Here is a 72,089-nt window from a genome sequence, read left to right as displayed (position 1 = left end):
GCCCAACTTGTGATAGCATAATGAAAGTAACTTAGGCTTAATTGAATAAATAAAACTAATTAAAAACTTAATCTATATCTATACATATAATAAAGTAAATCATATGGGGTACACATGGCGCTCTATGAGGTGATCTCAATAGTTTTTTCCCGCCTAAATAAATAGATATAGAAAATATTTATTAATAAGATTTAAATAAAAAATATATTATTTTAATCCATAAATTTTATCTCTTTATCTTTCACCCTAAACAAATTGATATAAATAATATTTGTTAATAAGATTCAAATAAAGAATATATTCTAAACAAATAGATATAGATAATATTTGTTAATAAGATTCAAATAAAGAATATATTATTTTAATCTATGAATTTTGTATTTTACTATTTTTGTTCTATTTATATTTATCCTATCTTTATTTTATAACAGGGATTAATAAAATTGAATTATAATAAAATAAGCATAGGTAACTCATGACATCTACTAATTTTTAGATTTTTAATGTAAAAATATAAATGCAAATACATGTAATAATTTTATCTTTTTATCTTTTACTGTTTTGTTTTCCATCTATATTTATACATTTTATTATTTGGTATATAAAATTAAATTTATTCAACACGTGCAATACACAGGGTTTTTTTAAATATAATTTTTTATTATTTAGTATATGAAATTACATTTATTCAAACTGTGCAAGACACAGGTTTTTAAAGATGTAGCTTTTTTTTTTATATATAAAATTTTATTTATTCAACCCGTACAATTTTTAAAGATATAACTTTTTTTATTATTTAATATATAAAATTACACTTATTCAACCTGTGTAATAGACGAGACTTTTTAAAGATATACAAACTTACACTTATTATTTGACATACAAAATTACATTTATCCAGTCCCTGCTTCAACATGTACAATACACGAGTGATTTTTTAGTGATATAACTTTTTTACTATTTGGTATACAAAATTACATTTATTCAACCTGCATAATACATAGGGTTTTTAAAGATATAACTTTTTTTATTATTTGGTAAATAAAATTATATTTATTCAACCCGTACAATACACGAGATTATATAATAAAAGAAATAAAATTGGGACATTTTCCATTGGGTTGAGATGCATGTATTGATACCAAGACTTTTCTTTTCAATAAGTAACGCACACAAAATAGTAAAACTGAGTAAAAAAAGAATCAAAATAGTTGCATGTTTCTTTAGGAAATATTGGATTTCAATAATAACAACTATTCGTCGTTGGCCACCAACAGTCTCAACTTAAAAAATAACCATTGGCAGTCCCAACTATTAACATATTGGCCTCCAATGGACCCTAACTAACATAACCCTAACGTTGTTAGTCTCCAGTCGCCGGAAAAGCGTTTTTGGCCGGAAAACTCATTTTTTTGTCTTAAACCTCTTTGTAACCTTATTACTTATTTTGGGAACCTTTTTTCTACTAAAAACCCCAATTATTGAGGTCGCCACTCAACATTTTCATCCAAAACCTTTTTGTAACCTTAGATCGGACCTTTAGGGACCTTTTTTCGGCGATCAGAGACTAACAACGTTAGGTTTTCGTTAGTCAGAGTCCATTGGATGTTAATAGTTGTGACAACCAGTAGTTATTTTTGACATTGGAACTGTTAGCGGCCAACGGCGAATAGTTGAGATTATTAAAATCCAATATTTCTTTCTTTAGTTCAACTTTCCCAAGTTTTGTTGGTGTGAATCTAGATGACTTTGTTTTTTATTTTATAATTTTAGGAGGTTTATCCCCATGAAATTCAATGTTATTAAAGGTTTGTCCTATGAAATTCAATGTTAGTAATAACAACTGATGAATTTATCATATATATTGAATCAAAACTATCAAGAGTAGATTAAAATTAATAAGTATTTACAAATAATAAATTATATCGTTTTCTTTAATCAACCCGTGTAACACACGGGGCCATAACCTAGTTAATGAATATAGAGGAGTTGTTGGGCTAATTTTTTTTTTTTCGAATAGGACCTATTTTTTTTATCTTACACAGGGTTTTTTTTATTTTCGGAGACGCTCCACATTTTTTGTTCTTCATCACAAACTTCCAAAAGTTTCATCACAAACTTCCAAAAGTTTTTGCTTAAGGTAATTCTCAAATGGACCAAGTGATTAACCATAAGCTCATTCCGATACCCGATTGTATCATTAAATTTCGTCTCTATAGATTCCTCTCATGAAAAACCAATTAATAGTCCATGATTTGTGATATGATAATGATACATACTGTTTTAATAATTCACAATAAACAACACTAGTTTTACTCTTTGCTTTTTTATTGTTTGTTGAATTAAATGGTGCATATTTTTCGTTAAGAAGAATTTTTTATGCAAAGTACAGTTATTGTGTATAATATGTCCATTTGATGATTACTCCTTTTATAGTGTTCTTCTGTAATATAGAAGAACTTTAAAGAAGAACTTTAAAATCAACAATAGAGTAAATAGAAGAACTTTATAGTCAACAAAATTTTTTTTGCTTCTAATGCTATCGAGTAAAGTAAATAGTAGAGTGTTTGTGTGAATTTAGAGTTTATATTGCAATGGATTGTGAATACGAATTGGGTTATAATTTTAGCAGTGGTTATGCAATTGAGTAGAATCAGGGGCGGAATCAGAGGGGGTCAAGAGGGTCCGCCGACCATCCGACCGTAAATATTTATTGGATTAGTATATATAAAATATATGAGATTTTTAACAGGGAAAACATGATTTGGATCCTCTAATTGTAGTCGGTAGAGAAGATTGCCTTATTATAACCCCGATAAGTACGTTCTGAATCCGCCACTAAGTGGAATATAAGTTTTCCTTCAAAAAAAAAAAAAAAAAAAGTAGAATATAAGTTTAATTTCAACACAGTTATTGAAGTCATGATCGGTTGGTTAATATGTATCCTCAAGAATAAGTTTTTTTTTTTAACGGCCCTCAAGAATAAGTTGATCAGTCGTACTTGTTGCACCAGCAGTCAAACTGCTCGGACCAGCCCCGTTTTAACTAACACCTCCATGAATTCGAAAACTGAAACCATCAAATCATCCCAGCAAACAACTTTATCTTCCACTAAAATTCCAGCAAACATTTATCTCTTACAGAAGGAATGAACTTCAAAATCTTTTCAGTTTTTATTCACTTTACAAATGGGCCCTCAAGTTCTTGGTTCAATTCTGCATCAATGCTCCAAAACAAGATCTTTCCAACATGGGTTTTCCCTCCATGCCGTTGCAATCAAAATGGGTTTTATATCCAACCTTATTATATCAAATCATGTTCTCAACATGTACGCAAAATGTGGGAAAATCGACTTTGCACGCCAGTTGTTCGATGAAATGTCTGAAAGAAACGTTGTAAGTTGGTCTGCTATGATTTCGGGTTATGATCAAGCTGGGAGAGCATTAAACGCGGTTCAACTGTTTTCTCGAATGAAAGTCGAGCAGGCGAATGAGTTTGTGTTCGCTAGTGCTGTTAGCGCGTGTGCTAGCCTGCTGGCGGTTGATGTAGGCAAACGGATTCATTCGCAGTCTGTGGTTCTAGGGTATGCGGATGTCTCGTTTGTGTCTAACTCGCTTGTTTCAATGTACATGAAGTGTGGGCGGTGTGGTGATGCGTTGTCGGTGTTTATGAGCAGTTCTGAACGAAATACTGTTGCGTATAACGCGATAATTACAGGGTTGGTTGAAAACGAGCAAGTTCAGAAAGCGTATGAGATGTTTCAATTTATGTGTCAGCAGGGTCTTGTTCCAAATCGATTTAGTTTAGTGGCACTTTTAGGAAATTGTAGTAATCCGAATGATTTTCGGGTCGGGATGGAACTACATTGTCTAGCCGTCAAACTCAATCTTGATTCGATAGCATTTGTTGGAAATGTGCTAATTACAATGTACTCGAAGTTTAACTTGATCGAAGACGCTGAGAAGATTTTCTGGTCGATCGAGGAAAAAGATATGATTTCGTGGAACACATTCATTGCTGTGTGTTGTCATGCTCTTGATCATGCCAAAGGTTTAAGTGTCTTCAGTGAGATGATAAAAACACATAGTTTAACTCCTGATGACTTCACATACACGAGTGCACTATCTGCGTGTTCGGGCCTTGCTTCATCGATTTCCGGGAGACAAATTCATGGGAATTTGATCAGAACTAGGTTAAGCTATGATACGGGCGTTGCTAATGCACTTGTGAACATGTACGCAAAATGCGGTTCGATAAAACACGCGGTTACTACTTTTAACCAAATGGGGTTTCGTAATCTTGTTTCGTGGAACACCCTCATGGCTGGATTTGCAAATCATGGATACGGGAAACACGCGATTGAATTATTTGATCGTATGAAGAAACTAAAAACGAAACCTGATTCCGTCACGTTTATCGCGCTTTTAGCAGCTTTGAATCACACGGGATTAGTAGAAGAGGGTAAGTCTTACTTCAATGCAATGCAAGAAACTTATGGCATTGCTCCGAATGTTGACCATGTATCTTGCATAGTTGACTTACTAGGCCGAGCCCGAAGGGTAAAAGAGGCTGAAGAGTATATGGAAAGATATTCTTTCGAACATGATCTGGTTGTTCTTGGGTGTTTACTGTCTGCTTGTCGGGTGCATGGTGATCTTATTGTAGGCAAGCGCACAGCTGAACGGTTGTTGAAGATTCAGAAAGTTTCTACTTCACCTTACGTGTTGTTATCGAATCTTTATGCTTCGGAGAGCATGTGGGATGGTGTGGCAGAGGCGAGAAAACAGTTGAAAGATAGTTTAATGAAGAAGGAACCGGGCCATAGTTTGATTGAAGTTAAAGGGAACGTCGAGAAATTTACTGTTGGCAGAATTTCTCATCCTCGAATCGAAGAGATCGTGGGCGTGCTTCAAATTTTGAGTTTTGCAGAAGACGGGTTTTCGTGGTGTGACTAATGTTTTTGTGATACGAAGGCAGCTTTAACCTATGTTTAGATTATGTGACACATTCACTTATGGACAGGTTTTGTTCATATCAAATGGGTCAAATTATGCATTTTAGCTTAAACTGATCAAATGGGTCTCTAACAAGAGTCGACCAATGTCTGTACCAAACGACCAAAATCCGACTTGATATATCAAATACTCGAGAACAATTCTACCAATGCCAAGTTTTTATTCTAACAATTCAATATATTATTTATCATAATTTTTCAACATTTTATAATAGGTTAACATATTAGATTCCAGTGAGGTATACAGGAGTTAATTCGGCTTCGGATATCAGGTAACCCACGGAAAATGCTATAACGAATCCTTGTACCCGGCGCTAGGCTTGGCGATGGATTGGATATTGATCCATATCCAATCCAATCCGATCCATTTAAATCACTTATTGGATCATAAAAAATATCCACTAATCCATTAATTAATCCAATGGATCGATCCATTTATCCAATTAATTATATGGATCGATCCATGATCCATTTATGACATATCGTCTGCACGTGCTCTCAAAAGTCCAAACACTAAATTTTGAAATCAATCCAGCCTCTTCTCTCCAAAAGTCAGTTTCAAAGACCCGCAACCGGAAAAGAACTGCTCGTTTTTGAAATCAATTCGCCACCAGTGATTTCTGCTCGTTTCATACAGGTGAACGACGAATTCTGCTCTCTTCATTCAGGCCAGTGGCAGAGGCGATATTTTCTGCTGGTTGGTACGTTCAATCTTCGGTAACTTAAATCCTATGCCGTAGCAAAAAGAACATTGGATGGCAACTGATGACAGCCAACTTACTGCAAAAAGAACATTGGATGGCAAGTGATGACAGCCAACTTACTACTAACTGATTTCGCGTCCCGAGTTAGTTAACAACTCATGTACAACAAAACAAAGAATGTGATTTGCATACAGATAGCATGTAACATATAACATACAGTGTAGCAGCAGAGCCACTGAATCAATAAAGACTAAAATTATAGTGTAAGTAAACTTGTTTTCATATAACATACAGCCTGAAAAAAAAAAAAATACTATTCAGGGTCTTATAAACTCAAACCAGACTCATTATTGTTTTCAGCTCATATTCTAGGCGGTCAATAGTGGTAGGATATCAATTATTGGGCCTTCCAAAACAGCGGTGTCAAATAGCGATCCAGAATAATGGAACCGCTATTATCGGCTCTATTGACCGCTACAGCTACTGACCACTATTTGACCAAAATTGACGTTTATTTTAGATTCCTTGGTTGATGTGGCCTCGGAGGAAGATTTCATGGCTTACAATTAGATCATGTTTCAAATATTGACACTTTTGAGTTTTGACTTTTGATATTACTATTAATATTATATATGTTTTACGTTTTATACATGTGTATATATATATGTATTCTGCATGATATAAAATTACTGATATCCCACCGCGTATCTCAAATACCGCCCTTGAATGCTATTTGATTTTGGACCGCTATAACTGCATAGCTCATATTTATACTTAAAAATGAATTACCTGTTAAAAATTTCAGCTCATTTACTACAGAAGTAACAATTTACTCATTACAAATTACAACCACAGTTCACACATTAGTCATTTTGCCAGCCAAATCAATCAAACTATTACTGAACCTAATTGTGGTGTGCAAAAACATCGATATTATTAATAGCAAACGAACTTAAAAGAAAATTTAAGTTGATGTATATTTCATTAGACTATGCCGATGAGTTGATACTTGGCCGCTGCTAATATTACCTTCAAATGGAAAACAAATTTTTTTTTTTTTGATTTTTTAGATTTTTTTATTTTATAGATTTTTTTTATTTATTTAAAATTTTTTAGATTTTTTTTAATTGTTACAATTTTTTATTTTTTTTGTGATTTTTATTTTATTTTTAGAGGTTTTTTATTATATTTTCTTATATGGATCGATCCGGATAATGATCCATCCATTTAAAATTATTTGGATATGGATCGGATCACGATCCATTATGTTGGATCATGATCCATTTAATTTGGATCATTAATGGATCGGATCATGATCCAATCCATATCCATCCATTGACAGGCCTAGTACCCGCTACCCAACCAATATGTTTTAGATTTCGGTTCGGGTTCACTGAAAACAAGGATGGATGCCTCTTTTTTGGCAATTTCGTGATTTTTAATTAATCTTGCAAAATTACAAAATTTTCCAAATCATACTTGTAAAACATTCATTGTACATTAGGCATTCAAAACCTTATGTTTTGTAGAAATATGTAATTTTATAAGTTGAGTTTTGAAGAAATATATAATTATATGAGTTTAGAGGAATGTATGAAATTCCACCCCCTTTGTTTAATCTTCTGAAAGGTTTATTGTCAGGTATAAAACTTGTTCGGTATGGTTTCGCAATCAGCAGATCACCTTCTAGTGGCGTGCATAGTTGCGAAGACGGTATAGTGGCAGATATGTGTATGGCTAAAAATTTCCAATCCTTGGTCAAGTCGAGACGGTTGAACAAATTTCGGAATACGGGCTGGGCTTAGATATGTCAAAACAAAAAGAAGTGATCTATGCTATTCTGCTTATGACAATCTGGATGATATGGCTGAGTAGAAACGACAAAGTGTTTAAGGGAGTTACTACTGAGTCAGTGGCAACACAAGCTCTATAGTAAATCACTTGATATTATTGAACACCTTGTCGTTTCTTGCTATCCATATTGACGAAAGAGTAACCAAGGTAATACACAACCACAATTTTATTTATAAAAAAAAACCCATTGCTTCCTTGATTATGTAGTTTTAATTGAAGTTTTTCCACCATTGTGTATCCTTTGGTCATTGTCATTTTATTTTATGGAGAGGACAACAAAAACGTATATGTTCATTGCATTCTTGAATGGGTATATCTTAGTCCGTGGGGTATGGTGGGGCTTGGGTTGTGTAACAACCCGCACTTTTGTGCGTTGTTACTACTCGAGACACTCGTTACGCCTAGCACCAGAGATTCGGATCATAATGTAACTATATCAGATCTATCGCTAAGTCGAGGTATAATCGAATAATTACGCTTATTCTATCGCCATTACAAACCTATTTTTATAAATTATAACACTCACGATGCTGTTGAGTGAGGACTTAATCTACCCTCCTCGATAACCGTGAGGTGTCAGAACGTAAACAAGTAACGCTAACAAAAACTATCGGGTGAGTACCATGTCTCCAGCCATCATGACGATGACCGCAACACGAGCAAGTAGTGCCCCGATAGTCATTGTGGCACATCACATCGAAGAACGCACTCGAAGGCACGCGTAAATCGATCATCGCACCGAATATTGGATATATAGATACGTATATACGGCCCTTTTGTGATTAATTATAATAAATAATTAAATAATTATATAAATATATGAAAATACGGCCCAAACAATCGAATCGCGCCAAAAACGAGGACCCAGGGCTTCCGTACGGACGGGCCAGCCAAACGGCTGGGCCAGTCAATCGGACGGGCCAGCCGATCGGCTGGGCCGCCCGATCGAACGGGCCAGCCGATCGGACAAACAGCCAATCGGCTGGGCCCATCTGATCGAACGGACCGGCCGATCGGCTTGGCCGTCCGATCGGACAGGCCAGCCGATCGGCTGGGCCGGCCGACCGAACAGGCCAGCCGATCCGGCCCACTTTTCCTCCTTTTTCCTCCTCCCTTGCCTATAAATACCCCTCTATCACCCTCAAACACTTGTTGTTGCTGCTGTTACTCGACCAAGACGTTCCAGCCCCTTAATCTTCCGATTTCTCACGATTCTTGTAAGTTTTCAACTCAAATCTTGTACTTCCTTGATCTAAATGCAATCTTTCATCTTTCTACCTTTCAAAATTCGACTTTTAACCGTGAAATCAACGGATTTGGGGTGTTCTAGGGTGATGTCACCGTGGAATTCTCCAAGGATGATGTCATCCCATGAAGAACAACTCAGATCCGAATGGTTTCCATGCGATTCTTCATGAATCTCGTCCAAATCTATGTTTTCTAATCAAAAAGCTATGGATTGAGATGTTCAGAGTGATGTCATCACAAGGTTCCTATGAACTTCAAGTGTTGGCCTCATTCCACTAAGAACAACTCAGAATCCAGGGATTTCCAAGAATAATCAAGGTTTTCATATCTGATCTATATACAAAAACGGTAGAAACAGAGCTTAGGCCGACCTTCTACTCATTCTTAGTGTCGTGTTGGTCGAGGATCTGATTCCTACCGAGGAGACGACCAATTTCGGGTTAAACACGGAAAAACCTTCAAGAACGGTCAGTTCTGATGAAACGGGGTGATTCCCGGCCGTTAGAACAGGTCGGAATTGATGGGATTTCAGTTGTTCAACACGTCACCACAACGTCTCGACCAAAAACACCGAAAACACTCGAAAATCATCAAAAAACAGTTGGACAGGCTGGCCGATCGAGCGGCCCAGTCGATCGAGCGGCCCAGCCGATCGGCTGGACCAGCCGATCGAACGGCCCACTCGATCGAGCGGCCCACTCGATCGAGCGGTCCATTCGAATGGGCCAGCTCAGTTCAATTTCTCGTCCAATTTCACGTAATTCGATACCGTTTAACGCGTAATCCAATACTCATGCAATTAATCTAAAATCAGGACATTCTCAGGCACCATCCCGTCAATCCAACCAAATACGCACTGTGAGTATACTTGACCCCTTTTATCGAATTTTGGGTGTAACATACGTTCCTTATAAATCGAACTTATCAAACGAATGATTCGAATTGTCAATCTATCACTTGCGAATAACTGTTTGCATAGATATACGTGATGCTAGTTGCATGTATGCTAGGACTTATACTCGTGACGTCCCACCCAGACTAGTATAGTACTATTGCGCCCGACGGGGTCTAGTTATGCCATCGAAGAGTCGAGCATCGAGGACTTAGCTGGTAGTATCAGTTTTGTGAGTATATATGTCGTGTGTTACGTTTATGCATATGGAAATTCGCAGCACTTTTAATCTATTATACTATTACATATCAAACCTGTATACTCGCCAATACTTTTGTATTGACAATATTTTAACGTATGTTGTAGGATTAGTCGAAGTCTACATCAAATCAAGCTAGGAAGTCTAGAAACACACCTAAATGCTAAGTTGACGGATTTGAATTGTTCGAGAGGACAAGAAATCTGTGATAACTTATGTGATTGTATTGTTTGTTAGTATGGGATGACAAATGTAATGGATATTATCGCAATATAGTTGTTATGGATTCTCTTGAGCAATCTGATTCGCCTAGTGCCGCGCCCCGATGATTCCGCCATCGGTTGGGGTGTGACAGGTTGGGTTTGGGTTGGGGCATTTGTTGACACGTGGAATGGGAGCCCCCCCCCCCACACCGCCTGGTTACGTGTCCGCGGGGTATGGCGGGGCGTGGGTTGGGCTTGGGTTGGGTGCACCGCGTGGCAGAATATTAAAAAAAATTACAAAAAATTTATAAAAAATCACACAACATTTATAAAAAAAAAACCTACAACTTTATTAAAATTTTAAAAATTACATAATCCTAAAAATTACATAATTTCTAAAAATTACAAAATAACAAACCTAGAGCGTTAAATAAATTTCAAAAAGGTCGATCTTGTCGAACGCCTTTCGCTCCTTGCCTCGAAACTCTATGTTCGCCACCGCCACCCGGTCCTCGTGGCTTAACCGGCCCAGTGGGTTAGCCGGTGGGGTTGGGTTCGTGGGATGGGGGGGGTACTAGTGGGTTAGTGGGTTCGACAGAAGTGGGTAGCCGGTGGATGTGACAACCCGTAACTTCTAGGTACAAACCGTTTGTTTCGCCTTTATAAATCGAATCCCATATGTATTTTATTTGATAAATTAATTATGGTTGTCGCCTTAGTTGACCCAACCCCCTTACGCAACCTGAAACCTTTATCGGTCAAAACATTGTGTGGATATTATGCACGACTTTGCTAACTCTTTGTCCGAACATGTTGTTGTTGGTTAAAAATATATATATATATATAGGTATATATATATGTACATAAATAGTTAAATAAATAATTTTACATATATATAAAACAATAGATTCACCAAAATGGCAATACGTGGCTTTTATTAAGTTCTAAATCTCACATTTTATACAAGAAAATATCATGACACTAGATTTAAAGTCCATACGAATTTCTAGATACAAATCATTAGTAGATCTGCAAAAAAATAAAACATCGTGCAAGTAAATTATGATATCAGAGTTATTTGTTTGGTGGAACCTTGCGAGACCATTAACCCCAGCCCACCTTAACCCTTATCTCGGCCCACACACACATGGAATCCCCACCGCCCATATTCAAGCCACAGGGTTGTACGTATATATATATTTACGTATGTTCACCTTCACGGAGAACACACAAACCCTACGGCAGAACGAGACCCCCTCTCACAGTCGCAATCGTTATCCTCTCATCCCACGACGAAACCGGCTACCATCACCTTCTTCTCCGGCGATTTCAGCCTCCGACGAACACCGGTAAGATCTCTCTCGTCCATAGTTCTAGTTAATAGACTCGCCGCGGTTTCGGTTCGATGATAGCATCGTTTTATGTCTGTTTTTCGTTATGTGCATATATGTGTAGATGATAGGCGATTATTCTTGCACATGTGGTTGTTGATGAAAGACCCATACGATACTACGATGATATATATATATATATATATATATATACTCGTGTATGTAGATGATGTTGCATATTAGATTAGTAGAGATATTAGACCATGATTGTGAAGTTCGTGCCATAGGACCGAGTATATAAGAGTTCCGACTCGACTCCGTTTAAAGCCATAAAACCCGTGACCGAATCTGTGTAACCTGTGATATGTGACGGTGTACGTGTATAAACAAGTTCCGTTTCGACCTCGGTTCCAAAGAAGAACTCGTATACTATCATGAGTGTCGATATATTTTTGTTGATAATCAGGAGTTTTACGAGACATTATCGATGATGATAATCGCGGAATTCGGAACCGATTAGTGTGATGTACTGGTCGAATCGTGTATGATAGTTAATATACTTATGTTAGAGAACTCGTTATGATGATGCTGAGTATTTGTTATGTGCATGTACTGTTTGAATAATAATGATATTGTGCCATATGTGTGAGTCCAACAATTATTAAACATGAGTGTCTTCGTGAGTTTCAAACCTGGGTTTTGTTTTATGATGATGATGTTGTCAAAGTATGAGAGTCTGATGATAATCAAATCAAGTAATGTCCCAATGAATTTGATATAAATGCAAAACATGGTCATAAAGTTCATAAAGATAAGATCTGGGTTTTTGCTTTGTGTAATTGAGGATGATGAAAGAGAAAGTTTGTCTTATCTGTGTTGATTTTATTTAATGATGTTTGACCGTGAATTAGGATCTCCAATAATTGCCATGCAATTGATCAGTATGTAATGACTCTAATATATTAAACGAGGTTGGTACTGTTTGCATAACTGATGCAATTGGGTATCTTCTAACAAGATGTTATTGGGCCGATACAGGTTAACTAGGCTGCTGAATTATTAGATGAAAATGTAATGTTGGGCCGGTTGTGATGTTGGGCCGTTTTATGTTTATTAAACACGCATATATATTTGTTTAGGTAATATTTATATAGTTATACAATTTGTTAAACTTGAATGCATGATGTTTAATAATAATGTTGACGAAGGTCACTACTTGTATGTCGTGTGCACTGATTGATGAATAAATGTGGAATGACACGTACCGAGCTTGTATGCATACTGACTGTTATATGTGCAATTATCATAGGACGTGGTTGATTGTTTGGTTAAACGAGTAATTAATCCTACCGAGCACTCTAAGGTGAGTTCATCTCTTGAGCATGCGTCCCGGTGGTTGGGACAGTCAGTGGGTATTCCTGGGAGGGATAAGTCTTTTGGGTAAAAAACGGGAATGTTGGATAATATACTCTTCCTATCACCTTTAAAGTCCCTCCGTGTTGTTTGGTTACCAGGAAGGTAACATGGTATTAGTTAGTAGCGCTACTTAGGTTTGGCAACCTCACCCCGTTCCTGGGAGGACGGGTGTTGAACTAATGACCTAGTCATGACCAATGCTTTGATAGGAGCATTGGAGAAAGGGCAAAATAATCAGAAGCCGTCTTGTATTGGGGTATTATCAACATTGTATTCAACATTACTTTCGGAATCAAATTCAATGGATTAAATAAACACTTGGTAACCAACGTTTTCGTAAAACTATGAACTCACCAGCGTTGTCTGATACACTTGTTGCATGCTCGCAGGTTATTAGGTATCTTGGATTTGGGGAACTTGCTGTCTGGAGTAGCTGGAGTGGTCATGGGTCGACAGGAAGGATTTATGTGACTGATTTCTTGATATTATACTTTGGTTTTGAAACAGTTTAACTTCGTTTACTATTTGCTTCCGCTGAACTTATTGATTTTCGTTTAAAACTTGTTGAAGATGTTTTTATTAATAATGGGGATTTTATTATTAACTTGTATGGGTTCAATGTAATTAGTGGCTCGTTATTGGTATGTCACACGCCTAACAGGGACACTCCCTATGTGGAAATTTGGGGGTGTGACAGTTTGGTATCAGAGCCATTGGTTATAGTGAACTTGGTTTTAAAACGTTTTTATAAAACCAGACTATAACCGAACAGTACCGAAATCGACCATGACACTCAGCTCCAGACTGCAAGGTTCGTTTCTCATTTACGATTGCATAGTATATCTAGTGTACACTTATGTATGACATTGCACGTGAATGCACACTTGGCACAACAGCATGAGCCCTTATATTACCAACCCCTATTATGTGAACTGTTAGTGTGACACTACCCTTCGACCATTGTGATTCTTGACCCTATGAAACCTTTCGCTTGCTATTTGAATGTGGGGAACCTTTTAGCGCAAGTTAAGAGGCACTGAGATAAGCATGCAAATCGCCTTATTATTATGGGTGCACACATAATAAAAACGCGAGGTGCATGCCAATCCCAGTGAGGCTTAACGAGCGTGAGAAGGGTTCTGCCCTATTGTGTGTAAACTTGGTAGTTTGTAGATTTCAATGTGATACTCGACTTTTACCTCATTTCGACCCTTAAGATTGTTCCCTTCTCTGATATAGAACCATGAGTGGACGTGGAGGAGGCCGAGGTGGTGGACGTGGTCACATTGCTATGACCCAGGCCGAATTAACCGACTTGATCAACACTCGTGTAGCTGAAGCCCTAGCGGCTTACCAGGCTGGTACGATATGTGCCAATTACTTTCTATCCTCGTGTCGTATACTCGAATCTTACCCGTGCGTCTTACTTCCTTCGTTTTAGGTCAACCCGCGAATCAAAACAATCCACCTGCTCCACCTGCTTGTACGTACAAGATGTTCATGGATTGTAAACCACAGACCTTCAGCGGGACTGAGGGGGCTGTGGGACTCCTGCGTTGGTTCGAGAAGGCTGAATCAGTATTTGCTATGTGCAACTGTCCCGTGGGGGACCGTGTGAAGTATGCTACAGGCACCTTGGAGGATGGTGCCTTAACTTGGTGGAATGCCCAGGTTCAAATGTTGGGTATTGAGATGGCGAATGCCACTACTTGGGATGATTTCAAAGAATTGATGCGAGAGGAGTATTGTCCTCGTGATGAGATTCAGAAACTGGAGAACGAGTTCTACAATCTGAAAATGGAGGGATCTGAGATTGAAGCATACACTAGGAGGTCTAATGATTTAGCAACTTTGTGCCCTAACATGTCTCGACCTCCACCCCGGCGAATTGAGTTGTATCTCAAGGGCTTAGCACCAGCTGTTAAGGGGTACGTTACTGCTGCAAACCTAGACAATCTGCCCCGTATCGTCCGTTTGGCACATAAGATTACCGACCAAGAGGTCGAAAGTGGCAACTTGCCGCCACGTGTTTCTGCTACTACCTCGACTGCTACAGCTACCACACCTGCTAGTGATCACAAGCGAAAATGGAACGATACTGACAAAGCAACCAGTGCCAGCCAATCTCAGAAAAGGGCAGACAACAGCACCCACCGTAGTTTTAGCCAGTCGTCTTCTGTGAACCAGAATCAGAGCAACAATTCAAATCAGGGTTCTTACGCGGGAAAGTTACCAAAGTGTGATAAGTGTATGTTTCACCATCGCGGACCGTGCACCCGGGTATGTCATAGGTGCAACAAGGTGGGTCATATGGCCAAAGATTGTAGGGTCTGGCTCCCAAAGCCGCCGCAGCAGCCGCAACAACAGGAGAGGCAACAGCCTCAACAGAGTCGGGGAAATCAAAAGGGGTGCTTTCAGTGTGGTGATGAGGGTCATTTTAAGAGGGATTGCCCTTAGCTTAATCAGAATGCTGGCAACAACAACAATACTGGGAGCGACAACAATGGAAACAATGGTGGGAACGGAGCACGTGGAAGGGTATTTACTATTGGCGCTGGGGGAGACTCGCAATGATGGCAATGTTGCGACCGGGATGTCTTCTTGAATGATCTTTTTCTGCTTCTGTTTTATTTGACTCTTGTTTCGATTGGGGTGATGTGCCTTAGGGTTCAGTCGTCAGTTAGGACTGACTCCCACCTTTCTTGTAAATAAGCATGTAGTAGAATTGACTGATAGTAGATCGATAGAAGCTTCTCATGTTCTTTTTGGTTGTAAACTTGATCTCGTGGGTCAAGTGTTCGACATTGACCTACTTCCCAATACTCTTGTAAGTTTTGACGTGGTCGTTGACATGGACTTGGTTATCTATGTATCAAGCAGAAAATTCTTTGCAAAAAGAAAAATCGTGCGTTCCCTCTCCCAGTGGGGAATCCTTATCAGTTTGAGATCATCGTAGTGGTGCCATTGTTGGCATCATCTCAGTCGTGAAAGCCCAGAAGTGTCTACGGAAGGGCTACCCTGCTATACTAGCTCTTGTCACCAATTCGCTACTTTAAGAAAGGAAGATCGAGCATCTTCCAGTTATTCGTGAATTTCCTGACGTCTCTTCTGAAGAGTCACCTGGTTTACTTCCACATCGTTAGGTGGAATTTCAGAATAGACCTTATGCTAATCCTGATTTCCCTCTGGGATACAACAATCCCTTGGGTTCGTTGGATACTATCACAGAGAGCTAACCATGTGATGGCATCGCTAGATGGAACTTCCGAACGAACACGGGATTAGGCGAACTATACCCACGCATCCCTGTAGACGAACCTTATCATTTTCACTTGTCATCACCGCTAGAAGTGAAGCAGTCACAGTTACACGCGTTTGTCGTTTTGCAACACTAATCTCTACCCACCAAACTCTGTATTGGACAAATGATACACTCGCGCGACCGCAATGTAACGAACCTCCCTGTGGTGCCATGCCGCCATGCACCACTACTGGAAATTACTTCTAGACAACAAATTTGCTGGCCAAATCCTTCGGATGTTTAATGGACCCCTGTTTCGCTCGATTCTTTGTACGAACCTCATTAATTCCCTGTTTCTTTGATTGGCAACTGATATAACAAAACGCTAACAACCATACCATGATTTCCACCGATCACAAGATTAGCCCCCCAAGCGTTGTAAGGTATCTATAGATCGAGTTCGTCGGAACTCACTTCAAGCCATTGTTTAGATCAATTTTCAGGACGAAAATTTTTTTAAAGTAGGGGATGATGTGACACCCCGCGAAAACGCTTAACAAAACTAGCTTCCTCAGTGACTGTTTGCTAAATTTCGGGACGAAATTTCTTTCAACTTGGGGATGATGTGACAACCCGTAACTTCTAGGTACAAACCGTTTGTTTCGCCTTTATAAATCGAATCCCATATGTATTTTATTTGATAAATTAATTATGGTTGTCGCCTTAGTTGACCCAACCCCCTTACGCAACCTGAAACCTTTATCGGTCAAAACATTGTGTGGATATTATGCACGACTTTGCTAACTCTTTGTCCGAACATGTTGTTGTTGGTTAAAAATATATATATATATATAGGTATATATATATATGTACATAAATAGTTAAATAAATAATTTTACATATATATAAAACAATAGATTCACCAAAATGGCAATACGTGGCTTTTATTAAGTTCTAAATCTCACATTTTATACAAGAAAATATCATGACACTAGATTTAAAGTCCATACGAATTTCTAGATACAAATCATTAGTAGATCTGCAAAAAAATAAAACATCGTGCAAGTAAATTATGATATCAGAGTTATTTGTTTGGTGGAACCTTGCGAGACCATTAACCCCAGCCCACCTTAACCCTTATCTCGGCCCACACACACATGGAATCCCCACCGCCCATATTCAAGCCACAGGGTTGTACGTATATATATATTTACGTATGTTCACCTTCACGGAGAACACACAAACCCTACGGCAGAACGAGAACCCCTCTCATAGTCGCAATCGTTATCCTCTCATCCCACGACGAAACCGGCTACCATCACCTTCTTCTCCGGCGATTTCAGCCTCCGACGAACACCGGTAAGATCTCTCTCGTCCATAGTTCTAGTTAATAGACTCGCCGCGGTTTCGGTTCGATGATAGCATCGTTTTATGTCTGTTTTTCGTTATGTGCATATATGTGTAGATGATAGGCGATTATTCTTGCACATGTGGTTGTTGATGAAAGACCCATACGATACTACGATGATATATATATATATATATATATACTCGTGTATGTAGATGATGTTGCATATTAGATTAGTAGAGATATTAGACCATGATTGTGAAGTTCGTGCCATAGGACCGAGTATATAAGAGTTCCGACTCGACTCCGTTTAAAGCCATAAAACCCGTGACCGAATCTGTGTAACCTGTGATATGTGACGGTGTACGTGTATAAACAAGTTCCGTTTCGACCTCGGTTCCAAAGAAGAACTCGTATACTATCATGAGTGTCGATATATTTTTGTTGATAATCAGGAGTTTTACGAGACATTATCGATGATGATAATCGCGGAATTCGGAACCGATTAGTGTGATGTACTGGTCGAATCGTGTATGATAGTTAATATACTTATGTTAGAGAACTCGTTATGATGATGCTGAGTATTTGTTATGTGCATGTACTGTTTGAATAATAATGATATTGTGCCATATGTGTGAGTCCAACAATTATTAAACATGAGTGTCTTCGTGAGTTTCAAACCTGGGTTTTGTTTTATGATGATGATGTTGTCAAAGTATGAGAGTCTGATGATAATCAAATCAAGTAATGTCCCAATGAATTTGATATAAATGCAAAACATGGTCATAAAGTTCATAAAGATAAGATCTGGGTTTTTGCTTTGTGTAATTGAGGATGATGAAAGAGAAAGTTTGTCTTATCTGTGTTGATTTTATTTAATGATGTTTGACCGTGAATTAGGATCTCCAATAATTGCCATGCAATTGATCAGTATGTAATGACTCTAATATATTAAACGAGGTTGGTACTGTTTGCATAACTGATGCAATTGGGTATCTTCTAACAAGATGTTATTGGGCCGATACAGGTTAACTAGGCTGCTGAATTATTAGATGAAAATGTAATGTTGGGCCGGTTGTGATGTTGGGCCGTTTTATGTTTATTAAACACGCATATATATTTGTTTAGGTAATATTTATATAGTTATACAATTTGTTAAACTTGAATGCATGATGTTTAATAATAATGTTGACGAAGGTCACTACTTGTATGTCGTGTGCACTGATTGATGAATAAATGTGGAATGACACGTACCGAGCTTGTATGCATACTGACTGTTATATGTGCAATTATCATAGGACGTGGTTGATTGTTTGGTTAAACGAGTAATTAATCCTACCGAGCACTCTAAGGTGAGTTCATCTCTTGAGCATGCGTCCCGGTGGTTGGGACAGTCAGTGGGTATTCCTGGGAGGGATAAGTCTTTTGGGTAAAAAACGGGAATGTTGGATAATATACTCTTCCTATCACCTTTAAAGTCCCTCCGTGTTGTTTGGTTACCAGGAAGGTAACATGGTATTAGTTAGTAGCGCTACTTAGGTTTGGCAACCTCACCCCGTTCCTGGGAGGACGGGTGTTGAACTAATGACCTAGTCATGACCAATGCTTTGATAGGAGCATTGGAGAAAGGGCAAAATAATCAGAAGCCGTCTTGTATTGGGGTATTATCAACATTGTATTCAACATTACTTTCGGAATCAAATTCAATGGATTAAATAAACACTTGGTAACCAACGTTTTCGTAAAACTATGAACTCACCAGCGTTGTCTGATACACTTGTTGCATGCTCGCAGGTTATTAGGTATCTTGGATTTGGGGAACTTGCTGTCTGGAGTAGCTGGAGTGGTCATGGGTCGACAGGAAGGATTTATGTGACTGATTTCTTGATATTATACTTTGGTTTTGAAACAGTTTAACTTCGTTTACTATTTGCTTCCGCTGAACTTATTGATTTTCGTTTAAAACTTGTTGAAGATGTTTTTATTAATAATGGGGATTTTATTATTAACTTGTATGGGTTCAATGTAATTAGTGGCTCGTTATTGGTATGTCACACGCCTAACAGGGACACTCCCTATGTGGAAATTTGGGGGTGTGACAGTGGAGTTGGGTTCGTGGGATGGGGGAACAGTGGGTTGGGGGTTACAATATATAGGGGGTTGTTGGTAGACCGGGTGGCGGTTTGGTTTTCCCCCAAACCGTTTGAATTTAAAATTCAAAATTTGAAACGTCCGCTATGACGTGGCGGGTGAGCGAATGGGAGGCAGCCAGCTAGCATGGCCATACCGCCCCACGCCCGGCTTGAAAGCATGGCCATAACGTGCAGATCCTAGGTCGAGTTAGTGTCGGTGGTCGATCACGGTTGTGTGACATTAGTACTATTTGACAACGTTTTACGCCACGCCGTAACGCGGGGTGTCCTTTGGGGGTTTTCCAAAGAAAAAATGGTTATGTATATGGTTGTCGTAACCTTCGCTTTAGGGGTTTTCAAAAAAATTGATTTTTCTTACTTTTCACCCAAAAGTATTTCATAAATTACTTTTAACCCAAAACTATTTGTTTTTTTTTTTACTTTTAACCCAAAACTTTTTATTTTTTGCAATCTACCCTCACAACTTTTTTTACTTTCAACTTTGATCATTTATAGTTTTCATTTTCCGCAAATTTTCCGCTTTATGCTTGGTTCTAAATTTTTTAACTTAACACATCGCAACGTGCGTCTTTGATTTAACGTTTTTACGTTTCGTTCTAAATTTTGCGAGTTACCACGACGCAACGTGCGTGTATGAGTGAACGTTTTTACATCGTCTGTTTTTTTTTTCCCGTCTGACAGGTTTAACATAACGTGCGGGTTCTAGGTCGACTTAGTTATAACTAAAGAATCCCCGTCGCATTGCGGCGGGTCTCAATTCTAGTTCACAACTAATTCACATATTTCAATAAAACACATGACAAATTCATTCATTGAAAGAAATAGAATCTCTACCTCAATAGGGGGTGGTGCTTGATTAAAAAATGATGGGAGAAAGGGGATTGTGAGTCATAAATTGTGGCGGAGAGTGGTCATGTGAATGTGAATGTCTGATTGTGAACCGCAAAATAAGTTAATTACTTAATTAACTGAAGTCTGTTTAAAATAGACTAAAAATGATGTTTGAAGGACTCGACCATGACCATCTTATGCATAAACAGAGGGTTTACCGCTAGGAAACCTTTTGAATTGTTATCATGGGGTCACTGTAAAAAGTTATTATAGAGTCACTTAAAAATTCGTTTATATAAACTGTATTTTTTATAAAATCAACAGGGGCATGTGCCCCGGATCTTTCTAACGTGTGTCTGTCTGCCTTGAAAGTAGGCCCCTCTAGTGAAATGAGACCAGGCCTAGGCACAAGCATAGTCACGCAATCGTTTGGTTCTGTACAACCATAAAATATAAATCGTAAAGTACTTTTATGATGTTTATTGTCACCCATCTTAGATGTATAAATGTGTGATTCGTATCAAAGTACAACATTCTTTTAAAAAATATATTCAATCTGTTATATTTTTTTGCTTTTTTATAATATTAAATGTTTGAAGTATTATGTGGTCAATGAGTGGTATACTTCAGCGAGGTATGTCGTGTGAAGGCAGTACGGTTTTCAGGGAAACATTGTAACTAAATCTGACCAATCTAGCACATGTCCGGTTAAGACAATGTAGTCTGCACAAATCTTGGCTAGGGCCGCCGTTTAGGCGGTGTAATTGGTTCACACCGTTCAAAAAGAAATGAGTGGTATGCTATCGGCGGCCATTCGACGACTTTAGAAATTGCCAACCAAATTTTCATGCAACTTCGATATGGTATTCAAAGACAATGCTACGTGTCGAAGCTTTATTGGTTCATTCCATGTCATCACGATTGCAAGTCGCATCGTGTTCGTCAGGTGAGATATAATAATACTATTAAATAAATCAATAAATAAATTGTTCCAATCAAATACATTTTTTTTTGTGTTAACGTATAAATTAAATATATATGGATAATACATCAAGTGGTGATATAATATAACCACAAATCGTATATTCGTATTGGTTCAAAGAACCACAAATTGTAGCTCCTGACCAATCGACACTGCCAAAATAGTATTTTGGACTATGGCTCGATAATAATAATCATAGGTTTGATGCTGAAAAAAAAATATATGCCCATACTTATTTTTAAATCATTTTTTTATATTTTTTTTATATATTATCAAATAAATTTTTCATAATTATTTTCTTTTAATAAATCAATAGATTGTCATCTCACACTAGTGAAAAAGAAAATACGTAAAATTTAAAAGTTCAAAAAAAAAAAAAATGTATCATCTGAAGGAAAGAGAGTAGTATTAACGAACAAGCATGTAACATTGAGGGAAAAAAAAGGTTTCAAACCAATATTTTTATAGAAAAAATAATCATGTTACCGAAGCTCGGTTGAAATAATTAGTTATAATTAGTTTTTTTAAACCTCTAGGTTATGAAAAACCTAACATGGAAAGGATTCATGTTCGACCTCAATCTCATCATACACATCTTCATCTTAGAGAAAATAATTGGGGGTCGGCCGCCCCCTACCGCCCCCACTATGTTGCGCCACTGCCACTAAGGATTTGGAGTAACAAGTCACATGCTTAATAGACAGTCATGTGTTCATTAGCGTATAAAACATCTTGAGAGTTGAGATTGACTTAATAAGTTTCATATGAGATACGATACTTGCACATACTCTAAGGTAGCGTTCGTTTCATGGAATGGAATGGAATGGAATTAGGAAGTTTTTCTTTGTAAAATTGATCTTGGTTGGGGGAGGGAGGAATTTGAAATCCTTCACTCTAATGAAATTTGTGACTATTTCAACATTCCTTAGAAATCCTTCACTCAAATGAAGGAATGGAATGGAATGTTGAAATAGTCACAAATTTCATTGATTAAAGAAATTCATTGGATTTCAAATTCCTCCCTCCCCCAACCAAGATCAATTTTACAAAGAAAAACTTCCTAATTCCATTCCATGAAACGAACGCTACCTAAGATTTTAATATGTTTTGACTATTGCTCAAATTTTTGACATCGTTGCCAAAGGTTTACCGTCCACTCGATTTGCTACATTTCGCTCCAAGACGTCCAACTTGAAGGGCCATATTAACGTATATATTACCTAAATATTCGGTTTTGTCACAATGTTACATTGGATTTTATTGTTATCATTTAATAGAATATAATAAATAATTATAACTTATTAGAGTTTATCATGTATTGTTTTTATTGATTATAGGAGTTTCTAATTATCGTTGTACTACCTATATATTAAGGAGATTTTCAATAAGACAAATATTCAACATCATATTAATTTTGCCACTTTGGTTTTTCTTATATTGAATTTCGACCAACTTTATGTTTTATGTTTTCTTTAGTATCGACCAACTTTATGTTTTATGTTTTGTTTAGTAGTTTTCTCAAGAGGTTAGGTGTACGATGTTCTGTATAGTTATATATATCTCAATTTGGATCTACATATGACATAGTTTTCCAGAACCATAATCATATAATATCTTTACCTGCTACTAACAAATTTTGATATTTTTTTCCTTAAAAAGAAGAATATTAAATTGTGTCTAATCATAATTAGGTAGTAGTTACATCGACTTCGGTATGCATGATGGCGTATTTTTATGTTTGGTAAAGAATATTCGATTGTATTTACAATTTTATTTGCTGGTGATCCAATCATATATCATAACAAATGTCAAAATCATGCAAATTAAATAATAAGGTAGCGTTTGGTACGAAGGAATAGAAGGCGGAATGGAATGGATCATTCAATTGAAATGAAAAGAAACATGTTTGGTTGTCAAGTGGTAATGGAATGGAACATTCCACAAAGAATGTAAACCTTCCAAATATAATAATTTTCATTCCTTGGTAAGGTGGTGTTTTTTTTCATTCCTTCAAGGAATGGAAAGATGTATTATTATTATTATTATTATTATTATTATTATTATTATTATTATTATTATTATTATTATTATTATTATTAATTTTTTTACCATTATTATTATTATACTTATTGGTTTTAACTAGAATTACGACCCGCCGCAATTACGGCGGGGATTCTTTAGTTATAACTAAGTCGATTTAGGACCCACACGTTATGTTGAACCTGTGAAACGGGAAAAACAACAGACGATGTAAAAACGTTCACTCACACACGCACGTTGTGTGGTGTTAACTCACAAAGTTTAGAACGAAACGTAAAAACGTTACACCACGCACGTACGTTGCGATGTGTTAACCCACAAAATTTAGAACGAAGCATAAAGCGAAAAATTTGCGAAAAATGAAAACTATAAAAGACTAAAGTTGAAAGTAAAAAAAAATTGTGAGGATAAATAGTAAAAGATAAAAAGTTTTGGGTTAAAAGTAAAGAAAACAAATAGTTTTAGATTAAAAGTAATTTAAAAAATACCTTTGGGTGAAAAGTGAAAATATCAAAATTTTTAGTTTTTCAAAAAATTTGAAAAACACCCAAAGCATTAGGTACAAGACATATATGCACAAAAAGGTTGCTAATTTATAGTTTTTCTAATAACTCACTCACGGGTGACACTACTACTGCCATAGCTGCCGCCGTGACTACCGTCGCCGCCGTCACCCACTTCCGCTGCCGCCACCACCACCACCACCACCCACCTCCACCCCAACTGTTTCCCGCCACCACCCACCTCCACCCCAACTGTTTCCCGCCACCACCCACCTCAACCCCAGTCGTCACCCACCTCCGCCGCTACCAACCGTCACCCACCATCCACACCTCCGCCCCCGCCGTCACTCGCCACCACCTCCGACCATCGCTACCATTGCCACCTATCACCACCCATCACCACCGACTACCGTCACTCATCATCGATTTTATTCCTTCGTCTATTCTTTCCTACCAAACAACACAAAGTAATGATTCATTTCATTCTCACATGGTAACCAAACAAGACATGGAATGGTTTCCATTCCATTACCTCGTACATTCTATTCACCCGTCTATTCCATTACGCCATACCAAACAGACCCTAAGGGTGTCTTAGAATGATAAGATATATTAATAAGCAATATTATTAAATTAAGTACACATATAATATGTACCACTAACTCCAAACAAAAAGAAAGAAGTTTATCGCATTTACTTTGATTAAACAATTACAAAATAGTTTTCATTTATTTTTTTAACGATTGCAATTGATTAAACAATTACAAAGTAGTTTTCATTTATTTTTTTAACGATTGCAAATGTGGTCTTGAATATTTTGTCGGTGAGGTCATGCAAACATTTAAAAATAATAAAGAAATGTTTATTTTCCTTTTTATCATCTGGTGCATGTTTGTTGTGCGGTTCAAATGTAGATAATAACATTAATTAAATTATTTAAAAAAGGAAATGAAAACCAATCACACATTTTTAAGGAAAAATTAATATACTCTTAAATGCTTTTGTGTGTAGATCTGGTAGGATATCACACATATTCTTAAATGGTTTTGTGTGTATATATTGCAGAATACCACAAATGTAATAATAATAATAATAATAATAATAATAATAATAATAATAATAATAATAATAATAATAATAATAACAATAATAATAATAATAAAGTATCAATAATTTTGTTCAATAATTTTTTTTTTCCTATAATACTTAAATTTCCATTGTCATAAAAATGTCAAACAAACAAATTACAAACAGTAAACTGGGCCGCGACCGCTTTTTTAATTGCAAAACCGATCATCCTAAAACCGATGCTAAAAATTTATTTAAATTAAAATGAGAACATTAGTAACTATATAAACATTTATACACATCGTTTTAATATGATACATAAGACATGTATGTGACCATCTAATCTCTCTAATCTTCTCGTTTTCTAAACTTACTTCAATGTATACCATAAGACTATAATCTTAAACCATTTATTCTCGCTAAATTACAAACCCTTTGTTACTAAGTTTGACATACACTACATATTATTTTCTACTTAAAGTTGGTGATGTTAGTATATTTACGTGTCCCCGCTTTTATACTATTGAAATGTAAGAGGATAAAAAAGTTATTAATAAAACAAATTTAAAAATATATCTAGAAAAATATATATGAAATTTGTATAAATTTAAGATAAAACCATACTTACAGAAATCCGAAATTATCTTAACTTAGGGTAAAGAGCAATCTATAACCTCTGAATATATAATAATATACATTATCGTATAGCACAAAAGATAAAAGCTAGAAACCCAAAAAGACTGAAGATGTATTTTTTATTTACATCTAAGTGTGCTATATGTGGCTATGAATTAATGGTCGGTCAACATATAAATAAAAACAGCCCTAACCAAGAAGGGGGTGGCAAAGGCGGTCGAATGAATTATAATTGTCCATAATAATGATTATACTTATCCCTAAAAAATATACTAAATTGTTTTATTGATAAGTAATATAATTTCTAAAAAAACCCAAGTAATATAACTATAATAATACATATGTTTGACCTCATCAAGTAATATAACTATAATAATACATTTGTTTGACCTCATATGTAGTTTAAGTTTCAAATGAGAGAATATTTGTAAAAAGAAAAATAAAGAAATTTCTGTTTTTTTCTTCCTTTAATATTTGTATTCAACTAGTTTTTGCCTCGTCCGCGTTGCGGGGTAATAGGCCGAATATTTCTCTCTAATAACATATATGTCTGTACAGAGAGTAAAATCGTAATTATATTTTGAACTGGAGGCAAAATCACAATTTTAAACTGAGAGCAAAGTCATAATTTTGAGCTAGGGGGGAAACATAATTTTATTTTGAACTGTGAGAAAAACGTAATTTTGAGCTGAGGGCAGAATCAGAATTTTGAACTAGAGGAGAAAACAACATTTTATTTTGAACTGGGGGCAAAAACGTAATTTTAAACGGAGGGCGAAACCGTAATTTTAAACTTGGAACAAAATTAAAAATGAGTTTTTGAACCAAGGGCAAAAGCGTAATTTTGAGCTAGGAGCAAAATTATAATGTTATTTTGAGCTGGGGGCAAAAACGTAATTTTAAACGAAGGACGAAAACGTAATTTTAAACTGGGAATAAAATTAAAATAAAAATGGGTTGGTCTAATAGGGAAGTGCCAAGCAAATGTAATTTTGAGCTGATGGCAGAAGCATAATTTTGAGCTAGAGGAAAAAAACAACATTTTATTTTGAACGGGGGCAAAAACGTAATTTTAAATGGAGGACGAAACCGTAATTTTAAATTGGGAACAAAATTAAAAATTAGTTTTTGAACCGGGGGCAAAAGCGTAATTTTGAGATAGAGGCAAAATTATAAATTTATTTTGAGGTAGCGGCAGAAACGTAATTTTAAACAAAGGACGAAACCGCAATTTTAAACTGAGAATAAAATTAAATTAAAAATAAGTTGGTCCAATAGGGAAGTGCCAGGCAAGCTGCCTGGCACTATTCCCTCAACTTCAAAATGTATATGTAGGATAATTTTATTGTAAGGGTATATTGGTGATTTTACATAGATTGTTAATTTGCAATATTTCTTTAATAATTAACTACATTAAATTTGTAACTTATTTTCAAAAAATATATTTTTTTAAAAAGAAACTAATTTAGATTGTGAGATAAATTATGAGTTGTGTAAGATAAATTTTAACATATGTTACATAAATTTCGAAATGTGTATGATAACTTTTAACGTGTGTAGGCAAAAAAATTTAATGTGAAGAATGATAATGTTTATAACTAATTTAATTAGTCAAAGATTATAAATAAATAAGATGAGAGAAAAACTACTTAATGTTTTACTTATTCTCTTTGTTTTTTTGTTTTTTCTTCTCAATTAAATGTTTTTCTTAAATGAACCTCAATATGAATGTTCCTTAGTAATAAGTAAGGATTTACATTGTTTTGGAACAGCAAACTAACTTGCTTTTAATCTACTCCTGTCAACTACCAATACATCCAGGGTGCAACATAGTGGGGGCGGAAAAGGGTGGGCGACTCTCAAAACTTTTCGTTTAGTAGTGAATAATAATGTTGTCTACATTTTACCTTTCTGAGACCCTACCTTAGATTTGCTATTGGTGAGATTTACTGAGTATGATGATGATGACGACGACGAACCACTACACTTATTTCCTATTGAATTAATAACTAATTAGTTGGTGTTTCCCAAGTTAGGGTTAAGTCGTATTCATTTAAAAACTTACACTGCTTAGGGTGGAGGGTATGGTTAAGCACTGTAGGGTGATTGAGTGAAATCCTACCCAATAATATTATGTCATGTCAACTCCCCATTCCACTCCCCATTTTGCACTCAATCACTAGGTATGGTTAATCACCCTAGGGTGTTTGAGTTATATATTTTTTGATTGGTTCTTCTCTCCTCTCTCTCTCTCTCCTCCATCACTCTTCAATCACATTCGGTGACTATACACCGGATTTCTCACCCTCTCTCCTACTCAAACACCCAACTCAATCACCACGGTGTGGTTAACCACTCGGTGACTCCACTCACCGATACACTCACCGAAGATTATACCCCCACCCTTAGTATTAAATAACATGTAAGGTAGACTAAGATCATTTGAATAAATAAATTGATTGTTGTGTATATGTACACGTTTGCACACATAAATGCACACACATATAATAAATATGTACATTATATGAGTACATAAAAATCCCAACAATGTATGGTTTTAATTTTAAATGTAACAGTTATTTATTTTTTTGAATGGTGTCAATATTTTAGAAGGATTGTTTCGTATTCATAACATGTGGATTCAAAGTATGTCTCATTTCAAGTTTAATGGTATCAAAAATAATAGATGATATGAAAAATCGTTGCTTCTTCCCAAATGGGTATGATTGTATGAATAATATGATAATTTCTCCCTATTTGTAGATCGTTTGTGTTTCAATTTAACTATTTGGATTAGTAAAGGATTATGTTAGGATATCACTTTAAGTGGAAGAATTTTTCCAACAATTTATAGGCATTTTTTTAATAAAAGTTGACTTATTTTATAGGGCCTTGTCTTAGTTTAGAGGTTTGTTTATAAGTTTTGTAATCAAAACCTTAATTAAAACACGCACCGTTTATTTATAAGTTTTATAATCAAAACCTTAATTAAAACATGCATCATAAGTTTGGTATGTTTATGGTTTAAATTGTTGGTCGGGTTTTATACATGTATTTATGCAATTTTTAGGCAACGGAAGCATGAACACGTATATCTATACTATATTATAGTGCATGATAGAGGGGCATTTTAAGATACAAAAAAAATAAGAACTTGTCCCCCTCTTTATTTATAGAAAGACCCCTAAAATGAGGGTAGTTTGGTCTTTTAAACATTATTTATTTTTTAGCCCCTAAAATTATTACACTTAAATCCCTAAGGTTTTAACAAAATTGTAGATAATTAGTTACAATTCACCCCTCCATAACAAACTTATAATTTTTTTTACCTATTCTTGACATATCTTATAAACTATACTGTTAAAAAAATTCCAAAGATAGCATGACGACCTACACATTTTTGTCGACGTTTCGGTAGTTGTCTTGTTCAATATCGACGCACGGATTAAAAGGTACAAGTCGATTATGCGTTAATGTACAAGTAATTACTATTTGTGATCTAATGTGCCTAATCTACAAAGATGGACTCCATCTATGTAAACAAAAACAAAAGGAATTAAAAGTACCGTAATATAAAATGAAGATATTTTCTGTCACATTTTATTTTATTAAAACTGCCTAATATCTATACTTAGATATATCTTATAAAAACATAAAACTAACCACAACAAACTTCCTTTAAATAAAGGGGTGGCAAATTTAAAATTAAACCCTAATGCACTTCTATAGTTACTACTATAAATATAGCAGGACACTCCTATATCTGTTGCTAAACAAAGTTAAAAAAATGGATCCAGTTCTGAATTCAATTGTTGCGAAATGTCAGTTTTGTTATATCACAGCAGTGAATATTTTTTTCTTTTATTTACTTTTATGTGAATGTTAACTTATTTGATTTTTCAGATTCAGTTGCATGATGAACGTGCCAATTTAAACAACACATTTGGCGAACAAGCTTCTAAGGTATTGATTTTGCTGGTTATTAAGTATTATTTTTGTGTATATCTTTCATATTAACATGTTCGTTATGTTATTATATGTGTGTTTTATTGCAGGATGATGGTGATAAAAGTATTGATATTATTTCTTATGGTGCAATGTTTAGTATATACAAGTTAAATCTTCAATGCGAATTTAGTGAAGATGTAATTTTAAGGTTTATTTAATCTTTTTTTAACTTTTGAATTCAATTTTTGTCATTTATAGGGATCGGAAATTTGAGACTCAAAGGAAGAGATCCAAGAGACTCTCTTAATGGAAGTGGAGTGAGGTTATTAATTTAGACGATTCTGAGGACAATGACAAAGAAGAGGAATTAGAAGATACTGTCGATTCAAGCACAAACTAGAAAGTCCGATTAAAAATACGCCGAGTGTCAATTCAGAAGCGGGAAACAATTGATTAAACAATTTCGAGTGTCAAATAATTGATTAAAAAATTTCTTTATACGTTAGTCAAATTTTAACAAAACTTCATAATTTTAAGAATAAATAGTATAACAAACCTTCTATAAAAAAGGATGGAAAAAACTAAGTGGGAAACTTTTTTTAAAATTTAAAACATATAGTTATTATCTATATTGTTTTATAAAGCACAAAGGAAGATACTCCGTCGCCATCTCTCTCTCTCTCTCTCTCTCTCTCTCTCTCTCTCTCTCTCTCAGGATACTCTTCAGTCGTCTTCCACCTTCTCCCATTGTTTTGTTTTCCTACTTCTACTCCTCTGTCCGCCAGAGGCACCGGCTACTAACAACTCCATTTTTATCATTGTAGGTTTAGTATCAGGTACCTAAATTCACGAACCTTAACTCTCTATTGAGTTATTTTTGCTGATTGGTTGTTTTAAGCATTTTTTTAGCTAGATCTGGTAAAATAACCCAAGGTGGGCTACTGATTCTTTATGTTTCTGATTAAATTGATTAAATGTTGATTTTGTTTCAGAGATTTGTATAGTTTGTTGATGTCGGCCTTATTTGATCATGGTCAGATGTAACTTCGGTGGTGGATTTTTTGAGAGATTAGTCTTCCTCCTATCATGAGTCAACTCCTCTCTTATTATTGACTCCCTTAACACCAAGGTTTGTTAGTTATTTTGAAATTTTTTTGGGTCTATTTCAGAAGTTATATTGTTGGTCAGCCTAATAGAATGAGCATTACATTCCATTATCTTTCTTGGCTGGCCCGTAGATGGAACAAGGTTTAATTTTTTTAGTGTTATTTATAGATAGGGTGAAGGGGTATGGCCCCAAAAAAGCCGCGCAAGCCTTTATCAAGGCTGCGCGCAGGGCCATACTCCTTATTCAACAATTCTCTTAGTAGCAACCTCGCGCGAGCTACAACACATTCCACTAACAAGGCGCGAGGTCCAGCCAGAAGGGAACTACAATTACGACACTTAGCATTCTGATAAGAGTCTTCAGTACCTATAAAACTACGCGACCTAGTTCCATGCCCAGCAAGAATCGCATAAGGTTGCAGCGCAAGTCCGGAGTAGGAAGGTACAAAAAGGTACAAGTGGCAGGAAAAAGGAGCCAATGAACATCCCGCAGGCTCTGTTCAATCATGCGCCACGATCGTCTGACGCGCAGAAGACGAAAAGTACATAAGGACGCCTACGTGGCACCAATCAGAGGATAGAGACATCTGTCCCACGATCTCCACTTGTCTGCTGATGGCAAAAGGACAACAAGGCCTACAACAGTGACACGTGGCTCCAATCAAGGCGCGCCAACGCCGGAGAACTTCTAGAAGCCACTAACGGTCGACACCAGTGAGACAAGGAGCATATCCGCTATGTTGTCGCCTTCCGGCCCAAGGCCCATCAGCCCACATCCTCTTACACCTCTCCGGCTATAAATAGAGACCTCACTTCACAGGTTAAACATTCCATTCCCTCTACTCTCACTCTTAATACTTAATTATCTTCCCCAAAGCAGTCGCTTATTCTCACGCCGGAGCCCGGTTAAGAGGGAAACCCCCATATTCCCCTCTTAACGAGTAACGGTGTTCTGTTTTGCAGGATTAGACGTTCCAGACGAAGCTTAGATAATCATTAGAAGATTAACCCTCATGGTAGAAACATAAACCCAACTGATTAACCACATAATTAGTTCCGTGTTTCTTCATTGGCGCCCATCGATTTTCTACAATCACTTTCATCTTCTTTTTTCTGAGTTTTTCGTCGTTTTCATTCCTTCGATCATGGCTGGTCAAGGAATCGTTCCCGAGTTTGGTTTCGGAGCAAACACTAACACAGTGTTGGGCGAGGGTAATTAAAACATCCAACCCCAATACATTGAAGAAATTGGGGAAATCGAAGTAACAAACACTGGGGGACCACGCGGGAGCATCACCTGCATCACTCAGACGGTCACCCCAGGAAACAATGGCGAGGGACCTTCAAACCCGGCCCCATCTCAGAACGTTTCGACGCTGCTAGGGCTACCAGAGGGCGAAACTCCAGCCTCGTGGTACGCCAAGAATATTGCAACCATTAACGCAACGTATCAATCTCTGATCGCACAGCAAGCAGTCTTAACGGTAGAACCGTCCTTGGTCACTCCTCAAGCACAGAGTCAGGGGGCACGCCAGATACCCCCACAGCCAAATCTCCAAGGGAGAATCAATAGGCCTCCCCCCACCAGGCGACTAAGCGTGCATGACACACGCGATACAAGGGGAGAAACGGAAAGTTACTACGACTATCCGTCGCACCTTCAAAGAGGACCTGTTCATAGCCGGCTCACGCCGCGCAACATGAACAATGAGTGGGAGGAGACTGACCCGAACGATCCAACTTGGGAAGATGACGAGGGTTCGTCGGTCTTCAATCGCTTGCAGAAAAATCATGAGTACTACAAACCAAGACAACACATCGGGTACACTGAAGAAGCGGAAAGAGACTTCCGCCTCGCTTATCGGCCAGCTGAAGCTGCGGAACATTCAAAGTTCATCCCAAAAATTGCGCTTGCGCCACTTTCAAGAGAGAAGTTACCTCCGACGGTTGGAAAATTTAACGGATTGACTGATCCTGATGATCACGTCAGAACTTTCACAAGCGTAGGTTGCATGGGAGGATGGAATATGCCTATGTGGTGCCATCTGTTTATTCAAACTCTTACCGGGGCTGCTCGCGCCTGGTTCGACAGCCTTCCTCCGGGAAAGATTAAGTCATGGGTAGATTTCAAGACGCAGTTCTTGAGTTACTTCAGCCAACAACGACGCTACCAGCGCGACACAGCTGAGGTAGAAGACATCTGGCGAAGAGATGGTGAGGCTTTGGAAGATTTCATCACTCGCTTTAACAATGAGTGTTTGGAAATCGGTGGCGTAAGTGAGCAACTCATGCGCTGCCACTTCAAGAAAGCCATTCGCTGTGATAGTCTCATCAGAACTATCACTGGCAAAGACGGAATGCCCAAAGAATGGGATAAAATCATGGAAGCCGCAAAGATAGTCGCGCAAACTGAAGAATCACTCGCTGGAAACAAGAATTATTATTCTGAAGACCGATTTTCCAAAGGGAATACGCGCGATCACAACAAGCGCAACAAGCATAAAGGCAATGATTGGAAATCCGGAAGATCAAGGGGCCATGAAGAGAGGCCCCGCTATAGAGAAGATGCGCGCGACACAATTGATAGAATCGGCTACCGAAAAGCAGTCAGGGATGATAACAGAGAGAAGCACTGGACTCCGCTTATAAAAACACCAAAAGAGGTGTTGATGACGGAGAATCATGATTTCAAGGCTCCAAGGCCTATGACAAACAAGAAGGGGCAGGACCCCAACCTGTACTGTGACTTCCACAAAGATACAGGGCACCTGACAGATGATTGCTATAGTCTACGTCAAGAAATTGAGAAAGCGCTAAAAAGCGGGAAGCTAAGTCACCTGGTGAAAAACGCGCGAAAAGAAACTCGACAGCTTCAACGCCACGATAAGGGAAGTCACAAGAAAGTCCGGCGCCTTGAAACCCATATGGTCAATGGACCAAGATACAGTGCAAAAGAGAAAGGCAAGCGCCCTTACGAACCTTCATGGCAAGAGCAACAGGTCATTTTCCCAGTAGTGCGCGGCGGCCCTCGCGTCACTCGACCCGTCGTCATTACCGGCATTATCGGCCATTACGAAACGGAGTATGTCTTCATTGACCCAGGAAGCACAGCTGATATCATCTATGAACAGTGTTTTAACCAGTTTAATGAAGATGACAAGGCAAGACTCAAGCCAGTTGATTATCTGTTGTCTGGATTTTGCAACGAAATGGTTTTCCCATTAGGGCAAATCAGCTTCCCTGTCACGCTCTCTGACGGGAAGCATTCAAGAACAACAAACGTTAACTTCATGGTGATGCCTGTCAAATCGAGGCACAATGTGTTGATTGGGAGAGAAACCCAAGGAGAGCTAAACATGGTAACTTCCACCCCCCACTCAGCGATAGGGTTTCCAACCAAGACGGGGGTGGCGATCATCTATGCCAAAAAAGAAGTAATGTCAACGGAAGAGTTGCGCCTGACAAAAGTGGCGAAGGTTTCAACAACTGGGCCAGAGAAGTGGGTGTTAAACCGTAAGTACCCAGAGCAAACGGTAACAATAGGCCACGCCATTTCGTCAGATATCAAAACGCATCTGAAACAACTATTGTTCAGGAATATGGATATCTTCGCCTGGACCCCGGCAGACATGACTGGTGTCCCGCGCGACATTACCGAGCATTGCTTAAACACCTACCCCTCTGTTGAACCAAAGGTCCAAAGAAGGCGCAGCTTAGGGGCAGACAAAACAAAAGCAATGAATGAGCAAGTATGTGAACTACTCAAAGCTGGAATCTTGCGAGAAGTACGTTATCAAAGTTGGGTCGCGAACCCAGTAATGGTGGAAAAGTCGAGCGGAGGATGGCGAATGTGCGTTGATTATACGGATCTCAACAAGGCATGCCCTAAAGATTGCTATTCTTTGCCGGAGATCGACAAAAAAATAGACTCCCTCGCGCCATACAGATGGCAGTGCTTCTTGGATTGTTACAAGGGGTACCATCAGGTTCAGATGAAGCTCGAAGACGAAGACAAGACAGCTTTCGGAACCGATCTCAGGATCTTCTGTTATACAAAGATGCCATTCGGTCTTAAAAATACTGGCGCCACGTACCAGCGCCTGATGGACAAGACCTTCGCGGGGGATATTGGGAAGCACATTGAAGTTTACATCGATGGCCTGGTAGTAAAAAGTCCTGAAGAGGACCAAATGTTGAAGGACATCGAGAAAACCTTTAATTCACTGAGAAGCGTGAACATGAAATTGAATCCAGCCAAATGTTCCTTTGGCATGGAGGAAGGGAAATTCTTGGGCTTCATAGTCACCAATGGCGGATTTAAGGTGAATCCAGAAAAGTTCCAAGCAATAGAGCGCATGCCATCACCCAAAACAATCAAAGAGATGCAAAGGTTAGCCGGCCGCCTAGCCGCGCTTAACCGCTTCCTGTCAAATCACGTCGCAAAGTCGTACCCTTTCATAAGTACCTTGCGCAACTGTGTAAAGAAGCAAGAGTTCAGATGGACGCCTGAAGCAGAAAGCGATTTTCAGCAAATGAAGGAGTGTTTGATCGAACTCCCAACGTTGACCACACCGTTCGAAAAGGAGCTGCTCATCTTGTACTTGTCATCATCAGACAAGGCAGTGGGTTCGGTATTGCTTGTAGAAAGAAACGAGGTTCAGACTCCAATCTACTATGTCAGTAGAATACTCACAGATCCAGAAACAAGATATTCAACGATGGAGAAACTGGTACTAGCGCTGCTACATGCCTCTAGAAGGCTGCGCCGATACTTCACAAGCCACGTCATCACCGTATTGGCCAATTTCCACATTGGGACGATATTACAAAAACCGGAGACATCCGGGCGATTAGCGAAGTGGGCGATAGAGCTGGGGGCCACAACATTTTGTATAGGCCGCGCCCAGCCATCAAGGGTCAAGTCCTTGCAGACTTTATCATAGAAGTCCCAGCAGAAAAGGTCAAAGATTGTGAAATCGTCGAAGCTCCCACAAAAGATACATCAGATGGGCTATGGTTCCTATACACAGATGGTGCCTCAAATGAGGATGGCTCAGGAGCCGGATTGCGCCTAGTGAGCCCTGAAAAGCATGAATTTACATACGCTATCAGGTTGGATTTTAAAAATACCAACAATGAGGCAGAATACGAGGCATTCCTGGCAGGCTTGTGCCTCGCCATTAAAATGGGGGCTAGAAATCTACAAGCGCACGTTGATTCACTTTTGATCGCCAGCCAAGTCAACGGATTCTATGACGCAAAGGGCGACGTTATGGCCTTATATCTGGATCAAGCAAAAGAGCTGTTGCAGAAATTCACGACATACAGGGTCGTACACATCAATCGCTCCGAAAACAAACAGGTAGACGCTTTAAGCAAGCTCGCATCAACTTCCTTTCAGCATCTTGCAAAGGAAGTAAGGATTGAAGTGCTCAAAAATCCATCAGTCCTGCTGCGCCAGGTGAACGTGATCGAAATAGGGCAGCTATCCTGGATGACCCCTATAATTCACTATCTACAGGAAGGGACACTCCCAGAGAACAAAGCAGAGGCAAGGAAAATCCAGCACAAAGCCCTGCATTATGAAATGAATGATGGTATTCTGTATTGGAATCCTTCTTGGGTCCCTTATTGCGCTGCATAGACCCCCAAGACGCAAATTACTTAATCAGAGAAATCCATGAAGGGATCTGTGGTATCCATGCGGGACCACGCATGGTTGTTGCGAAGATCAGGAACGCCCGATATTATTGGCCAGGGATGCATGTCGACACCCTGAAGGAGCTGCGCAAATGCGACTCCTGTCAGCGGCACTCTCCAAAGACCCTACGCCCCAAAAATGATCTTATCCCAGTGTCCACTGCTTGGCCTTTCCAACAGTGGGGGATTGATATGGTGGGACCTTTCCCAGATGCCCCGGGAGCCGTAAAGTTTATAATCGTGGCTGTTGATTATTTTACCAAGTGGGTGGAAGCCAAAGCCCTCGCATCAACCACTGCCATGATGGTGCGCAAGTTTATCTGGGAGCACATCATCTGCAGATTTGGTCTTCCACTCAAAATCGTAACAGACAACGGTACCAATTTTGCCTCGGAGGATCTTCAAAAATGGATGAAGGAAATGAAGATAGAACATACCTTCTCGTCCGTTGCGCATCCTCAGGGCAACGGTCAAGTGGAAAGCGTAAACAAAAGCATCATGGAGGGGATAAAAGCCCGACTAGGCACGAAGCGAAGAGGCTGGGTAGATGAGCTCCCAAGCATCCTATGGGCTCATCAAACCATGCCGAAGACAAGCACCGGCGAAACTCCTTTCAGCCTAGTATACGGCTCGGAAGCAGTTATCCCGGCAGAAGTTAGTCTCCCCTCACCGCGATTGACAGCAGTCAACACGGTTGATAATGAAGCAGAGCGCCGTCTCGATCTGGATCTCTTGGAAGAGAGACGCGAGATTGCGCGTATTAAAGAGGCGAAATACAAGACACAACTGGAAAGGTACTACAATGCGAGAGTCCGCATTTGTGCCTTCACTCCAGGAGAATACGTTTTCCGTGACATCGAAGCTTCGAACGCCGAGCGCCCTGGGAAACTAGCACCCAAATGGGAAGGCCCATACTTGGTCCATGAAGTGCTAGGAAAAGGGGCGTACAAATTGCGAACATTGGATGGCCATATCATCTCGCGCACATGGAACGCGCAACAACTGCGCAAGTGTTATATGTAACTACTTTAGGCCATGAGCCACTCCTCTGATGAGGACCACGCACCTACTTGCTTTCCTATGATTGGCTAAACGCCCTATATGTTATTTATTCACAATGTATGATTGGCCTAAGCGCCTGTTTCCAAGTTAATGAAAGCATACGATATGTTTTCCTACTACCTTATTACTTCATGAGTTACAAATGCATGTTAAACTTTTGATTAGCACGAAAACACTTCAGTGAATTATCAGCTCTTGAGCTACACTTACATTTATCCGTGCTAACTTAACCAAAGTTTTAAACAACAGTGCAATAATTGTAACAAGACAGAATAAATGTGAACATAAACATCATATTCAAACAAGCGCAATGCGCAATGGTTACATAGACCTAACATCCATTCGATCTAGGTGAAGCGCGACCGCGCAACACTGTACATTCAAAAAACTAAACAAAACAAGGCACAAAGCCTTCAATTCCTATTCAGGTTGATCACCATCTCCGCCGTCATCATCGCCTGCCAACTCCTCCTCATCAGATACTTCAACCATCTATGGCGGATCAAGGATGGTCTTTAATCGATGACACCAGTCGTCATGCTTCAACGCTTCAGTAACCAAATCCATCACCGGTAGAGACAAGTTATCATAACCATGTTCAGCGCGAGTCAGCTCGGCCTCAGCTTGATCAGTCACCGAACAGTGACTAGTGTCAAATTCTTGACCAAACATCTCTGAAGCATGTTGCGCACACTCCAAGTAACCACCCCGGTGACCAACGGCGCGCGAAGCATCTATTAAAGTAGCAACAACTTTATCTAGCTCCCCAGCATTCAAGACGGAGTTGGCCATCTACAATAAACGCAACATATAAGACAACAAGTTTTAACAAATTGAGCCAAAGTCATGAGAAATCTTACCAGAGCTATTCCTCGGCGGCGCAGCCACTCAGCTTCAGAGACCAAAGTATCAACGATACCTTGAGCCTCAGAATAGTTGTTCTGCGTCACATTGAGAGCTGTTGTACTAATGTCTCGCGCCTTCTCGGCCTTATGCTTGGCTTCCTCGGCAGTGGCAGCTTTTGACTTTTCAGCTTCAAGATCAATCTCCAAGGACTCGCTCCTCTCAATCTGCTTGTGCAGACGACGCTTCAATTCAGCGATTTCAACGTCCTTGGCAGACAGATCTCTATCCTTGCCAGAAATTTGCGCCTTAAGCTCAGCCTATAAAAAACAAGACTTGAGAGAATTATACAAACCGAAGCATAAGCAAGAAGGGACAGTTAACATACCTCAGCCTGTTCCTTGACAGCTTGCGCATCCTCCACCTTCTTCTTCAGATCCGCAACTTGACCTTCAAGTTCGGTGATCTTGGAGCGAGCCGCATACATGCGCTCATTATCCTTTGCACAAATAGCCTTCCAATCGGCACGTTCCTTTGAGAGGAGTTCTTCAGCGGCACGGAGCTTGCCTTTAAGGCCTTCACGGCCCCACTCCTCAGCCTTTTTGTCTGTTTCGAACTTCGCCTTCTCCTCGTCAAAGGCGGCCTTCGACTTCTCAAAAGTTTTCACTTGCCTCAGCAATCGCTCATGGTACTTCCCCCACTCTTCCCTTTCCCTAACCATGGTCCGCCACTCACTCTCCTGACGGAAAGTGGAACCGTCAGAACCAGCATGATGACATCCGTGCCAGGAGTCAACTCAAATGTCACAATCAGAGACGATCTCACCAAACCGTCAGAATTCAAATTTCGAGGAATTTCCCGCCCAAATTCCCTAACACTTAGCAAGGAAGTTACCAAGGGGCGCGCAATATACCTGGTACTCAAGATACCCGCGCGCTATCATCTCTAAAAGGCGAAACATCAGCTAACAAATATGTAGTCGCGCCGTAACAATCGTCAGCAACTATACGCACGCGCCTACAAAACAAAAAGTAAGCGATCTCTGCAACTTTCTTTTTCTAAGTCCAGAGCTCCAACCACTTGCCTTGCGCATGGTGCAGCACTGGACTGGGGGGACTTGAAGGGGTATGGCCCCAAAAAAGCCGCGCAAGCCTTCATCAAGGCTGCGCGCAGGGCCATACTCCTTATTCAACAATTCTCTTAGTAGCAACCTCGTGCGAGCTACAACACATTCCACTAACAAAGCGCGAGGTCCAGCCAGAAGGGAACTACAATTACGACACTTAGCATTCTGATAAGAGTCTTTAGTACCTATAAAACTGCGCGACCTAGTTCCATGCCCAGCAAGAATCGCATAAAGGTTGCAACGCAAGTCCAGAGTAGGAAGGTACAAAAAGGTACAAGTGGCAGGAAAAAGGAGCCAATGAACATCCTGCAGGCTCTGTTCAATCATGCGCCACGATCGTCTGACGTGCAGAAGAAGAAAAGTACATTAGGACGCCTACGTGGCACCAATCAGAGGACAGAGACATCTGTCCCACGATCTCCACTTGTCTGCTGATGGCAGAAGGACAACAAGGCTGACAAAAGTGACACGTGGCTCCAATCAAGGCACGCCAACGCCGGAGAACTTCTAGAAGCCACTAACGATCGACACCAGTGAGACAAGGAGCATATCCGCTATGTTGTCGCCTTCCGGCCCAAGGCCCATCAGCCCACATCCTCTTACACCTCTCCGGCTATAAATAGAGACCTCACTTCACAGGTTAAACATTCCATTCCCTCTACTCTCACTCTTAATACTTAATTATCTTCCCCAAAGCAGTCGCTTATTCTCACGCCGGAGCCCGGTTAAGAGGGAAACCCCCATATTCCCCTCTTAACGAGTAACGGTGTTCTGTAGGATCATGAAACGACCCGAATGAGTCGATCGGAAGAGCTCTCGTATGTTTCAGAGGCGGAATACTAAGAAACACACTTTAAAACAGTCTGAAATACACTCTAAACCTCTTTTCTATTGATATAACAGTAATTACAATCAGAGAAACAACCGGCAGCACCTCAGTATCAAGTTTCTCAATCGTTACCAATGACATCCGTTTGAAGACTATATATAGACATTGCCTGACCGTTTGAACATGCTCAAACGATCATCACTCAAACGGACACTCTCAAACGGCCAAGACTATTCAAACGGACAGCTCCACTTCAAACGGTTAGCCTTCATATCTTGATTTCTTGCCCAATCTGATCTGCAACGAACCTAAGACTCGACATAAGACGAAGACGACAGATGACTGCACCAACAGACTCCCCCCTCAGATGTTGACGAGTCTTAAGTGTCGAGTCTTCACAATCTTCAGTCTTTATCAGTCTCTAGGCTTCACTCTCAGTTCTTTTCTTTCAGGCCTTCAGACTCCCCCTTGCGATATGCTGACATTTCTTCAGATCATCAGCATCATCAGCTTTAGGATCGTTGTCTGTCTTTTCCATTTCACAGCTTTTCATATTATCCAGGATCTTCTTCTCTTTGGCTCTAGCCTCGTCAGACTCCCCCTTCCATCATGATGGGATCGCTATCTGGAATTTGCTATCACCTTGAGATCAAATCCTAGCTTTGTCTTTGTTAAGCTCATTTTCTGCACACTTCTCATCGAAACATAAGTTTTTTACTTAATTCAATAAGTAAAACTTACTAAAAATAGTTACACCAAGTTCAAATTAATGACCCTGATTAACTAATCAAACTTTTCTTTCTCAAAACAAATTTCTTCTGTTAAACTCACACTCCCAAACCTGTTCATCATGTTCAGCACTTGAAATTTTGAATATCAGCTCTTCATCATCAGTTGTCGAAAATCTTTTTGGATTTTCAAAATATGAAACATAAATGCAAAAATTAAATGCAGAAATGAAATATGTACAAACATATTTTTGTGAGTTTGCGAAAGAGGATCATGTCAGTTTTTAGACACATCACATGCACCATTAAGCTTTTAATCGTTTTAAGCTCTAAACGATTCACATAGATTGACGATATTGTTGTCCACTTAAACTCAATCTAAAAACTTTCGAAATGCTTACCGATACGTTAAGGTATATTAATTTTGCACTAAATTCTTATGGACCCCACGATCTCAGCATATCCCCTCATCATGTAATACACTGACTCAAGTAATGCCTTTAAACTTTCGTCAACTGTGAATTGTGCAAAAACAAAGCAGAATGTTTAAACATTAACAATCAGGTCGATACTTTCGTATACGCAGAGAAAGTCCAATGTTTAAACAAAATAAGAAAATAAAAAACAAGTTGAAGTTGTTTAGGCTTTAACCACCAGGTCGATACTCCCGTATACGCAGAGGTGATCCAAAGCTTAAACGAAACACCAAAGAAAATAAAGCAGAACGTTTAGGCAACAACATCCAGGTCGATACTCACGTATACGCAGAGGATGTCCGATGCTTAAACAAAATAAAGAAATAAAACAAGTTTAAATCTTTGCAAAATGAAATGCACAATCACAACGACTTTTTAGCAAAGTTGTGAAAGTTCACAAACTTAACCAGTTTTATGTCTTTTGACAATCAGCGATTACTGAGTAGGCACACAATCAAGAAGGACAAAACTAACTACTATGCTTTCGACCATGTTTCCCACTAGAACTAGGCTTTTTCATTTAGGTTTGTATCGTTATCGCAAATCTACTAATCTAGCTGAGCCTATCGTCACATCTTTAGTGAGATCGCTTATCACATTTTATCTCTCCAATTCTTTAGCATGCTGTGACAGTCCAACTGATCTACTATCATTTCCTCTTGTTTCAGCAAAACTCATTTTGAATTTTTCAATGTTTTTGACATTTTCAAATTTTCTAATTTTTTAAAATATTACTCCCCATAAAATCAAAATATGTTTCAATTTTGATTTTCTGGGAAAATTTGAAACAAACTGTACAAACTTGACAACTTGATGAGAATCGCTACAATTCTCCATCCGTTTGGCTTAAACAATCAGAACTCACCCTCACAACAAACTATTTTCCCATTGTGATTTCAAAACACTTAAGTTTGTTTTAATCAAAATGGTTTTTCCGGAAAAATTTAGTTTGTTGATTTTACCACTTGTAAAATTTGGGGATCAAATCATCACATTGTTTTACCAATCTTTTGAATGATAGTTATCTCAAGTTCAAAGTAATGACCTTGATTTAACCACTTGTACGATCAACCTAGTTCAAATTTTGAATCACTTATAACAATCACCAACATACAACTCAAACCTGTTTTTCAACCAATTACCATCAGCTGGTTGAATTCTCAAGGTGCCGATTCCTACTCCACGCTTACAAACCTGGGAGTTCTGTTTTGCAGGATTAGACGTTCCAGACGAAGCTTAGATAATCATTAGAAGATTAACCCTCATGGTAGAAACATAAACCCAACTAATTAACCACATAATTAGTTCCGTGTTTCTTCATAGGGTGTATAGGTCTAATTCTCCTTAATATCATTTTATAACTTTTTTGATCTTTCATGTATAAACTAAATACAATGATAGCTTACTAAAACCTCAAATAACAAATTCACAGATCTAACTTATGATGTATGGTACCGTAGTTTGTTGATGAAGAATATTAAAAGTTTGGTTACAGAATATGGGTAGTGTCTCTCTGATTCTAAACTTATTAAAAAACCAACTGTTGTAGAATCTGAAGGTCTAAGTTAATATCTGAGGGTTGTGATTGAAAAAGGTACATTTTTTTTCAAGAAATCTTGACATCAGTTTCTATTTTTAGTTAGCTTAACGCTTTTGAGTTTTTGGATGAAGAAAAATGTTTATGCTTATTAATTTATTTTTGTTAGGGTAAAATATATTGTCTTTAAAACGGATAGTTTTTTATGAATATACAATTAGCTACAGATAGTTCTTGAAGTGATAAAATAGGCTTAACTCAGCAATCATGAAAAGCCGGTAAAATCTCTAAAATCCTCACCTCAAAGTTTACTAAACCATTTAATGTTAAAAGGTAACTGAGACAAATATAAATGATAATAAAATTACAAAATAAAGAGGTGGAATTAGGAACTTGAAGTTATAAATAAACAGTAAATAAAATTCAAAGTGGAGTTATCTGCCACATCGATTCATAATTAACCGGGGTCTTGAATGAGGGAACCATCACAAGCATTCAAGAAGCCATCATTGGCATAATCAATTGAAACCATTTTGAGTTGTTTTAAGAAATTATTGCCTAAACTTTTGAAACTCATCATATTATTTGCTGCCTCTCCATCGTTCTCTCTTTCTTTGTTTTTTTCCGACGTCGACGACCCCCGCAACCACCAAAATCAACATTCAAATGGTAACAGTTGTAATCAACAATCGAAGTTTGGTAGCTTGCCATCCTGGTCCATTTCGTTCGTCATGCTCGCATTACACGATAACTTATAAACGTCACAAGTGTTGCGCACCATCACCACTCCTTACCACATATTTTGCTTTGTTTTGAGGTCAAGGTAAGAAATATAACTTTTAAATCAATTGTTAGAACCTTCATACAAAACCCAAAACTCAATATATGTTAACGAACCTCCAACCATGTGTTAAAACATTTTTAGTACCGCAATGCAAAGTGTTGCTCCTGCCGCATCGTGCGGGCACCCTACTAGTATTTAAATTTTTTTACATCAACCCAAGAAGGATCCATATGTAAGTAACAAAAAACTTAAAACCCATTCGTAGGGTGTTTAAGTACTACAAATTTTCAAGGGAAATGATGATTTGTTGATGAAGATGGATGAATAAAGAATCAAATGTTTTTCTTCCAAAGTAAATCCACACCATACATGAATGAAGATTCAAGAGATGTTGTCCTTAACCACTTGTAATGTTAAGATGATGATGAAAAACAAGAAACTTTTCTTATGTCATCAAATGTTAGCAAGTAACACCTTAAAAAGAATATAAGTAAACATCCTTGAGAGATTAAAGTGTTTATGATGGTGCTTTTGTATTTTTGTTCTTCAAAACTATTTTTCGCTTTGCTTGGTGAAGCTTTCAACTTTTTATCTTTAAGCTCTCTTTTACACTATAGTGCCCCCCCTTTGACTAACACCTTCATCGTTCAAATCAATTTCCCCTCATTAACGTGCTGGCGAGCATAGGATGGCGCTCCCCTTTTACTGCCGCGGTATGGCCGATGGCGCCCCCGAGGCACTATGGAGGATGAGGTGACGGGGTGGCGTTAAACACCCCACCGTCCTTAGTGTATGGATGGAAGAAAGAAGTTGGTAACCTATAACACAAAGGCTAAGACTATCTTTCATAAGGGAAAAAACACTCATAAATGCGTTCACACTCATAAATACGTTCATACACATGTCACATAAGATTTCAATTAATCCTTCAAAAACAATAATTTTTTGTACATTTCTACAAATCCTTATAAATTCTTACATTTCCACACCATAACAACTTTTTAATGTAATTTCATAATCAAATTAGTTTTTTTACCAAATAAAAATACATTTAAAGTTATTAATTAAATTATTATAAATATACTTTGTCAGTAAAACTATATTTATAGATTATAAAAGAAATAAAACTCAGTGTAAAATTTAAACAAATAAATGTTTTACTTTTTTTTTTGTTATTTTACCAAATTAGTATTTTTAAGATGATCTAAATTAAAGAGAAAATTTCACTTTTTGTCCTTTATGTTTGCACTGAATTTTGAAACATGCCCTTTAAAACTTTTAGTTTCAATTTATGTCCAAAAAACACATGTTTTGTATCACTTTATGTCCTTTCCACCAAACTGAGTTAATTTACTTTGTTAGGTTTATTTAATGCAAGGGTATAATTGTCATTTGAAGTTTGATTGTAGTTGTGTCCCTTTATATTCTTCACAACGCATAATTATCCTTCTAATTTCACTCATCGATCTCAATCATCCTCCTAATTTCTGCAATCAAACTTCGACGATGAACCCTAATTCAGACACCAATGGAAGACAATTTATGATCCGACAACACTTATCCCAATCTGAAGTCGATGCCTTCTACGATAATTTTTAGGGTTTTGAGTTTCGTTTATTGAAATTATGAATAATACTAATCGATCATTGCATAATGCAGTGGGGTTCCCAAGTCTGTTCACCATTAAGCTTCATCACAGTGGCAGATTCACCCGATTTCCCGATAGGGCTTATGTTGAAGGAGAGTGCAATTTTATTGACTTGTTAGATGAAGATAAGTTCTCTGTGCATGAACTGGATTGTATCGTGGACAAGTTTGGCCTTCCAAGCGATATTGAAAGGTATTATCACTTTCTTGTTCCTGGTGAGAATCTTGATTTTGGGCTAAGGGCTTTAGGAAGTGATGCAGATGTTTTAGATTTTATCAAAGTTATTCCTCAGTCTAGGGTGATGAATGTGTATTGTGAGTATGCTATAACAACTGTGCCTACTTATTTCTGCTCCCCAACCAAGTTTAGGGTGCAAGAAATAACTGATGAGGAGATCATAGCGATGGAAAACATCAATGCTAGTAAGAATAGGTTATTGTTAGGATGGAATGGTTGTGTTGAAAATGATGTAGGACAGAGTAGTGTTCAACTAGAAACAGGGCATATTAGTGCTGAACATGAAGTAGGACAAAGTATCCATTCTTTGGTGAGAATCCTGTGAATCAAAGTGATAGTGTACAACATAAGTTGAATGATGTGGCTGTGAATGAAAGTGAAAGTGTGCAACATAAGTTGAATGATGTGTCTGTGAATGAAAGTGAGCATGAGGGGGATGTGAATGAAAGTGAGCACGAAGGGGATGTGAATGAAAGTGAGCATGAGGGGGATTTGAATACCATTAAGGATGATGATAGTGATTTCATAGCAGATGATGGAAACAACATAAATGATGTTGAAACTGATATGAGGAATTACAAGTTTTTTACTGACTATGTTGATGATAGTGTTATTGATCATATGGTTGACACTAATGGTGATGCGTTAGGAGAAGATGTTATAGACAATGAAAAATTCCATAATGGTTCAGAGTCTGATGACAATGATACAAGCTTTAGGAAAAGGGCTTTGATGCGCGTGTGGTGTTATAGGTTTTTATGTATATTTTTAGCCCTTTTTACACGTTGGTCAAGTTTTAAATTTATAAAACACGATATTTTACTAACACCAAACACACATATGGGCAAGTGCACTCATCGTGAGCGTAGTATAGTGGTGGTAAGATACCGAGGTCGTCCAAGGACACAAGAGCTTTTAATACCGGTTTATCCTCAACGTCTAATCAAATCAAAAGTTTAGAAAAAGGTTTTAAACTAGAAAATAAAAACTTAAAAATGCTAAAAAATAAAAATAAAAGTAAAAGTAAAAACAGATAGACAAGATGAATCACTTGGATCCGACTTGTGTTTAGTGTAACCTTTGATTATTTTTGCACTTTTGCACTTTTTAAGAGATTATCTTAGTTATAGTAGTAGGCCCCTTTTTTGAAGGTGACGTTACCCTCAACCCAGTAGTTTGAGTCAGCAAGGATACAATCCTAAAGGGTTAGATTATTGAAAGATAATTAATTAAGTTATTAATGCGTAATGTGGTAGGCCCCTCTTTTGAAGGTGACGTTACCCTCGGCTAAGTAGTTTGAGTCAGCAGGGATACAATCCTAAATAGTCAGGTTAAAGTTTTAATAGCAGTTTACATATGAGGGGATCAAGGAGTTCGGACCCCCGCCATCCAATACCAGTGGATATTGAAGAAGGTCCTACTAAAGTTGACCAGGTCCTTGCAGGATCTATACACTGAACAAGGCAAGACTCTTACCAAACCATTCCCTTAACCCACTACCAGGTAGCCAACATATCTCCATAGAGACCGTGGAAATACGAATGGTGAAAATCTTTTATTTTATATAGACAGTAAAATAATGCCAAGACACCACGGACAAATGATAAGGAAGATTCACCTTCAACATAAGAAACTAGTTATTAAAGTCATTAATACATAACCAAATAAAAAGTGCGAAAAGATAAAAAAATAAAAAGTATTACACTAGACACTTGTCTTCACCAAGTGATGTAAGAGACTTAGGCAAGCATGGCCTTTGATTGTCAAGAACTCTTACGATCAATCTTGGATCCCGAGACTACTCACACACTCTATGATGGATGATGGTGGTGGATGTGGGTTGTGATGGTGGTGGTGGTGGGTGAAGTGTGAGAGAGGTGGTTTACCAAGGGATGGTTTGCAAATGAGCCAAGCACCCCTATTTATAGCCTGCACAGAAGCCCGGACACGGCCCCGTGTCTATTGGGCACGGCCCCATTGTGACACCTGTGACACTTCAACCATCAAACAAATACCAAACCAATGAAATATTGTGTTTCATACTTGGTATTTGTATAAATATGTGTATATTTGCACATATCAATTCTTGTTCGATTTCGGGCTCTAAATCGCTTTCTGGAAGGTTATACGCGCACTGATGCGTAAATATAACCAGTTTAATGCAACAAACACTCCGGAATAGTCACATAGGCTTAACATACCTCAAATAACCTTTACACAACTTAGAAATAAGTTTTGGAAGGTTTGGTGTGCCGAAATCAAGTTAATTCGCTTACAGGGACTAAAATTGACAAACTGCGAAAGTATGCAGATTCGTACTGTAACGAACATTCCGAAACTTGATCATAAGTTAAACATACCCTAAATATCCTTTACATAGCTTAGAAATAGGCTTTGAGGGGTTCGGTATGCTAAAATAAACTTATTTGATCAATAGAGACTAAAAACATCAAAAGTGCATAAGTTTGCATTTTCGCACATATCTTACGTCCTGAATACATCCGGACATCCAAAAATTTATGTAATCATTAAAATATTTTATTTTAGTGTTTAGCATAAGAAAAATTCCATTCGTCGCGTAATTTGGATCGTTTTTGTGTTTATTACGATTTCCGTCGTAATTAACCGAACAACACAACCGTACGACCAAACGAACCGACATCCGAGATGTTTTTGAGCATATTTTAAGTTCCCTGTACTTTAATTTTATTTTAGAGCCTTGAAATGGGGTTAACGGGGCTTAAAAGTGCAAAAAAAATCAAGTTTTACAAGTGCAGGGACCATTTTTGAAATTTCTGGCAGATACATTGAACTTGGTCCACTTTTGAGATTTGATGGTTTTAACCCATGGTTTTGCAATACCATGGGCTAATATTCAATGGTTTTTATTATACCATGAATTCATTCTAGGGGCTCCCATGGTTTTACAAAACCATGGGCACATGTGTACAGTTAAGATTAAAGCACGTTATTCGACGAATGATCTTAACGGTTCCATGAAATCTATAAATACCCCTCCATTCTCATTTGCAAAACCCACATTTGAATCTGATTTTGGCCCTCTAAGTTGGAGTTCATACTTCATACCTGAGGGTAAATAGGATCAAATCTTGCGGGGACCTTCTGTAAGTATTCTTTCGTGCTTTTCTTTCGTTTTAGCGTTAAAGTCAAACTGTGTTTGACTTTCTGCATTGACCAGTTTATGGTCAATGCGAAGTTCGTTTGAACTTCATAACGTGAGCGTAATCACGATGGTTATAGTCCCTAGTGACTATACCTACTGATTACCACGTTATCTAGGCTCAGTGACGAGTCGTAGTTTCGGCCAAAATGCGTATTCTTACATATTTTGTAACCAAACCTATTTTTAAACTTTGTTAAACATGTTTTAACATGTTTAACTCGTCACTCTTATAATTGTACTTGTCTAGGGTTGTAAAGGTAAGCGATCTAAACAATCGCTTATGCTTTCGAACCCGACCCATTTGGTCGATCATTAGGATCCGACCAAACACTTTAGGTAACCATAGTTGTATAGGGAATAACCTTCCGAGGTTATACCTTATGGTCACTTCGTTTAAGTAGTTGTATGATAGGTAGTTTATATGCCTTTGGAAAATTACCAAAATACCCTTTTTGCGCTAAAATTCATTTTAAGCATAAGTAACATAACTTTTGACATCTAAACTGATTTGGCAAAAATATTAAACATGTTAAGGCATATCTTACTTGTCATAGGGCTAGTTAGGTGGTCCGAACGCGTTTTACGCGAATGACGCGTTAAAGTAGCATAAGCTACTTAAACGGGTCGTAACGGGTCAAAAGCACTTAGGATAGGTTTCGTTTTAGTATATAGGCTTTGTTAAACCATATTACATAAGTTCCCACACTTATTTGGTTTACAAACCCTCGTACTACCCGATCCTCCGATAGGTCCGTTTATTAATGTAGATACCTATATTAGGTGCCGTTTGAATCCATGATCTTCTAACTTTGCTTGGTGGATTGAGCAATCTCAAGTGAGTACATAGTCCCCTCTTTTACTGTTTTTCAAACATTTTGGGGTGAAACACATGTGCCTACTTGTTACTTTCATGCTTTTCATGTTTTCATATCATATACTTGCTATGTTCATTAGTACACTATTAGTACATGATTTCATTATGTTTTTGCTATGTATGTCCATTATGTGCATACTTAGTATATCGTTTTACATGACATTTTATGCTATGTATGTTTGCTTAGCGCATACTTAGTACATTTTATTTACATTACATTTCACGCTATGTATGTCCATTTAGTGCATACCTAGTGCATTGTTTTACATCACATGCTATGTATGTTCATCATACTTAGTACATTTGATTTACATTACCTTTTCATGCTGTGTATGTTCATCATACTAGTACATTGTTTTACATCACATCACATGCTATGTATGTTCATTTAGTTCATACTTAGTACATTCACATCACATCACATGCTTACATTTTGGTATGACATTTGGTTTGTTTAAATGGGACAATATACATTCATTAACATTGATCACGCCGTTCGTTAGTAGGTAGTGGTACCATAGGAATTGACAACTCCCGTTCCTGACATCCTAGGTATGTTTGGGTGGAAGGAATGACCGGATTCGATATACATTTACACACATAGACCTTTAAATTCGTTTAGGGGTTTATCGTCACAGTCGCAAGGCTTGAATGTATGCATTTTCACAACACCGCATAGATGTTTGTATCAGTATAGCATGCATTTCCACAAAACATAACTTTGATTTAAACCAAGTTTTACTTCAATACTATGTTTTGTGCATTTTACCTATGGTTTAGTTGATGCATTTCACTAGCCATACATATCATTTTGGTTACACATTACATGATTTACATTTGACACATAAACATTTTTGACATTGGTTATACATTACATGATTTACATCTCGACATAAACATTTTGACATATTATTCAATACATTTGGCAATTGGTTTAAACATAGACGTCTTACATTGGTGGTTTGTTTGGGTAAGTGATTTAAGTAACGAGACGTGTGTAATATGATACAAGCATGGTGGATACGCCGTTGGTACTTCCTATATATAAGTGTTTGTATGATATTACATATCGCAGCGTTGTTTAAATCATTTCAGTTTAGACATATAACATATTTTTCACAAGACATTGTTTTACAAACAACTTATTTTATATAAACTCATTTTTTCTTGGTTATTCATTTAACCTTACATTACTCTTTTACATATCATCTACCTTATCATCGTTTTTCAAATGATTTATAAAACAAAAACATTTTACAAGGATCATGACTGACTTTTGTTAAACAACTTTTTTTTCTAAACTTATAAGTCATGAATCCTAAATCAATAAAACCTATGTACCCGCCGGCATTTTTATGCTGGCGTACCTATTTTCACATGTGTTTCAGGAGATGATGCATAGGATTGGTCAAGATACACATAGGCGGACTTGGGCCTTAGTGACAATAATAGACGCAAGACTAGTTAATTATGTTATACATCTTTGTTTGTTAAGACATTGTAACTCATTTAATCAATAAAACAAATTTCAATTTTTCCATGTGTTATGAAACAATGATTCTGTTACAACACTCCCCAACGATTCCGCCACGTTTTGTTGTTTTACGTGGTCGGGGTGTGACAGAAAAGTTGGTATCAGAGCTCATGGTTATAGGGAATTAGGTTATTAGTAATGCTTTGACCTAGTCTATAACCATCCTAGGACCCTAACGCGAGTTTACTTGCGTTTAGTCATAAAACAATACCGTTACCTATGCTTAGGCGACAACCACAACAAGAACATAAATTTCAAAACCACTTTGAAAAGCAATCATTTGTTCGAGGATGATTGATTATAAGGTTTTGAACCCTCTAAGTCTTCAAATCTCGTCAAAGTTTGGGTCTTATAATGTGAACACATGCAAACTGGAAGGGTGAACGCCTGTACTCTGAGTTTTCTGTCTAAGGCTAGAGTGTTCGTACAAATCCGCAGTATCGGACCAGTCACTCTTACCTGGGAACTCTTGGGGTGAGTGTTCACTTATAGGCAAGCATGTCTTCAGCGATACATTATTATGACCCGCTTGCTTTGATTTGTCACCGTCTCATTTGTTTGCCTTAGGTAACAAACAAATCATCGCAATTCGTATGCATTGCCTTTCTGTTTTGTTTATCCGATAACATTTCATTTGTTGCTTCCTATGTCTTTCATTTTCTTCTAGAATGTCTCTTCATCTCAACAACGGTCAAATGTCCGAGCAAACAGCCAAATTTGCCCAGCAAATAGGCGAAGTGATACTGAAGTCTGTGGATCTAGGCATTGCCATGTCTCGTCTCAAATATGGAGCCACTCAAGAGTCACCGAAGGAAGCAGAAGTCAGGCCTGCACCAAAATCAAGAAAGCGTAAGGCTTCAAAGAAACCCGCAGCAGTTACACCTAATCAAGCGGGACCTAGCCAGGTAGTGACGCCACCAGCTAGGAAGCCGTACTTGGGAGCTGCCCCATGGTGCAAGCGACGCAACCGTCATCATTTAAACCTCATACCCTGCTCCAAAGGTACCTACTGTGGACGGTTGGGACATTTGATTAACATATGCCGCTTTGCTATCCAAAACAAAGCTGTTGCAAACCTTGCTGCTACCCAACTCCAAGTCAACCCTACTCAAGCTCGTTTCCCGTCTGTTACTTGCTACAACTGTGGTGAGACGAGCCATTTCAGGAACAAATGCCCGAAGATTGTCAATGCAAATCCAACCCTTGGATAAGCATTTGGCCGAGCAAAAGATGTTGCTGTCTTATGCCTTTGTTTCTTTTGTTTTCTTGTATTGTGAAACAATCTGTTTTGTTCATAAATAAAAGTCGTTGTTTGCAATTCTGATATACAAATGTAGTTACATGTGTATATGGTATTTCCCTATGATACCTACATCAAGGAACTATGCTCTTTACAAACTACTCTTGTGATTCTCCCTTTCAAGTGATCGCTCATGACTTCCTCAAAAATTTTAAGTACTCGTTTCATTCTAGGAGACAAAGTACAAGAAATAAAACGAAACTTTGAATAATCGTGCTTTTTGCGCATTTGTGCCTTTGAATCCTTGGTTAGATAACTAAGGATATTTTCAAATCTTATACCCATTACGTTCTGATTTATTAACATGCATAACATAAGTTTTCAAAACAACCTTCATGATTTCAAAAACATTTTATATATAGTTCAAAAATATTTTTAATATAGTGTATTTACTTAACATATCAAATGCATGATTTCAAAAACATTGCCTATATTTTCAAAAACAACCTTCATGAATTCAAAATGTTATTAATACAGTATAATTACTTATATCAAGTGCATGATTTCAAAAGCATCATTCATATTTTCAAAAACCTTATACATAATTTCAAAATTCATCTCGCATGATTTTAAAACATTTTTATAAATATACCTACCTAATACACCTACTTTATGATTTCAAAAGTATTATATATAAGGTTTCCAAAAACATTGAACACATATTAGAACCCTATGCATAGTTTTCAAAGTATTTTCCTCATACATTGACTTAACCTTCAAATTCCGCTTCATATGTCGCTTTGGCATATCTAGCATCTCAACTGCATAAGCATTTTTACTTCATGTTTTAACTTAAGCACATCCAGTGCAAGGTTTCAAAATATCTTCAATTCCCAAAATCCATATGGGATCTTTTTATCTTCACAATTAGATCCTTGTGGATAATTGTCATTCAAATCAGAATCCTTAATTGGATTCCTTATGTACCTTAATTCGAACATTTCGGTTCCTTACAATCGAAATCGAAATCGAATTTCCTCTTTAAGATCTTTCTATCTTCATAGTTAGATTCTTGATAATGTTTAAAGTACCAAATGAAATCCACAGAATGGATTCCTATTGTGCTTTAAATACTTGTGCGCAATTAGCAAAATGATAACAAATTTAAAATCAAGTTAAACAATTATGTGATTATGTGTTTATGCATTTTGTGTTTTCTTTTATGCATTTTGTGTTTTTGTATACTCTGGATATTCGTTATCCAAATCCTCGTAGAACCTTTCATATCTTTATATGAGAGATTCGTAGTAGGATATTCAAAAAGGTACTACCTTAAATCCTTATTGGGCTTCTACGTGATAGTCAAGACCCTTGGATTATATAGTACCATTCCATGATTCAAAAGAGACCCTTTTGAGTGGTCTAGTCAAAAGATTGATTCAGAATCTGGTTACGAATGACATGTGATGATATAAGCTGAAAAGACTCCTTGGTGGTCTAGTGATCATTTATTGACTCAATTAAAAAGGATCCCAGTATGGTCTAGTCACACTCATCACAGGTTTGTTCATTTGGTTTCCCTACACATTATAAAATACACTGTGCAAACTATGCAAGGAATTACGTAATTATGGACGCGTATATAATTATGAAATTCAGTGCACAGAAACCACAGTAAGACTTATTATGTGTAAGAACCGATAGTGAAAACCATAACAAAATGTGAACAATGTAATAGAGGTACGGTGGATGCACCAATAACACTTTATATACTTGTATATAAGTGTCCCTCTCACATTTCAAGCATAATGTTATTTAAAGTTACTAGAAGTTCAGGACTCTAACCAGTGTTGTTCGATCTTTTCAACCACATATTTCAAGCTCTCAGAAGTTTCCTCTAAGATAAATTTCGTGATGAAATTTCCTGAAGTAGGGGAAACTGTGACACCTGTGTCACTTCAACCATCTAACAAATACCAAACCAATGAAATATTGTGTTTCATACTTGGGATTTGTATAAATATGTGTATCATTTGCACATATCAATTCTTGTTCGATTTCGGGCTTTAAATCGCTTTCTGGAAGGTTATACGCGCACTGATGCGTAAATATAACCAGTTTAATGCAACAAACACTCCGGAATAGTGACATAGGCTTAACATACCTCAAATAACCTTTACACAACTTAGAAATAAGTTTTGGAAGGTTTGGTGTGCCGAAATCAAGTTAATTCGCTTACAGGGACTAAAATTGACAAACTGCGAAAGTATGCAGATTCGTACTGTAAAGAACATTCCGAAACTTGATCATAAGTTAAACATACCCTAAATATCCTTTACGTAGCTTAGAAATAGGCTTTGAGGGGTTCGGTATGCTAAAATAAACTTATTTGATCAATAGAGACTAAAAACGTCAAAAGTGCATAAGTTTGCATTTTCGCACATATCTTACGTCCTGAATACATCCGGACATCCAAAAATTTATGTAATCATTAAAATATTTTATTTTAGTGTTTGGCATAAGAAAAATTCCATTCGTCGCGTAATTTGGATCGTTTTTGTGTTCATTACGATTTCTGTCGTAATTAACCGAACAACACAACCGTACGACCAAACGAACCGACATCCGAGATGTTTTTGAGCATATTTTAAGTTCCCTATACTTTAATTTTATTTTAGAGCCTTGAAATGGGGTTAACGGGGCTTAAAAGTGCAAAAAAAATCAAGTTTTACAAGTGCAGGGACCATTTTTGAAATTTCTGACAGATACATTGAACTTGGTCCACTTTTGAGATTTGATGGTTTTAACCCATGGTTTTGCAATACCATGGGATAATATTCAATGGTTTTTATTATACCATGGACTCATTCTAGGGGCTCCCATGGGTTTACAAAACCATAGGCACATGTGTACGGTTAAGATTAAAGCACGTTATTCGACGAATGATCTTAACGGTTCCATGAAATCTATAAATACCCCTCCATTCTCATTTGCAAAACCCACATTTGAATCTAATTTTGGCCCTCTAAGTTGGAGTTCATACTTCATACCTGAGGGTAAATCGGATCAAATCTTGCGGGGACCTTCTGTAAGTATTCTTTCGTGCTTTTCTTTCGTTTTAGCGTTAAAGTCAAACTGTGTTTGACTTTCTGCATTGACCAGTTTATGGTCAATGAGAAGTTCGTTTGAACTTCATAACGTGAGCGTAATCACGATGGTTATAGTCCCTAGTGACTATACCTACTGATTACCACGTTATCTAGGCTCAGTGATGAGTCGTAGTTTCGGCCAAAATGCGTATTCTTACGTATTTTGTAACCAAACTACTTTTGGGTATCAAGACCCTTTGTCTTGATACCAAACCTGTTTTTAAACTCTGTTAAACATGTTTAACTCGTCACTTTTAGAATTGTGCTTGTCTAGGGTCGTAAAGGTAAGCGATCTAAACAATCGCTTATGCTTTCGAACCCGACCCATTTGGTCGATCATTAGGATCCGACCAAACACTTTAGGTAACCATAGTTGTATAGGGAATAACCTTCCGAAGTTATACCTTATGGTCACTTTGTTTAAGTAGTTGTATGATAGGTAGTTTATACGCCTTTGGAAAATTACCAAAATACCCTTTTTGCGCCAAAATTCATTTTAAGCATAAGTAACATAAATTTTGACATCTAAACTGATTTGGCAACAATATTAAACATGTTAAGGCATATCTTACTTGTCATTGGGCAAGTTAGGCGGTCCGAACGCGTTTTACGCGAATGACGCGTTAAAGTAGCATAAGCTACCTAAACGGGTCGTAACGGGTCAAAAGCACTTAGGATAGGTTTCGTTTTAGTATATAGGCTTTGTTAAACCATATTACATAAGTTCCCACAGTTATTTGGTTTACAAACCCTCGTACTACCCGATCCTCCGATAGATCCGTATATTAATGTAGATACCTATATTAGGTGTCGTTTGAATCCGTGATCTTCTAGCTTTGCTTGTGGATATCTAAAATCTATTGAGCAATCTCAAGTGAGTACATAGTCCCCTCTTTTACTGTTTTTCAAACATTTTGGGGTGAAACACATGTGCCTACTTGTTACTTTCACGCTTTTCATGTTTTCATATCATATACTTGCTATGTTCATTAGTACACTATTAGTACATGATTTCATTATGTTTTTGCTATGTATGTCCATTGTGTGCATACTTAGTACATCGTTTTACATGACATTTTATGCTATGTATGTTCGCTTAGCGCATACTTAGTACATTTTATTTACATTACATTTCACGCTATGTATGTCCATTTAGTGCATACCTAGTGCATTGTTTTACAGCACATGCTATGTATATTCATCATACTTAGTACATTTGATTTACATTACCTTTTCATGTTATGTATGTTCATCATACTAGTACATTGTTTTACATCACATCACATGCTATGTATGTTCATTTAGTTCATACTTAGTACATTCACATCACATCACATGCTTACATTTTGGTATGACATTTGGTTTGTTTAGATGGGACAATATACATTCATTAACATTGATCACGCCGTGCGTTAGTAGGTAGTGGTACCATAGGAATTGACAACTCCCGTTCCTGACATCCTAGGTATGTTTGGGTGGAAGGAATGACCGAATTCGATATACATTTACACAGATAGACCTTTAAATTCGTTTAGGGGTTTATCGCCACAGTCGCAAGGCTTGAATGTATGCATTTTCACAACACCGCATAGATGTTTGTATCAGTATAGCATGCATTTCCACAAAACATAACTTTGATTTAAACCAAGTTTTACTTCAATACTTTGTTTTGTGCATTTTACCTATGGTTTAGTTGATGCATTTCACTAGCCATACATATCATTTTGGTTACACATTACATGATTTACATTTGACACATAAACATTTTTGACATTGGTTATACATTACATGATTTACATCTTGACATAAACATTTTGACATATTATTCAATACATTTGGCAATTGGTTTAAACATAGACGTCTTACATTGGTGGTTTGTTTGGGTAAGTGATTTAAGTAACGAGGCGTGTGTAATATGATACAAGCATGGTGGATACGCCGTTGGTACTTCCTATATATAAGTGTTTGTATGATATTACATATCGCAGCATTGTTTAAATCATTTCAGTTTAGACATATAACATATTTTTCACAAGACATTGTTTTACAAACAACTTATTTTATATAAACTCATTTTTACTTGGTTATTCATTTAACCTTACATTACTCTTTTACATATCATCTACCTTATCATCGCTTTTCAAATGATTTATAAAACAAAAACATTTTACAAGGATCATGACTGACTTTTGTTAAACAACTTTTTTTTCTAAACTTATAAGTCATGAATCCTAAATCAATAAAACCTATGTACTCACCGGCATTTTTATGCCGACGTACCTATTTTCACATGTGTTTCAGGAGATGATGCATAGGATTGGTCAAGATACACATAGGCGGACTTGGGCCTTAGTGACAATAACAGACGCAAGACTAGTTAATTATGTTATACATCTTTGTTTGTTAAGACATTGTAACTCATTTAATCAATAAAACAAAATTTCAATTTTTCCATGTGTTATGAAACAATGATTCTGTTACAACACTCCCCGACGATTCTGCCACGTTTTGTTGTTTTACGTGGTCGGGGTGTGACACCCGTGTCCACCCGTCTTCTCTTTCTTCATTTAATGCAGTTTGTCCGCATTAGTTGACCACGTCCCCGTGTCCGCTGGGCACGACCCCGTGTGCCGAAGCGTATCTGTACTATCAAGATTTTCCTAGATTCTGGGAATCTTAGAGTTGACCACGACCCGTGTCCCCTGGACACGCCCCCGTGGTGGGTGATAGAAGCTTCTACAACTTTGTCTTTTCTGCAGACACTTGGGCATGCCCCCGTGCTCATTGAGCACGGGGCGTGTTCAGCCTTCTGTTCTCTTGTTTTTGCTTGGGAACATGCTGTCGGGGGGTTGGGCATGCCTCGTTTATTCCTTTTCTTGTATTTATGTTAGATTTAGTTGTCTTTTTGCTTCTTTTGTTCATTTGAGCTCATTTAATCCTGAAAATACAAAAGGAAGACAAAAACACATTTTTTCCAACATTAGTACTAAAAAAGGGTTAGTTTTATGCCACATTTGATGTAATTTATATGTTGCATTTTACGCACATCAGGCTTTAAAGGCCATGAGAAAGGCTGGTGAAGGAAAAAACACTTTGTATCTTGGGCAAGTGTTTGGAACCAAATGGGATGGGTAGAAGAGAAGGTTTTGGGCTTGTCATAGAGTGTAGGGATTTCCAAGATTCTTTATTAAGTTTTATTTTTAATTATTTACAATTCTATTCGTCATGATTTATTTAAAACATTACATAAGATAAATTACTTATTAGGGCATAACATGCTTTTTTTTTAAATTCCATTTATATACAAGTTCACATACCTCACGGGGGATCACTCAACACTCGGCCGAAGATGTATTTTAGTGAATCACCCGAGAGCGGCATGGAACTTATTCCTACCATAAGCTTTCCAAGCAATCAATCATCCTCTTTTTTAACTATACACCTTTGTAAATATCAAGAGGACTTTTGGGGGAAGGGTTAGGCTTGAGTTAAAGGTAGGTGGTTGGGTTAGTGGTTAGTAGAAAAGGCCGAAAGGCGTAAAAAGCGTCGGTTTTTCGTAAGACTTTATTTTTATGACTTTTTATTTAATGAAGCATTTCTTCAAACAAAGTTCTTTTTGATAAACTTGTTTGTTTATTTCTTTTGGCTTCATCATCATTTTTTTTCTGATAAGGAAGTCATAAGAAAAACCGAGCTTTGTTATTAAAATAAAGGGTTTAAAATGAAAAAGGGTTTTGGTGGGTAAAAGGGTGTTTGTTTTGGGTTAAGAAATGAAAAGGTTTAGACTCAAAGGGGTTAACTAGGGGGATTTTAGGTAGGTGGTAAAAAAAAGAAAATAATGGTGTTGAAATAAAAAGTGTTAGTCCTAATGCCTCCATCATTTACTTACTTGGGTTTTAGTTGGTAAGGACCGGGAATGTATCGTCATGGCAAGTTCTAGGGTCGTAAGAACTAAGCGGCTATTCACACAAGAAACAAAAAATGAGCATTTAGTTTAAAGATGTATATTTGTATGCTCAATAAAGGCTCAAAACTCACTTTTTTGTGGGAATGGGTTTTTATGTGATCAAGTATATATAATCAAATTTTAAATAGATTTGTCATGCCGTTTCATAATTTTCTTATGGTGTTTTTTTATCACGACGCTGTCGGTTGTAAATTTGTAAAAATATAACTTTTTTTAGAACTTGAAATTCCCAAATTAAACCTAGACAAGTAAAAAAATGAAAATTTTTTGAAAAAAAATTGGGGTGTTCAGTGGTTCCAATAGAGTTTTGTGTAAGGCTTGTAATTAGGACTTGCAAGATTCAAGGTTTTAGCATCCCCCCCCCCCCCCACACTTAAATTACACATTGTCCTCAATGTGTCCCAAAAATAAGTTTTTAGGTTGATTGAATGTGTAAAAAGATGTGAAAAAGTAAAAATTTATGTTACTGGGCGTCTGGACACGGCCCCATGGTGTCCGGGCACGGCCCCGTGTTTAGATCGCCAGTAACTGAAAATAAAAGAAAAGTAACAGAAGGCTGGACACGGGGGCCTGTTCAGTGAGCACGCCCCATGTCCAGGTACTTGAACTGGGCATTTTTCTGCAGATGGTTGAACACGGGGCGTGTTGGATGAGCACGGCCCCGTGCTGAACTTGCTGTAATGAAGAAAAATTATCGGGTGGCCCTATTTTTGTGTCTGGGGTGTTGGTTCAAGTTTCCCTTGGTATCCTTCACCATCCCGAGTATGTTTTATTCCTGAAAATTAAAACTAAACTAGAAAGAATAAAAATTAATCTAAACTAAACTAAGGATAGTTCCGCGGAATGCCTCCGTGGTGCGCCACGTTTATAAGGGTCCTTGGCTAGACCCAAAGCCTGGTCATATGTTACCCAAGTGGGATGTTTTGCATCCCATGCTGCACCGTCGGAGAGCATCATCTCGAGTCTATGACCTTCATGTAGTTGACCGGGTCATCGTCTTCTACTCTCTTTCCAACTCCAAACTTCATTTCCTTGTCCCCAATCCTCAATGTTAGTGTTCCACCATTCATGTCTACCACTGCGTGGGCCGTAGCTAGGAATGGCCTTCCTAAGATGAGTGGTACTTCGGTATCTTCCTCCATATCTAGTATGACAAAGTCGGTCGGGAAGACAAATTCGCCGACTTTGACCAATAGATTTTCAGCGACACCTTGTGGATATTTGACGGACCTATCGGCGAGTTGTATGCTCATTTTTATCGGGCTTGTTTTCCCTAGGCCAAGTCGGTTGAACAATGATGCGGGCATGAGGTTGATGCTAGCCCCGAGGTCGGCTAGTGCATTGTGAATGGGGGATTCCCCAATCGAACAAGGATTTGTGAAGCTTCCAGGGTCAATCTTCTTTTGCGGGAGTTTATTGAGTAGCAAGGCGGAGCATTCTTCGCTTAAATTAACTAATTGCAATGATTCAGTTTTCCTTTTATGAGTGAGGAAGTCCCTCATAAGTTTTGAATATCTAGGCATTTGAGTTAGGACTTTGATAAATGGAACATTAACATGCAATTGTTTTAGCAAATTTTCGAACTTTGTGAATTGCTCATCGGTCTTTTGGCGAATTAACCGACCGGGGTACGGAACCGGAGGATTCTTGGTGGGCTCTTGATTTGGTGGAGAAGCCTTATCTTGTTGGGGCTTGGGTGGAGTTGTGGTTTGGCTAGATCGGCTTCTTTCGGTTGGAGGTAATGGAGCCTCCTCGGGACCCACGGTACGGTTTCTCAATGTGATGAGATGCACTTGCGCCTTTGGGTTGGTTTCGGTATTACTTGGTAACGCGCCTTGTGGTCTCTCGGAGAAATTTTGAGCTAGTTGATATAATTGTTTTTCAATGTTTTGAATACTAGCTTGTTGATTTCTAAAATTCGATTCTAATTGTTGAAATCGATCCGAGTTTTTCTGTTCAGTGTCGGAGATGAGGCAAGATACGGTATCTTCAAGCCTTTCTCGTCCCCCTTGTTGTTGAGAGAAATTTTGTGACTCGTTTCTTGGTTGTTGAAAGTTTGTTCGTTGGTTTAGATTTTGTTGGTTACTACTATTGACGGGTTCTCTCCAACCAAGGTTAGGGTGGTTACGCCATCCTTGGTTGTAGGTACCCGTTGGAGGACCCGACGGCCTAGGTCTATTATCAATGTAGTTTACCGATTTTGTTTGATTATCTACTTCTTTCATACAACTCCAATTTTCATGTGGTTCACCACACCCCTCACAAGCCATAACCGAGGCCGTTTTTACCATCTCTAGCTTTTCGATTTTTGGAGATAGGGCCTCGATTTGAGCTTGTAAAGAAGTGCTTTCATCAACCTTATGGACGCCTGGGGCATTAGATTTATTGCCTGGGGAAGTGTGCCACTGAAAATTGGTTTGAGCAATTTCCTCAATTTGATTATATATTTCATTTGGGCGACGATTACCTAAAAGTCCCCCGGAGCTAGAGTCAAGTGTTTGTCTTGTGTGTGGCAACAACCCATTATAGAAAGTGGATACTTGTTGCCATACCGCAAGACCGTGATGAGGACACTTTCTTAGTAGCTCCTTGAACCTTTCCCAAGTTTCATATAAGGATTCCCCATCCTCTTGTGAATATGTATTAATTTCAGTCATTAATTTAGCCGTTTTAGCAGGAGGGAAATACTTATATAGAAACTTTTGGGCTAGTTCATCCCAGGTGTTTACCGAGCCAACTGGGAGGGTATTAAGCCAAGCCTTAACTCAGTCTTTTAGTGAAAATGGAAACATTCGAAGGCGGATGGCGTCGTTAGATGCTCCATTGATCCGAAAGGTATCACATATTTCCATGAAATTAGTAATATGTAGATGGGGATCCTTGTCCGCAAGCCCATGGAAGGTTGCGGAGTTTTGAAGCATTTGTATCAAATGCGGCCAAAGTTCGAAGTTGTTGGCTTCGACATTCGGTGCATTGATAGTGGCGCCGAGATTACCTACGGTGGGTCGTAGGTAATCCATGAGGGTACATTGGTCCGCCATTGGAAGTGGGTCCCCCGAAACTTTTTCTTGGTTTTTAGCTTTAAGTCTTCTTCTTAGAAAGCGTTCGGGTTCGTCTAGGGGTTCTTTTATGTCTCTACTAGAACTGGAGCTCATACACCGCGTGGAAAGTTCAGATGTGGCGCCTGGGTTCCAAGTCTTGCAATAAAATCAAAAAGAACGTTGGTCAGAAGCTTCACCACGGCCCCGTGCTCAGATAAACACGGCCCGTGGTCGGAGATACAGTGATTGTTTTCCGAATCCCTGTTATCGGGGAGTTCGACACGGCCCCGTGTTGCACCGACACGGCCCCGTGCTCAACTCTCTGTAACTCGGAAAATAAAAACTACCAGTAACAATGCTGGGCACGGCCCGTGTCCGACCAGGCACGGCCCGTGCTGAGCTCTGCAGAAGCTGAAAAATTAAGAAAAATCCTAAAAAAATAGAAAAATTAGAAAAAAACGAATAGGCCTTTGATTCCTAACTTTCTTAAAATCCTTGTGTCCCCGGCAACGGCGCCAACAACTTGATGCGCGTGTGGTGTTATAGGTTTTTATGTATATTTTTAGCCCTTTTTACACGTTAATTAAGTTTTAAATTTATAAAACACGATATTTTACTAACACCAAACACACATATGGGCAAGTGCACCCATCGTGAGCGTAGTATAGTGTTGGTAAGATACCGAGGTCGTCCAAGGACACAAGAGTTTTTAATACCGATTTATCCTCAACGTCTAATCAAATAAAAAGTTTAGAAAAAGGTTTTAAACTAGAATATAAAAACTTAAAAATGCTGAAAAATAAAAATAAAAGTAAAAGTAAAAACAGATAGACAAGATGAATCACTTGGATCCGACTCGTGTTTAGTGTAACCTTTGATTATTTTCGCACTTTTGCACTTTTTAAGAGATTATCTTAGTTATAGTAGTAGGCCTCTCTTTTGAAGGTGACGTTACCCTCAACCCAGTAGTTTGAGTCAGTAAGGATACAATCCTAAAGGGTTGGATTACTGAAAGATAATTAATTAAGTTATTAATGCGTAATGTGGTAGGCCCCTCTTTTGAAGGTGATGTTACCCTCGGCTAAGTAGTTTGAGTCATCAGGGATACAATCCTAAATAGTCGGGTTAAAGTTTTAATAGTAGTTTACATATGAGGGGATCAAGGAGTTCAGACCCCTGCCATCCAATACCAGTGGGTATTGAAGGAGGTCCTACTAAAGTTGACCCAGGTCCTTGCAGGATCTATACACTGAACAAGGCAAGACTCTTACCAAACCATTCCCTTAACCCCCGACCAGGTAGCTAACATATCTCCATATAGACCGTGGAAATATGAATGGTGAAAATCTTTTATTTTATATAGACAGTAAAATAATGCCAAGACACCACGGACAAATGATAAGGAAGATTCACCTTCAACATAAGAAACTAGTTATTAAAGTCATTAATACATAACCAAATAAAAAGTGCAAAAAGATAAAAAATAAAAAGTATTACACTAGACACTTGTCTTCACCAAGTGATGTAAGACACTTAGGCAAACATGACCTTTGATTGTCAAGAACTCTTACGATCAATCTTGGATCCCGAGACTACTCACACACTCTATGATGGATGATGGTGGTGGATGTGGGTTGTGATGGTGGTGGTGGGTGGGTGAAGTGTGAGAGAGGTGGTTTGCCAAGGGATGGTTTGCAAATGAGCCAAGCACCCCTATTTATAGCTTGCACAGAAGCCCGGACACGGCCCCGTGTCCATTGGGCATGGCCCCGTGTCCACCTGTCTTCTCTTTCTTCATTAAATGCAGTTTGTCCGCATTAGTTGACCACGCCCCGTGTCCGCTGGGCACAACCCCGTGTGCCGAAGCGTATCTGTACTATCAAGATTTTCCTAGATTCTGTGACCCTTAGAGTTGACCACGGCCCCGTGACCGCTGGACACGCCCCCGTGGTGGGTGATAGAAGCTTCTACAACTTTGTCTTTTCTGCAGACACTTGGGCACGCGCCCGTGCTCATTGAGCACGGGGCGTGTTCAGCCTTCTGTTCTCTTGTTTTTGCTTGGGAAGATGCTGTCGGGGGGTCGGGCATGCCACGTTTATTCCTTTTCTTGTATTTATGTTAGATTTAGCTGCCTTTTTGCTTCTTTTGTTCATTTGAGCTCATTTAATCCTGCAAATACAAAAGGAAGACAAAAACACACTTTTTCCAACATTAGTACTAAAAAAGGGTTAGTTTTATGCCACATTTGATGTAATTTATATGTTGCATTTTGTGCACATCGGGCTTTAAAGGCCATGAGAAAAGATGGTGAAGGAAAAAACACTTTGTATCTTGGGCAAGTGTTTGGAACCAAAGAAGAAGCCAAAAAACTGATCAAGACACATGCAGTTGAAACTAGGAGGCAAATTAGGATTATCAAGGATGACATGCAGAGGGTAAGAGCTGTTTGTTGGGGTGATATCCCACAGTTTGCTGAAGATGGTAGCATACAAAACAGTGTTGGGATTAGTATGACACAAGGTTTAAAAGTTAAAGGAGTGTGTGGAAGGTGTAGGGGTACTGGACATAATAGCAGGACATGTACTAAACCACAATTTGAAAAAGGACATAATGTGAAAAATAAAGAAGTTGGGGTTATGTTAAGGGTTTTGATCATTTTGGTTGTTTTGTTTTCATATTGGTCTCGTACAGGTCATTAGCTTAAACAGTTTGTGCATTTGGCCATTGTCAGGTCATTAGCTATAGCAGTTTGTGCATTTGGTCGTTTTGTTTTCATATTGGTATCGTACAGGTAATTAGCTACAATAGTTTGTGCTTTTGGCTATTGTGCATATTGTGCATTTGGCCATTGTGCATATTGTGCTTTTGGCCATTGTGCATATCGTACAGGTAATCAGCCGCAACATAATCTACAAGACCATTTCATTCCATTGCCATTACTAAACAAAAGTCAGTACATTATAGCTACAACAGTTGATCTCATTGACGGAATACAAAAACATAGACACAAAAGAAGACCCAGCTGCAAATCAGGTATTTCTTCCAACTTCTTGCTTTTTCTTCTAGTCTTCTTCTTTCTTCTTCATATTCGTTCTTGAACTTCAACAAATCGGGTATGATGTCCATGCAAGTTTGACACATTTTTGGTGGTTCAATCCACATAAAAAACCCACATTTTCAATTCTGAAACAATGAAATGAAACAAAAAAAAACCCACTTATCTTCATGCTTGTTCTTGCAAGTTCAGTACATAAAAAACCCAAATTTTTGAACACTTACCTTGTCGTGGCATCCATAGAACTTACGGCCTGGATTTTTGGAGGTTTTTGATGTTTGAATCGCTGCTTCCTTTCAACACCCACAAAACACCATTATCGACCTAAAGAAGAAGATGCAGATGATAAGAGAGAGAGCTTATGAAACCCTAAAATAATTGAAGAAGATGCATACAGTGGTTAAATAGGGGGCGATAAATAGAGTAAAAACTTCAAATGACAATTATACCCTTGCATTAAATAAACCTAACTAAGTAAATTAACTCAGTTTGGTGGAAAGGACATAAAGTGATACAAAACATGTGTTTTTTTGGACATAAATTGAAACTAAAAGTTTTAAAGGGCATGTTTCAAAATTCAGTGCAAACATAAAGGACAAAAAGTGAAATTTTCTCTAAATTAAATGAAAAAGGAGTGTATAAGACATTATATTATATATATTATATTATATAGATTGATTTCGAGCAACAATGAATAGTAATTTTATTTTTATAATAATATATAGTTTTTTATTATTTTATTATTTAATATATTGTAATAGTTTATTATTATATTTACTTTTAATAACATATTTTCCTTTTTTTAAACATCTATTTCCTTTACCTTTTTTTAATAATTGTTTTTTAACATACATTAATTTATCGATTAATTTGATACTTCTTTAATAAGTTACGTTTATAACTTTTTTTGAAAAACTTAAGTATGTAGTTGTGCTTGATTTCTTTCCCTGGCATTCCGTTATAAGTTTTGTTAAAACGATGTAATACTCAAAATAAAGTATTTATTTGGTATCATAAAACGGTACAATGATAAACAACATGCTTTATTTTCAAATCATGTTTGTTTTACATTATCATTTGTTTGCTTTCTCCGCAACGCGTGATATAAAAAACTAGTTTTAAATTAAAACACATGATGTACATTGGTTGAAGCACACAAAAAGATTAAAAACAAAGAAAAAAGGTTTTTTTTTTAACGGATGTAACAGTTTTGAACGGGTAAAGCCCTTGTTGGCGACCAAACCACCAAGAGCACTATGCTCCCTTGGTGCCCTTCCCGTGAATTTCCTTACCTCATCCCATGAACAATTCAAGGGCGCATGTATGGAGAAAACCTAAAACCTTCTCTCCATTTGTAACACTGCTTAGAGTCTGTTTGGTATGAGGTAATGGAATGGACGAGTAAATGTAATGGACGAGGTAATGGAATGGATAAGGTAATGGAATTAATCATTACCATTCCATGTCTTGTTTGGTTACCATGTGAGAATGGAATGGACCATTACTTTTTGTTGTTTGGTATGCGGGAAAAGACGAAGGAATAAAATCGGATGGCGGTGGTCAATGATGGGCGGCGATGGTAGGTGGTGATAGGTGGCAGTTGTAGTGGTGGCGGTGGGTGGAGACGGCGACGGGTGGTGACAGCGGTGGAAGTGGTGGGTGACGGCGAAGGTGGGTGGCGGCGGTGGTTAGAGGTGGTAGCGGTGGCGATGGTGGTGGAAGGTGGTTAGCGGTTGTGGCAGTGGGTTTTGGTGGTAATTGACAGCGATGGTGGAGGTGGGTGGCGACGGTGGCGTTGATCGGAGGTGGAAGCGGCAATGGTGGCGGCGATGATCGAAGGTGGGTGGTGGCGGTGATCGAAGGTAACAACGACGATGGTGGATGGCAGGGATGGAGGTGGGTGGCAACAACGACGATGGTGGGTGACAGCGGCATATGACAGTGGTGGTTGGGGTGGAAACAGTAGTGGGTTGTGGTGTTGTTAATGAAGGGTGAAGAGAGAATGGAATGGAAAAAGAACAGGGGGAGAGATGGAATGATTTTGAGGGAATGAAATGTGGCGGGTATCATCGAGGCTCTTTTAAAGAGCGCAATCTAACTCGGCCTGCCTTAAACACTGATTATATTTGGCACTATTATTATTATTATTATGTAAATATTTAGTAATTATATACTTAAATATTAAGATAATATTTAATTTAAATACTTTTTAGTTATAAAAATATAAATAGTATATGTAGGTTTTTTGGAGAGTGCAATCGAACCTAGTCTGACCCGAAACTGTTTTGCCCCTTAAAATAAGATGATACTTGATTTAAATAGTATTTAGTTAAAAAAATATAGAGACTTAATGCAAATTTAAATCTTAATTTAAAGTTTTATAAGTAAGATTTAGTTTAAATATATTTAGATATAAAATTATAAACAGTAAATTTAGCTCATCTGGATAATGCAATATAACCCGAAATTGTTTTATTCTTTTAAATAAGATAATACTTAATTTTAATTTAAATATGTAAAACCCTTGCTTAATTAACTAAAAATTTATAGAAAATTTGTAATTATGCATTCATAATGCAATTATCAGACCATACGTCGTTGTATGGTCATTAAAAATTTACACCATTTTAAAAGGATCACTACATTTTAACAATGTTCGGTTTGATAAATAACTAAACCAAAAATGCTGAAGCTTAAACTTTTGATCATGTTTGATTCTTCATTAAGCTTGATCGTCACCTGATGCTTCAAACCATTACCTATATTTCATAAATCATGAAATACGTTAGTTGCAAGGAGTTTATAACGTAACTAATTAAGCCTAAATACCAAAAATAACAAAACAACAAATTTTCCAAATGATTGTAAAACATTTGCTTACATATTTAGCCCAAGATCCTTAACCCGGATTCTTAGCTTTTATGAATTACGCATTTGGTACCCAATTCGCGCATATAAAGTATTTGTCCCGTTTCAAGATTTGTGTACCAAACATCAAATCTTGCTTATTCTTTTCATACATGGTATTTCCGCACTAAGACTTCCATTTATTTTCCACCAAAGCTATATTTGTGGTGAATTATTTTAATGAAAGCATTATATGCCGATTCTACCCTCTGGATTGACAATCTATGAAAATGACCCGTTAGGCGGCATTTAACTAAAAAAAAATTACGTCTTTCATTTTTATACCACCGAAGGGGTCCACCGAAATATAAAAATCCATTTTAAAACCACCCCCAGGGGTCATTTGCCCGATTTGCTATCCAGGGTCGTTTTAGTCAAGTTTTAGTCCTTTTAACTACGAAGGACATTTTAAAAGCTTGTTTTGACCAAGTGGGCACTTTTAACTCATGTTCTATTTAAAATCATTGTGTTCCTAAGAACATAATATTTCCAATTTAAATTATTAGATTTACCTGACTTTAGGTAATCCAATGTCCATCCATGACTCGTTTAACTCTCATCGGACCCTAAGTCCTCATTGAGAGTTTGACCCATTACACATACCTGGCTCAGGTCATAGCGTTGACCTGTTTTAATACTTGTATTATTAGTTACTAATTAAAAGAAATGCAAGCCATATGCTAATCTTCCTGCAAGCACAAAACTCGACAAGCAACCATTAGTAATTATTGTCTAATGGTGATAACATCACCATTTGACCCGTTTGGCCTAAATGACCATTTTACCCGCCTCTTAACTTATCCTTATTGCATTGGGACGATCAAACAATATGTATTGTGAGATGGTATTTATTTACCATCTCACCCATTTAGCTCGTTTCGGTTTGCATCATATGATCATATTACTTAATCGTCGTTTCATTATTCATTTGACTCATTATAACTTACGCATAGGGTGTCTTTCAAAACTCATTATTTATCCGTCAACTCGTGACCATATTACCATTTTACCCTTTTTACCCTGTATGGTTTACACAATAAGGTAACTTTTTAAAACTCCTTGTTTATTCGTCAACACATGACCAAATTACCATTTTACCCATTTTACCCATTATGGTTTACACCATAGGGTAACTTTTCAAAACTCCTTGTTTATTCGTCAACACGCGACCAAATTACCATTTTACCCTTTTCACCATCAGATATGGTTTCTTAACATTTTCACTTGTTTTGATCCATATCGATTCACGTCTTACCCTTTCCACCATCAAATCTGACATATTTTCATTATGTCTAACGAAATTAAGCATACATATGCACTCAATTTCATTTTTGGATCATAATCCAACAATCTAATTGCAAGTATTCTACTTGTCTCAAGTTATGACTTTCACCAATCTAGGTTTTTAAACATACCTTATGATCCCCTTGTATAGGTGATCGTTAATATGCGTTCATGCACTGATTTGGGTCTCGAATTGATATTCAATTTGGTGGATTAAGCTTGAACAAGGGTTTTACTCCTTGTTCTTTCTCCTGATATTTAATCAACTAGGTTAATTATTCCTAGTTGCCTACTTCCCGCTAATTATCAATAAACCTGATAATTCAATCTACTAAGTTCAGGGGTGCTACAACCCGACTTAGATCACGTACCGATAGCCTCGGTCTTTTTATAAACTTTATTCAAAAAGACATTCATCTATCTTTTATTTAACATTAAGTTTATTTGATTAAATCTTAATGTTTACCGCGTTAGTTTTTACCAATAGCGGTATCTTACCCGCTCTTCAATAATAACATAGTTTAATTACCGAACCCGTTTTTTGGGTGTTACAAAATACTATGTAGTTATAACGATACAAATAGTAAATGTAATTGAATGGATATTTCTTAGAACATTCTTACCCTGACAGTAGAGACCCAAATCTGCGCTTGACTGAGGTTCTATCTGAACAAGAGAGATGAACTTGTTGAAACACGACGCTTGGTTAGGTGGGATGGGAACGCATGAACACTTCAATTGTAGTATTTAATCACGCAATAAAGTAGAGGAGTAGCATCCATATTGAAATACCAAGATTGCCCCCTTTGGTGTCTTAAACTTAAGAGAAAATAGCAATTCAACCCCTTTAAAATCGCTTGCACTTTCTTGTACATTTTGCTATAAATTTTGAACTAATGACAAAGTTACATTTTTGTCCATCAAATTTGCTTTAGATAGTTATATAGATAATACTTAATTTAAATACTATTTAGTTATAACAATGCAAATAGTAAACGTAAATTTTAAATCTTAATTTAAAGTATTATAAATAAGATATAATTTAAATTGTATTTAGTTATAAAAATATAAGCAGTAAATGTAGCTCATTTGGAGAGCACAGTCTAACCCGATATTCCTTAAACATTGGTCTGATCCGGAAATGTTTTAACCCTTTAAATAAGGTAATACTTATTTTAAATACTATCTAATTATAAAAATATAAATACCAAATGCAAATTTAAATCTTAATTTCAATATATGTATATTTTAAATAGTATTGTAACACCCTTATCGATATTTAACGTATTTCTTACAGGATAAATTACACTTTTCGTCCTTTATGTTTGTATCAGATTGCATTGGATAGCCTTTAACTTTAATAATTACAGTCACAATCCTTTATTTGCAAAACTCATTACACATTTCATCCTTTTACACTAACCAAGTTAAAATTTTATGTTAAGTCAGATCATGTGCACCTCATGTGAGGGCATTTATGTCATTTTACCACTGTCTATCTCAACTAGCTCTCTCTTTCCCTCCTCTCCAACAAACCACCAAATCCACCCACCAACACCTACCACTCACCCACCGCCAACATTTAACTGCCTCAAAATTTAGCAGTAGCCAACTCTAAAAGTGTAATTTACCCGAATAAATATCTGCAACAATAATTCTACCTAACACACCATTGTTCTTAAATTCTCAGAAAAAAAACTCATTGCGTTTAACAATCATTCGGTGAATACCTGATGTGTGTAAAATGCAACATATAAAACACATCATTTAAGGCATAAAACTAACCCTTTTTAAGTACTAATGTTGGAAAAAGAGTGTTTTTGTCTTCCTTTTGTATTTTCAGGATGAAATGAGCTCAAAATCACAAAAGAAGCAAAAAGACTACTAAATCTACCATAAATACAAGAAAAGGAACAAAAGTGAACTGCCCGGACCCTCAACGGCACCTCCCAAGACAAAGAGAAGAGAAACAGGGACTGAACACGCCCCGTGTCCAGCGAACACGGGGGCGTGCCCAGGAAGCAGCAGAAAAGACAAACCAGTAGAAGCTTCCATTGCTCACCACGGGGCCGTGCCCAGCGGACACGGGGGCGTGTTGAAAGTACA

The 72,089-nt window shown here is 37.7% G+C and overlaps 3 protein-coding genes and 1 non-coding gene across 4 annotated transcripts; 2 read left to right on the top strand and 2 right to left on the bottom strand.

The window, feature by feature from the left end:
• Window positions 1–2,957: 2,957 nt before the first annotated feature.
• LOC110929081 (putative pentatricopeptide repeat-containing protein At3g47840) lies at window positions 2,958–5,216 on the top strand. The gene has a single exon (XM_022172200.2). The coding sequence runs from the start codon at window positions 3,189–3,191 to the stop codon at window positions 4,953–4,955; it is 1,767 nt and encodes a 588-aa protein (XP_022027892.1). The 5' UTR covers window positions 2,958–3,188; the 3' UTR covers window positions 4,956–5,216.
• A 32,816-nt stretch (window positions 5,217–38,032) lies between these two features.
• Window positions 38,033–39,104, bottom strand: LOC110931544 (myosin-7B-like). The gene is made up of 3 exons (XM_022174930.1): window positions 38,772–39,104; window positions 38,401–38,703; window positions 38,033–38,332 (listed from the first exon to the last, which is right to left on the bottom strand). The coding sequence occupies exons 1-3, from the start codon at window positions 39,102–39,104 to the stop codon at window positions 38,033–38,035; spliced, it is 936 nt and encodes a 311-aa protein (XP_022030622.1).
• A 23,148-nt stretch (window positions 39,105–62,252) lies between these two features.
• Window positions 62,253–62,359, top strand: LOC118490829. The gene has a single exon (XR_004890054.1). It is a non-coding gene; the product is annotated as a small nucleolar RNA R71 (small nucleolar RNA).
• Window positions 62,360–67,352: 4,993 nt separating this feature from the next.
• On the bottom strand, window positions 67,353–67,727 carry LOC110931545 (formin-like protein 14). The gene has a single exon (XM_022174931.1). It carries the CDS (start codon window positions 67,725–67,727, stop codon window positions 67,353–67,355), a length of 375 nt encoding a protein of 124 aa, XP_022030623.1.
• Between the last annotated feature and the right edge of the window lie 4,362 nt (window positions 67,728–72,089).

This window comes from Helianthus annuus, chromosome 3 (genome assembly GCF_002127325.2).
Source record: "Helianthus annuus cultivar XRQ/B chromosome 3, HanXRQr2.0-SUNRISE, whole genome shotgun sequence".
NCBI classification, from domain to species: Eukaryota; Viridiplantae; Streptophyta; class Magnoliopsida; order Asterales; family Asteraceae; genus Helianthus; species Helianthus annuus.
The sequence above is the reverse complement of the archived record's forward strand: the minus strand, read 5'-3'. Positions and strand labels throughout refer to the sequence as shown.

Bases quoted from the DNA above. Each gene is read 5' to 3' on its own strand.
- LOC110931544 (XM_022174930.1), bottom strand. From the start codon at position 39,104: ATGGTTAGGGAAAGGGAAGAGTGGGGGAAGTACCATGAGCGATTGCTG. The intron at 38,704-38,771 runs GTATGTTAACTG...TGTTTTTTATAG, and splicing joins CTGTCAAGGAACAGGCTGAG to GCTGAGCTTAAGGCGCAAAT. The intron at 38,333-38,400 runs GTAAGATTTCTC...CGTTTATTGTAG, and splicing joins GCCGCCGAGGAATAGCTCTG to ATGGCCAACTCCGTCTTGAA.
- LOC110931545 (XM_022174931.1), bottom strand. From the start codon at position 67,727: ATGCCGCTGTCACCCACCATCGTCGTTGTTGCCACCCACCTCCATCCC.
- LOC110929081 (XM_022172200.2), top strand. From the start codon at position 3,189: ATGGGCCCTCAAGTTCTTGGTTCAATTCTGCATCAATGCTCCAAAACA.